Source organism: Salmo trutta, chromosome 30 (genome assembly GCF_901001165.1).
Source record: "Salmo trutta chromosome 30, fSalTru1.1, whole genome shotgun sequence".
NCBI classification, from domain to species: Eukaryota; Metazoa; Chordata; class Actinopteri; order Salmoniformes; family Salmonidae; genus Salmo; species Salmo trutta.
Genome location: NC_042986.1, coordinates 11,361,732 through 11,433,820, shown reverse-complemented (window position 1 = coordinate 11,433,820; position 72,089 = coordinate 11,361,732). Strand labels below are relative to the sequence as shown.

The window sequence follows — 72,089 nt, the reverse complement described above, 5'->3', positions numbered from 1 at the left end:
GGCACAGTTACCCCACCTACTGGGCCTGAGCCCCTGCACTGCAACCCTGCCAGCCCCCAGGACAACCTCGCCGACCGGGACCCTGAGCCAGAGCAGGAGGGTGTTATGGAGGGAGGGGAGGTTGAGCTGGAGCCTCAGTGTCGCTCTCTGTCCATGGACAGTGCCTACGGTACCCTCTCCCCAGAGTCCCTACTGAGAGAGCTGGACCTGCAGACACGACCAGGCCAGAGCAAGGGAGAGGAGACTGAAGAGGAGGGAGAGATAGAGGGCCACGAGGTGGGGGTGGAGGTGGAAATGGAGAACGAAAAGGTGGTAATGAAACTGATGGATGAGGAAGTGGAGAAGGAAGAGGAGGAGGATTCAACCTCTGTTGGTTCCCAGCTGTCAGTGGTTCAGTCTTTTAAGCTTCGGCGACGCCCCCCGGTTACGGCCCGCCTCCGCTGCCTCCAGAGTCTGAACCTCAAGTCCCTTTCAGAGGACAACCTTCTGCAGCGTTTCCGCGACAACGCCCCTGTCTCCCGGATACAAACACGCAGTCCTACAGCCCAGGACCAATCAAAACACAGGAGCGAGAGGGCGGAATGCCTGGTCCACAGTAAGAGCCTATCAGCCCAAGACCTTACTGGGCTGTTTCAGACTGACCAAGACTCAGAGCCTGAGTATGAGGACTTCCTGAGTATGAGCATGCCTTCTGGTAAGCTCTGTGACAACCTGAGGAAGGCGGAGGCCCGGCAGGTCCAGAGGGCTCTGGCTGCAGCTGAGGCCTGTGAAGGCAGCAGTAGCCAGGCTGACAGCAGCAGCTCAGATGGGGAGACGGTGGTGGCGCCCTCTGGAGGACAGGGGGGGAAGTGCAGTGAGTCGTTCACAGCCGGTTGCCCAGAGAAGCAGTCGTCGCCCAAAAGAAGGAAGACCCATCAGCACAAGAAGCTGACTCTAGCCCAGCTCTATAGGATACGCACCACCCTAGTGCTCAACTCTACTCTCACTGCATCGTAAGTCACAGCTCACTTTATACATGGGTATCATGTCTATACACCTGGATGTACTCTTTGGGCTTCCATGTGTTCTATTAAATTCTGCCAAGTTGATACAATGCAAGCTATGGTTATTTACAATCACTACCAAAGTAGAACCCACAGAGGAACTCTTTCAGCCAAAGTTCTAATAAAAAAATGATCTTCAGGATACTGCCTTTTACTCTATACAATATCAAAGGCCTTGTGGTAATCAATCTCTGTTGTGTTTTTACTGTTTCTAGGGAGGTGTAACCACGCTGGCAGACAACCAACCAACTAGTGGCAACCTGACCACGAAGAGGAACCACACTCTATGGAGTCTGCGTAGAGGGGACTGAATTCCTTGTGACACAAATGCACTCTCTCAAGCTGCCTTCTCCCTTTCCATTGCCTGTTGGACAGTGTCTGCTGCACGGTTTTGCAATCGGACAATAAGAATATTCTTTGATGTTGCATTTGGTTTCAGTTTATTGTGTGGGATGGGAGGGAAAAGGCAAAGAGACATTTAACTGCTTGCACTTTGTAACGGACGGACAGAGCGTCGAGGGGAGCTGAGGCTGGGACCTTTGGGTGGACAGTGGACTGGACAGTTACTGGTGTAGGGTAACACCCTATCGGCCTACCCTCTAAAAAGAGACTGAAAGAGGGGTTGTCCAGGCATAGATCTGCCTGTTTCTCTCTGCAATGGACCAGAGAAGATCTAGGAAAGGCTTGGGTGGCCCAAACACTCTTAACTCTTAAAGATGTACTCCGGGATCCAAATTCATAACATATTGCACAAATTGGGTTCATGACATATCACACGAATTGCAAAATTCGAATGATATCATATAAATTGCAAAATGTGTAATATAGCACGAGATGGATGACACAGTACACAATTGGATGACGTAGTACTCAAAAAATGGGGACCACTTTTGACCACTTTCAAAACTACTGGCTGAAATTATGCAAAAGTTGGAGAATGCACCTTTTAAGTAATTACAAGAAAAGAAAAGGGCTCTCTAAAATGTGTTTGGTGAATTGCAGCAACTAGGGTGGCATGGTGTATGTTCTACTCCTGGTTTGCTTTGATGAAAACAATAAATGTTGCACAATTGTATCTTTTGTTAAATAGACTAATCACTAAGGGGATGACTTTACATTCACAATGCACACTTAGAATTAGTTGTGTGTGTGTGTGTGTGTGTGTGTGTGTGTGTGTGTGTGTGTGTGTGTGTGTGTGCGCGTGAGTGTGTGTGTCTGGGTGTGTCTGTATGTGAATGATGCATTGTCCTAAACTCCTGATTGAACCAAAATGTTTTCGGTCATGGTGTTCATCCTCTTTGAGTAACATACCCAACGACGTTAAGACCTGAGTACCAAGTAGATGTCAAACTAAAGGTATACATAAAAAAAACAGTGTTCCAGCAACAAGTAACAACCACATATTGTGTTATCAACTGCTGTGTATTTTCAAATGTTCAGAGCCAACAATTAATTTTCAAAATTGCTGCATCTAAGATTAGAATAGACAGAGTAAATTCTGGGCTTTATATTTTCTACTGTGCTGAAGCAATTTTTGTCAATCAATAGTGGTGGTATGATTTAACCACAAAGACTAAGATAATGAAATGGTTTTCCGTTCTTTAGTGTTTAGAAGCAGAAAGATGAACCCTTGGTTATTAGGTGGAATGGAGTTGTTTTGGGAAACATAACTACACTAATGTAGAAAGATTTGAGCATGCACTCACAACCTACAACCTACATGGAACAAATGCAAGGGAGAATGTGGTGATTTGTAAAAGAGCAGTCTACACACCAAAAACAATTATATTCCATGTAACAATGAGCTTGGAACCCCTTTTGAGACATTGCATATTTTGTGTTTCTTTAATGTAACACATTAACACAATACAGTAACTTAAAGAGACTGAACAACGGTTTGGGGTTGCATATTATTTGTGAATCAGTTTTCTTTGAATGTCTTTCTGTCCACACTAATAGGAAAAGTGATTTGGCGGGAGCATTGACCACCATAGTTCATTAATTAACATGGTCAAACTGACATTCAGCTTGTGTTTTATTGATGATTTAATATGCGTTCTCTAAACCCCCCCCCTCCTTGTCAAATATTGGCCAAACCAAATAGTTTAACATTTGTTTACTTTACCAGTTTTTGTTTATTTGTAATATTTATTAAGCTTGCCATGTTTTATATATAAAATATTGTTTGATTTCATGACTTGTACATTTTGTGTTGGTGTAGACTTAATATTTTGTTTCTTGTTTTTCATATCAGGCATGATGAATCTGCTATGAACCAAAACTATTTGATCTCCCTTTCAGGAATGTCTCTTTAAGTGTCTTACCAAATAAAAAAAGCATCATCAAACATTTTGCTTTAGAGTACATTGTATGCAGTGAAGTACATCATGGATATTACCTTTTTGTTTTACAGGGCAGCAGGTAGCCTAGCAGTTAGAGCGTTGGGAAAGTAAGCAAAAGGTCAACTTGTTTGAATCCTGAGCCGACAAGGTGAAAAATCTGTCTGTGCCTTTTGAGCAAGGCACTTGACCCTAGTTGGTCCAGGGTCGCCGTTGATAATGGCAGACCCGGGCCGTGACTCGAATCTCTGAAGGTGTCTCAGGGTGGCATATGCAAAAGACACATTTCCAATACACACGTGCGTATTAATACACACTTGTATGTGTGAATTAGGACAAATATAAGCACCCACCAAATTATTATTATTATATCACTTAATAAATTTGTATTTTAACCACAAAATATGAGTCTGACTTTATGTTGTTAATGAACAGTAATGGGTGGGCTGTGTCTCAAATTACTGAAATGTCAAATCACAGCCTAGTGCACCTGGAGTAGCAAGTAACTTCACATGTATGTATTATAAACTACCAGCAGATGGCATTAAGTATCTTTGTGGTACTACATTATACAGTGCCTTCGGAAAGTATTCACACCCCTTCACTTTTTACAGATTTTGTTGTGTTACAGCCTGCATTGGTCACTGGCCTACACACAATACCCCATAATGTCAAAGTGGAATGATGTTTTTAGAATTTTTTACAAATTAAATCTGAATTGTCTTGAATCAAGTATTCAAACCCTTTGTCAAGCCTAAAGTTTAAGAGTAAGAATGCACTTAACAAGTCAAATAAGTTGCAAGGATATTTAACATGATTTTTGAATGACAACCTCATCTCTGTACCCCATACATACAATTATCTGTAAGGTCCCTCAGTCAAGCAGTGAATTTCAAACACAGATTGAACCACAAAGACCAGGGAGGTTTTCCAATGGCTCGCAAAGAAGGGCACCTATTGGTTGATGGTGGGGACACTGTCCAACAGGCAAATATTCAGACGCTGAATATCCCTTTGAGCATGATGAAGTTATTAATTAAACTTTGGGTGGTGTATCAATACACCCAGTCACTACAAAGATACAGACATCCTTTCCAACTCACTTGCCAGAGAGGAAGGAAACCACTCAGGGATTTCACAGTGAAGCCAATGGTGACTTTAAAACAGTTACAATGGTTGTGATAGGACAAAACAGGTGGATGGATCAACAACATTGTAGTTACTCCACAATACTAACCTGAATGACAGAGTGAAAAGGAAGCCTGTATAGAATATACATATTCCAAAACATGCATCCTGTTTGCAACAGGGCACTAAAGCAATACTGCTAAAAATTTGCCAAAGCAATTCACTTTTTGTCCTGAATACAAATTGTTATGTTTGGGGCAGATCCAATACAACACATTACTGAGTACCACTCTCCATATTTTCAAGCATAGTGGGGGCTGCATCATGTTATGGGTATGCTTTAAATCATTAAAGACTAGGGAGTTTTTCAGGATAAAAAAGAAACAGAATCCTAGAGGAAAACCTGGTCTGCTTTTCACCAGACACTGGGAGATGAATTCACCTTTCAGCAGGACAATAACCTAAAACACAGGGCCAAATCTACACTGGAGCTGCTTACCAACAAGACAATTAATGTTCCTGAGTGGCTGAGTTACAGTTTTGACTTAAATCTGCTTGAAAATCTATGGCCAGACATGAAAATGGTTGTCTAGCAACGATCAACAACCAATTTGACAAATAATAGGCAAATATTGTACAATCCAGGTGTGCAAAGCTCTTCGAGACTTACCCAGAAAGACTCACAGCTGTAATCTCTGCCAAACGTGATTCTGACATGTATTGACTCATGGGTGTGAATTCTTATGTAAATGACATATTTCTAGATTTCATTTTCAATACATTTGCAAAAATTTCGAAAACATGTTTTCACTTTGTCCTTATTGGGTATTGTGTGTAGATAAGTGGAAAAAAGATATTTAATCAATTTTGAATTCAGGCTGTAACAACAAAATGTGGAATAAATCAAAGGGTATGAATACTTTCTGAAGGCACTGAACAAAAATATAAACGCAACATGCAACAATTTCAAAGATTTTACTGAGTTACAGTTCATATAAGGAAATCAGTCAATTGAAATATATTGATTAGGCCCTAATCAATGGATTTCACATGACTGGGCAGGGGCGCAGTGATGGGTGGGCCTGGGAGGGCATAGGCCCACCCACTGGGGAGCCAGGCCCAGCCAATCAGAATGAGTTTTTGCCCACAAAAGGGCTTTATGACAGAGAAATACTCCTCAGTTTCCTCAGCTGTCCGGATGGCTGGTCTCAGACGATCCTGCAGGTGTAGAAGCCGGATGTGGAGGTCCTGGGCTGGTGTGGTTACACCTGGTCTGCAGTTGTGAGTCCGGTTGAACGTACTGCCAAATTCTCTAAAACGACATTGGAGGCGGCTTATGGTAGAGAAATAATCATAAAATTCTCTGGCAACAGATCTGGTGGACAATCCTGCAGTCAGCATGTCAATTGCATGCTCCCTCAAAACTTGAGACATCTGTGGCGTTGTCTTGTGTGACAAAACTGCACATTTTAGAGTGGCCTTTTATTATTCCCAGCACAAGGTGCCCTGCATTAGGTAATGATCATGCTGTTTAATCAGCTTCTTGATATGCCACACCTGTCAGGTGGATGGATTATCTTGGCAAAGCAGAAATCCTCACTACCAGGGATGTAAACAAATTTGTGCACAAAATTTGAGAGAAATAAGCTTGTTGTGCTTATAGAAAATGTCTGGGATCTTTTATTTCAGCTCATGAAACATGGGACCAACACTTTACATGTTGAGTTTATATTTTTGTTCAGTATATTGTGTTTGCATCATTCACCCACACTTTGACCTCTCGATACAGATCCAGTTAAGCTTACGACACATAACACAATACCTCTTCTATTGAAGTACGCCTATACTTTTTACGAGGTGTACATCCAGTATTTCATTGCTTGGATATGATATGCTGTACCCTTTACTACAACCTCTTGGATCCTCGTATTACGCATAAGATCATCTAAAAGCCTCCGAATATACACTGCTCAAAAAAATAAAGGGAACACTTATGTAACTCCAAGTCAATCACACTTCTGTGAAATCAAAACTGTCCACTTAGGAAGCAACACTGATTGACAATACATTTCACATGCTGTTGTGCAAATAGAATAGACAACAGGTGGAAATTATAGGCAATTAGCAAGACACCCCCAATAAAGGAGTGGTTCTGCAGGTGGTGACCACAGACCACTTCTCAGTTCCTATGCTTCCTGGCTGATGTGTTGGTCACTTTTGAATGCTGGCGGTGCTTTCACTCTAGTGGTAGCATGAGACGGAGTCTACAACCCACACAAGTGGCTCAGGTAGTGCAGCTCATCCAGGATGGCACATCAATGCGAGCTGTGGCAAGAAGGTTTGCTGTGTCTGTCAGCGTAGTGTCCAGAGCATGGAGGCGCTACCAGGAGACAGGCCAGTACATCAGGAGATGTGGAGGAGGCCGTAGGAGGGCAACAACCCAGCAGCAGGACCGCTACCTCCGCCTTTGTACAAGGAGGAGCAGGAGGAGCACTGCCAGAGCCCTGCAAAATGACCTCCAGCAGGCCACAAATGTGCATGTGTCTGCTCAAACGGTCAGAAACAGACTCCATGAGGGTGGTATGAGGGCCCGACGTCCACAGGTGGGGGTTGTGCTTACAGCCCAACACCGTGCAGGACGTTTGGCATTTGCCAGAGAACACCAAGATTGGCAAATTCACCACTGGCGCCCTGTGCTCTTCACAGATGAAAGCAGGTTCACAATGAGCACGTGACAGACGTGACAGAGTCTGGAGACGCCGTGGAGAATGTTCTGCTGCCTGCAACATCCTCCGGCATGACCGGTTTGGCGGTGGGTCAGTCATGGTGTGGGGTGGCATTTCTTTGGGGGGCCGCACAGCCCTCCATGTGCTCGCCAGAGGTAGCCTGACTGCCATTAGGTACCGAGATGAGATCGTCAGACCCCTTGTGAGACCATATGCTGGTGCGGTTGGCCCTGGGTTCCTCCTAATGCAAGACAATGCTAGACCTCATGTGGCTGGAGTGTGTCAGCAGTTCCTGCAAGAGGAAGGCATTGATGCTATGGACTGGCCCGCCCGTTCCCCAGACCTGAATCCAATTGAGCACATCTGGGACATCATGTCTCGCTCCATCCACCAACGCCACATTGCACCACAGACTGTCCAGGAGTTGGCGGATGCTTTAGTCCACGTCTGGGAGGAGATCCCTCAGGAGACCATCCGCCACCTCATCAGGAGCATGCCCAGGCGTTATAGGGAGGTCATACAGGCACGTGGAGGCCACACACACTACTGAGCCTCATTTTGACTTGTTTTAAGGACATTACATCAAAGTTGGATCAGCCTGTAGTGTGGTTTTCCACTTTCATTTTGAGTGTGACTCCAAATCCAGACCTCCATGGGTTGATAAATTGGATTTCCATTGATTATTTTTTTGTGATTTTGTTGTCAGCACATTCAACTATGTAAAGAAAAAAGTATTTAATAAGATTATTTATTTCATTCAGATCTAGGATGTGTTGTTTAAGTGTTCCCTTTATTTTTTTGAGCAGTATATTTTCAAAGTATAACTGATGTTGCCGTTTTCTACGGTTGGTGTGACAGGTTGAAGAAAGCATTGGATCTGTGGTGTTGCGTTAGCCTGGGTGCCAGTCTGTTTCTGTTGCTCTCTTGCCAACTCCTTAAGGAATGCTCGACAATAACAATGGAGTAGTGAAAAGCCCTGATCTGGGACCAGGCCTAGATTAAATTAAATTAGATTAAATTCGTAGAGCGGAAGACACCTGCTATAGTGCAGTTGAAAATGAAAGTCAATGTTCCTGCATTTGCGGAGACTGCATTGACGGTAAACGCTGCATATGTCAGCTCAATTGGAAATTACCTTAACATATAAATTGCGCTATAACACAGATCTTCCTCACTACGGATTGAATCTAGCCCTTATTTAATAACCAAGATGTTCTTATTTTATACTGGCCAGTCTTTACAGAGGCAACTCCTGCTGAACAGGTCTGAACTCATGATGAGGTAATGCTATATACATCTGGTTGACTGGCCTCTCCTTTTCCTCAGAAATTCTTCTCAGCTTTGAATAGTGGTTCACGGTCCACGCATGTGTGGCAGACCTTCCAGAGGTATGGCAGGAAATGTGTAAGCTTACACACACACACACGCACATGCACACACACGCACACACACGCACGCACGCACGCACACACACACACACACACACACACACACACACACACACACACACACACACACACACACACACACACACACACACACACACACACACACACACACACACACTTCCAGGAAAGGCTGGTCCTGTCCTGTCTGTAGTGTGCACAGACCAAGGTGTATTTACAGGTGATTATCAGCTAATCGGTGGATTACAGCATGTTGATTCCACACATGCCCCTAATCCGCATTGGAAAAGGCACCGTGGCCCCTGTGGGATTGTCCCTAGTCTTAATCTGATCTAGAATCCGGTTTGTCAGTGGGCAGTGGCCCCTCCCGTGCTCACATCTGGCCCTCTGGGATTTAATGTTGTAATCCTTGATTTTATTTCCAACATTTTATGCTTTAGCGCTGATACGCTGGACTTTAATTATTGAAATGCAGCTTTAATTTTGAACCACAAAGTAATTAAACAACCCCAGCTAAATAAACTCATCTTCATATGTTGAGGTTGTGGTACACTGCTTGTAGTAGTCTATGGTGGCTGGCTGCTCTCTGGACACTGTACTCTGGTGTGCTCATTTTCACAATCAAAGTCTAAGGTGAAAGACATTGCATAGAAAGCGTTCAATGTAACTATACTTTAATCCGGTTGGATCCTTTGATACTGTTGGTACAAAATTAATTTGTCGAGAAATGACTTAAATAAATGTTAAAAAGTGTTTGAAATGTTTGAAAGAAGGCATTTTCACGCTTTCCTAAATTGGATTCGTTTTTCTTCAATGTTGGAATACTTCCCAACACTATACTGTATATGGGATTGTGGATGCATTGTCTATGATGAGATCCTTTTAAATGTACAGTATTATCATCCAGGTTGTTCTGTTTCGTCCCAAGCAGCTGGGGCATGTGAGCACTCCTCCCTGTGACAGATGTCAAAAAGCATGCTGTAAAAAATGTCAGATTAACACAAAGGGGCACTTTGGGCAAATCCCGATTATGGAGAGCACTTTCATTTATTAAACTCTGCCAATCCCTATGCTCTTTTGGAGCCGGGATTAAAATCAGGTAGACACCATTGTCTGTCTAAACAATCCCCTTTCTAAGCTCTCTCTCCCTCCCTCTCTCTGCCAGTTTTCTCTGGGTGGTGTAACCCAGACCCAGGGCTGGCCGGTTGGCTGGATGTAGAGGCAGCAGGGGCTTAAATGATGGGTCGTCCGCTTGATAATACCGCCACCATTGATTCCCATTAATCAACATCATCCCCTTCAGAAGAGCTAGGTGGGGTGGGGAGGGGGGTCTGAGAAATAAAGTGTTTACAAGGTCTGTGCTGTGAAAAGGCCCGCAGGCAAGTGGCAGCCATATGACTAGCATGGATCACCATGCTAGTCATAGTGAACAGCTGCCCTCTATCAGAGCCAGCACAGCACCAATACACTGCCACTGCCACGCGTTGCCATTAGTTAGATAGAGACTGATTGACTTTCATGTTATTGGAGAATGGGAGGGCCACAGCTAGCTTAATATCTGGCCCCACGAGGCCCCTCAAGGCCCCGAAGGTTTAAACAACAGGTGATGGGTCCCCCTCTGTGTATTTCCTGGTCTGGAATCTTTCTGGTCGTACATCCCGGCAGGTAGCCAAGCGGTTAATATGCGCTGGTTTGAATCCCTGAGCCGACTAGGTTAAAAATCTGTCGATATGCCCTTGAGGAAGGCACATAGCCCTAATTGGTCCTGTAAGTCGCTCTGGATAAGAGCGTCTGCTAAATTACTAAAATGTAAATGTAAAATGGAATCCCCCAAGTTACAGTTTAGGAAGTTAGACTGAGAGCATATTGTTGAGAAAATGTTTTTTTGGAGATATAGCTATTTACCGCAATGTAAGTCTTTCCTTTTATATTTTTTCCCATGGAAATATGTTAACGCCACCCTATTTATGGATACAGTCTGTACAGACAAATTCTACCTACTATACATTAGGATGTGTGTCCTCAATACTGTGATTACAGGTACTTTGAAAGAACTTTCCAAAATTGCTCCATAGTGTGAGCAAAGTAATTACATGATTGCTACTTATGATTTACCTTCCACACAGTGTATTTCAGTAATGGCAAAGTGATTAAATATGTTCTCAGCTTCTGTGTGGTACTTTACAACACAAAGACATGACATATGTCAGCGGATCATCATTCTTGACCCTCATAAAAAGGGTGTTTTTCTAAAATGGCAGAGCATAAGGTTCACATTTTTTTTATGACATGCAAGATTAATAGGGACTAGGGCCTACTGCCCTCTATAATTGTATCAGTTTATAAGGAGCTTATTGTCATCTCAATATTGTATTTTTTTTGGTATGGTAAAACATATGAAATTGAAATCACAAGCATATTTCTTAATGAAATAGAAATTAATTTAAAGAGTAGCTCACTACAAGTGGAGAAAAAGGGACAGTGAGATTACTGGGGTAAATCAAACACATTTAATATTCAGAATGCATTGACACAATTAATCTGACATTGTGTTTAAGGATAATACCTTAACTGACACTAGCCATCCACTACACTGGGGCTCTGACTGAGCAGGATGGGCCCTTTTGCTGTGGGGTATGGTTACACACCCAAGTAAACAACCTGGTCTCAGAGCATTTTGTATTATTCTGTACGTAAATCAAGACACTCCATTTAGTATGATATGTTACGTTTCGTATGGTATCTAATAATTTGTGTATGCCCATCACCCATTTTGTATGATATATAACAAATTACAATTTGTATTTGCATAACTTGTTATAACTTGTTATGTGTTACAAATTTGGTTAGGTGAAGGGTTAGCTAAAATGGTTAGGGTTAGAGGAAGGGTTAGCTAACATGGTAAGTAGTTGCAAAGTAGCTAAAAAGTAGTAAATTGTTCCTAATTAGCTAAAATTGTCCTTGATGAGATTTGAACATTTGCGTTATACATCCACCCTCGACGTTTGCGTTATACATCCACCCTGATCAAACACTGTTTTTGCGTTAAGTAACCACAATGGTGTAGTAAAAATACTTAACTAGTACTACTTAAGTAGTTTTTTGGGGTATTTGTACTTTACTTTACTATTTCTATTTTTGACAACTTTTACTTCACTACATTCCTAAAGAAAAGAATGTACTTTTTACTCCATACATTTTCCCTGACACCCAAAAGTACTCGTAACATTTTGAATGCTTCACAGGACAGGACAGGAAAATGGTCCAATTCACACACTTATCAAGAGAACATCCCTGGCCATTCCTACTGCCTCTGATCTGGCGAACTAACTAAACACAAATGTTTAATTTGTAAATTATGTCTAAGTGTTGGTGTGTGCCCCTGGATATCCGTAAACAAAAATAAACAAGAAAATGGTGCCATCTAGTTTGCTTAATATAAGGAAATGGAAATGATTTATACTTTTACTTTTGATACTTAAGTACACTGTATATACAAAAGTATGTGGACACCCCCCTCAAATAAGTGGATTCGGCTATTTCAGCCACACCCGTTGCTGACAGGTGTATACAATCGAGCACACAGCCATGTAATCGTCATAGACAAACATTGGCAGTAGAACGGCCATACTGAAGAGCTCAGTGTGTTTTAACATGACACCATCATAGGACGCCACCTTTCCAACAAATCATTTTGTCAACTTTTTGCCCTGCTAAAGCTGCCCCAGTCAACGACGGTCAGTGCTGTTATTGTGAAGTGGAAATGTCTAGGAGCAACAATGGCTCAGCCCGAAGTGGTAGGCCACACAAGCTCGCAGAATGGGACCGCCGAGTGCTGACGTGCGTAGCGTGTAAAAATCGTCTGTCCTCGGTTGCAACACTCACTACCGAGTTCCAAACTGCATCTGGAAGAAACGTCAGCACAAAAACTGTTAGTCGGGAGCTTCATGAAGTGGGTTTCCATAACCGAGCAGCCGCACATAAGCCTAAGATCACCATGCGCAATGTCAAGTGTCAGCTGGAGTGGTGTAAAGCTAGCCACCATTGGACTCTGGAGCAGTGGAAACACGTTCTTTGGAGTGATGAATCACGCTTCACCATCTGGCAGTCCGACGGACAAATCTGGGTATGGCAGATGTCAGGAGAACACTACCTGCCCCAATGCATAGTGCCAACTGTAAAGTTTGGTGGAGGAGGAATAATGGTCTGGGGCTGTTTTTTATGGTTTGGGCTAGGCCCCATAGTTCCAGTGAAGGGAAATATTAACGCTACTGACATTCTACACGATTCTGTGCTTCCAACTTTGTGGCAACAGTTTGGAAAAGGACCTTTCCTGTTTCAGCATGACAATGCACCGGTGCACAAAGCGAGTTCCATACAGAAATGGTGTGTAAAGATCAGTGTGGAAGAACTTGACTGGCCTGCACAGAGCCCTGACATCAACCCCATCTAACACCTTTGGGATGAATTGGAATGCCGACTGCAAGCCAGGACTAATCGCCCAACATCAGTGCCCGACCTCACTAATGCTCTTGTGGCTGAAAGAAAGACAGTCCCTGCAGCAATGTTCCAACATTTAATGGAAAGTCTTCCCAGAAGAGTGGAGGCTGTTATAGCAGCAAAGGGGGGACCAACTCCATATTAATGCCCATAATTTTGGAATGAGATGTTTGACAGGCAGGTGTCCACAAACTTTTGATCATGTAGTGTATATTTGAGCAATTAAATATAATTTTGACTCCAGAGTGGCGCAGCGGTCTAAGGCACTGCATCACAGTGCTTGAGGTATTACTACAGACCTGGGTTCGATCCCAGGCTGTGTCAAGAATGGGAGTCCCATAGGGCGGCGCACAATTGGCCCAGCGTCATCTGGGTTAGGGGAGGGTTTGGCCGGGGGGGCTTTACTTGGCTCATTGCGCTCTAGTGACTCCTTGTGGCGGGGCAGATGTCTGCAGGCAGACTTCGGTTGTCTATTGGATGGTGTTTCCTCTGACACATTGGTGCGGCTGGCTCTCGGGTTAAGCGGGCGGGTGTTATAAAGCGCGGTTTGGTGGGTCAAGTTTCGGAGGACGCATGACTTGACCATCACCTCTACTGAGGCCGTTGGGGAACTGCAGCAATGAGACAAGATCGCAATTGGATATCATGAAATTGGGGAGAAAAGTGGGAAAAATACAGAAAAACGATGTACTTTTGATACTCAAGTATACTGCTCAAAAAAATAAAGGGAACACTTAAACAACACATCCTAGATCTGAATGAAAGAAATAATCTTATTAAATACTTTTTTCTTTACATAGTTGAATGTGCTGACAACAAAATCACACAAAAATAATCAATGGAAATCCAATTTATCAACCCATGAGGTCTGGATTTGGAGTCACACTCAAAATTAAAGTGGAAAACCACACTACAGGCTGATCCAACTTTGATGTAATGTCCTTAAAACAAAGCAAATGAGGCTCAGTGGTGTGTGTGGCCTCCACGTGCCTGTATGACCTCCCTACAACGCCTGGGCATGCTCCTGATGAGGTGGCAGATGGTCTCCTGAGGGATCTCCTCCCAGACCTGGACTAAAGCATCCGCCAACTCCTGGACAGTCTGTGGTGTAACGTGGTGTTGGTGGATGGAGCGAGACATGATGTCCCAGATGTGCTCAATTGGATTCAGGTCTGGGGAACAGGCGGGCCAGTCCATAGCATCAATGCCTCCCTCTTGCAGGAACTGATGACACACTCCAGCCACATGAGGTCTAGCATTGTCTTGCATTAGGAGGAACCCAGGGCCAACCGCACCAGCATATGGTCTCAGAAGGGGTCTGAGGCTCTCATCTCGGTACCTAATGGCAGTCAGGCTACCTCTGGCGAGCACATGGAGGGCTGTGCGGCCCCCCAAAGAAATGCCACCCCACACCATGACTGACCCACCGCCAAACCGGTCATGCTGGAGGATGTTGCAGGCAGCAGAACGTTCTCCACGGCGTCTCCAGACTCTGTCACGTCTGTCACGTGCTCAGTGTGAACCTGCTTTCATCTGTGAAGAGCACAGGGCGCCAGTGGCGAATTTGCCAATCTTGGTGTTATCTGGCAAATGCCAAATGTCCTGCACGGTGTTGGGCTGTAAGCACAACCCCCACCTGTGGACGTCGGGCTCTCATACCACCCTCATGGAGTCTGTTTCTGACCGTTTGAGCAGACACATCCACATTTGTGGAGGTCATTTTGCAGGGCTCTGGCAGTGCTTCTCCTGCTCCTTCTTGCACAAAGGCGGAGGTAGCGGTCCTGCTGCGTTGATGCCCTCCTACGGCCTCCTCCACGTCTCCTGATGTACTGGCCTGTCTCCTGGTAGCGCCTCCATGCTCTGGACACTACGCTGACAGACACAGCAAACCTTCTTGCCACAGCTCACATTAATGTGCCATCCTGGATGAGCTGCACTACCTGAGCCACTTGTGTGGGTTGTAGACTCCGTCTCATGCTACCACTAGAGTGAAAGCACCGCCAGCATTCAAAAGTGACCAAAACATCAGCCAGGAAGCATAGGAACTGAGAAGTGGTCTGTGGTCACCACCTGCAGAACCACTCCTTTATTGGGGGTGTCTTGCTAATTGCCTATAATTTCCACCTGTTGTCTATTCCATTTGCACAACAGCATGTGCAATGTATTGTCAATCAGTGTTGCTTCCTAAGTGGACAGTTTGATTTCACAGAAGTGTGATTGACTTGGAGTTACATTGTGTTGTTTAAGTGTTCCCTTTATTTTTTTGAGCAGTGCATATTCAGGGGCCGGTCCTGAAGTTGGAGAATTTTGTACTTTTCAAACACCATAAACAGCTTTTTTTCTACAATCTAGAACCATAACAATTATGCTTAATTCTATGTAAAAAAAAAAAAAGTATCCTTTTCTGCATATCTAAGCATACATCTTGAGCTGTCTTAATCCTCCTGACTGGAATGTGAGTCTTATTCAGTACATTTAATTGCTTTTTTAAAATTGCTTTTCTAAAGTCTACCAACCTTGTCAGCAGGCATGCCAGCTTAGATAGTTAGACAAGCTAGCTACTCTAACTTGATCGATAGCCTGAAATCGCTTGGTAGCTAGTTATGAGGTTGGGAGATTGAGAACCTATCTGGGCTAGCTAAAGCCAATTTGATAAAATTGCTAGGTGGCTAGTAGTATTACAGAGAAACAACAGGACAAATGTTACAGGGCACCTACCCCTGTTCCCTCTATGATCACATGTATCTCTCTATTATACATGGGAATACTATGGAACAGATATCCAAAATGAATATCACTTGGAGCTGATTTGCTGGTGTTTTTACAGTATTTTATGTTCCCCCCAAAATATAAATAAATAACGAAATAGTTTATATATTTTTTCTGAAACGTAATAGAATCACTTGTCGGCCAAATTTGGCCCGTGGCCGGCCTTTTGGGGAACCCTGTACTAGGAAATGACTTTAATAATAGCATTTTCAGGAGTTAAATGCAACAACAAAACATTATTTATAAAAATCTATCTATTAATATGGTTTTTGATCACTGTTATTTATTTACAAGCATGATAGCTGTACTTTTAGTTGATGGTTTACTCAGCTTGTTGGCCATTAGCCTATCGAGTTCAAAGCATGTGTGTTCATCAAACTTGTATTTAAGACCTCATAACTTGTAAATTCCCACCTCCCACTTGGTTACAAACACAGCATTATTAAGGTCGCTACATTTCCCACTTCCTTCGGGAGGGCGTGTCCCCATACTTCTATAACAAGTCCCTCACACCTCTCCAATGGCCTCATCGGGCACCATCCCACAGCAAAAGCAAATTCAGGTAGTGGCCCCTACTGGGACTCTAGACTGTCAAGTCAACACCTTAACCATTACACCAAGAGGGTCGCTAGGTGTTACCGACAGTATGCACCCCTGAGTTTATATTGAATATGCAAATAATAAACTTGCGGGAAAATGGAAAGATTTGTACACAAAGTAATCCACTGAGATGCATGGCTTAGGTTTTATGGGAATGTCACCATCAGTGTTAAAGAGTTTGTAATTGTGCTTAAACACAATGGTTCAAGTAGGTCAGCAATATCTCTTATACTGTAACATATGCTATTCAAAATGCTTTTTCCCCCTCACAGTTTTCTTTCAGCACTGAAATAGTTAAACGGAGGGGGCGCAGTGAGTGGGTTGGGTTTGGTTGGAGTGAAGTTGGACATGTGCTACACATGTTTTATCCCCCTCCTTCTCAAATTAGCCAGGGAGCGTACAATGTCATAGCAGCAAGACCATACTAATTCTAAAAGAAACCTTTTTTAGTCATAGAAAACGAGCAAACATAAAGCAAGAATGGGTGATGTCAGTGAAGAATCGTTGCTGGATTATTTCTACTCAGCCGGGGGGAAAGTAAAAAATGCTGATTTAATGAAAATATACAGACCTTTCATTGGTCATAACGACATGCAGCTGCGTGGTAAGTAGCAGTACATTGTATCGAAAATGTGGAATTTAAAAAATGATTTCAACGAAACTGCAACAGTCGCTGTCATCAACTGCTTCGTGATGGATGACTTGACGCGATATCACAGTTTCTCGTCCCGTGCGACATCTGTCACGTATGTAGCTGTCACAATGACATAATCTGTGTGGTCCAGACACATCATATGATAATACATCATTCCTTCCTTTATAACAATTCTATTTCATGAATAGTTTTCCCTCAAACCCATTTGTTTATCATTGTTCCCAATTCCCGGTCGGGTAGCCGAAACTAAACATCTGCTTTACATTAAAGGGCCTTTAAACAGAACATTTACACCAGGAATTCTGTCATTTCCTTTCCTGAGACCAGTTATAGCTGCTTGAATTCTCTGGTGCCTGCTACCCAAGCCTTGCCTCAGACCCAGACCACAACAACCAACGATTTTCACCATTGGACGTTGGTGTTCTGTTGTGGTATTACAACAATGATTCACACTGATAAACAGTGTGATTATGGTGCTGCTTTTTAATTAATACCACTCAGCCCCTGAATCATGAACACAACTCGGCATTATCCTGAAACCTGAGACTGTTACGGTTTTATTTACAACAAATATTTTCTCCAATGTCCTCCCTCAAATTGAGACTGATACCTGAAATTACAATATTGTTACGTTTGACCAATCACTTGCAATGCAATCCACCAGGGCATTATCCCTGCTTGGTACTGGATAAAATAACTAGGCCCTAACATGTTTTGACAGGCGCTAGATGAATGATTATCCAATGTGACCTTGTATTACAGTTGTACTGTCCAGATGCTATCTCAGTGGTACAGTTGTTGACAGAGGTTTCCAAATAAAGCTGCTTTGATATTGTGCTATCTGACATGGCTGGAGTGTCCAATTATGAAAATGATTTCCAGTACTTAGTCATTTCTAACAACACGTGTTCCCATTTTTTAATGGGCATGATTGCACGATAATAGTGTTTTAATCATAATGCAATAATTCTGGCCACAGGCACCACCAGCACAACTAGATTGCTAATGAGGTGCTCTTTTATTACGATTGAATAAAGTGGGGACAAACTGGGGAAGTGATAGCTAACATTGCTGTGTCTGTCCAGTTGCTATGGCTATCTGTCTACCTTTTTTAGCTAATGAATTACTGAACATGTAAACTGTCACCCCTGTACTAGTAAACCAGGAATTATTTTGTTGATGAGATGTAAGTGGCCACTTCCTCTGGATTTCCTGTTTTTGTGGATGTGAAGTTGTGAGCTATGCAACTGTCTCATTCTAAATGTTCTTTCCCCTCCATGCTGCTGTCAGGAAAAAGGAAAGAACTCAATTGTTCGGGCCTATATTCTTACATACCTAAACATTCTTTCAAACACAGGGCTTCAGCCATTAGCATTGTCTGTTGAACTAAGATGGCCTATGTTAAGTGGTCTGGCCGGCTAGAGTAATAGATACATTCTCAGAAACAGCAGCCTATACAAACTGACTTCTGTCAACATCAAGTCTGAATATCGTTTCACAAACCCAGTTGTATCTGTCAAGAGAGGAAGTTAAACAGTAAACTATTATAATAGCCATCAATTTGCAGTTTGTTTGGGTTCCCATAGGAAAGCTTTAATACTGCAGAAATAGACAGATAGGTTGGGGGTGGGCTTTTTGGAGATGATATGGGAGTAGAGTTGTTTGTATCTCTGCCTGCCTCATGTTGGCAGAGAGAGCCCTGGTTTCCTCTTTGTCCCTTTTCCCAGTCAGTGACTTTTTTCTGAGATGATTGTTTTGCAACTCGAGCTGTGTTTGGCGTGCAGAGGAATGGAGAATAAAAGCCCCTCCCCCCCTGGAGCCCCTGTTGTGCTCCCCAAATTGCACCCTATTTCTTATAAAGTGCACTACTTTTGACCAGAGCCCTGGTCAAAAATGGTGCCCTAAATTGGGAATAGGGCGCCATTTGGGACACAAACCTGGCCTCTGCAAGAAGGGGAAAGATGATGAAGTAACAGGGAGGGCAGATCAACCACAATCAGCCACAAGTCTTCACAGGCCACACAATAATCTCAAATAGCCATCATGCGTTCTTCAGGCTCAATAGGTCTACGTCTTGGAATGCCAGTGATTCAACAGTCTGATTTAGAGAGGATATGACTTGTCAACTAGAAAGATCTAGGGTCTCCCAAATGGTGCAGCGGTCTAAAGGCACTGCATCGTAGTTCTAGAGTAATCACTACAGACCAGGGTTCGATACCAGGCTGTGTCACAGCCAGCCGCGACCGGGAGACCCGTGAGACGGTGCACGATTGGCCCAGCGTCGTTAGGAGAGGGTTTGGCCGGCCGGGATGTCCTTGTCCCATCGCGCTCTAGCGACTCCTCGTGGCAGGCCGGGCGCATGCACGCTGACTTCGGTCACCAGCTGTGCGGTGTTTCCTCCAACACATTGTGCCGGCTGGCTTCCGAGTCAAGCGAGCAGTGTGTCAAGAAGCAGTGCGGCTTGGCAGGGTTGCTCTCGACCTTCGCCTCTCCCATGTCTGTAACTACCAATTGGATATCCTGAAATTGGGGAGAAAAAGGGGTAACATTTTTTAAAATAAAATACAAATAAATGTAAAAATGAACAAAAATAAATAAAAATAGATAGATCTAATCAATTGTAAGACAACACTTAATCCCATTAGAGTTCATTCCTTAAGAAAGCTATTGTTACATTATTACACTGTTAGACCAAATTCTATTTCTTATCCTCATAATCCATTTTTTTTCTCAAACCCCCTCAGAGAATGAAAGTCTCGGGTTTTGGTAGAAAACAACGTTTTTGAAACTTGATATGCCAACCATAGAGATCCTATTAAATTACTAGAGGGGATATGTTATAAACCCCAAAGTTCCAGAATGGGGTGAAAATGGCAGCCATCTTGGCCAGGGTGAAATTCAAAACCAGTCTAATTGGAATTAATGGCAGTAGAGGCATAGGTGATGCATTTCCTGCTTTTACTTGTGCAAAAATAAAAGTAAAGCATGTGATGTATCAGAAATTGTGTTATTGAATTATGGTCAACCTAAAATCTTGTCATATAATACAAATACAGTTTATACAGGTTTTATGCACATTTTATGTATAAATAGCCTATAAAATATATGTAAATAGACCATAAATGTCTCATTATTTTTTTTATTGGAAAGCTGTGAGTGCTATTATATGATACAATATCAGTACTTGTTGCATTTACAATTTGTCTAAATCCTATCATCAACTGATTTGAGCCAGTGTATATGGCTGTGAATTGACGACATTGTTTGAATGGAATGTTGGCATATTGGCAGTTAATTAGAAACATTTATTGAACCATTCCTCTAAAACTAGTAGGCTAGCTAACACATATACAGTGCAGATACATTATTCACATTGATTTTGACCAACTCCCTGACCAACATAGCTGACTTTTGGACCCTCATAAGAAGGTTCATGCCCATTCTAGTATCCTAATTCCTAATTCTATTATGCCAAAATTGTTCATTTTCCCCAGCCAAATACAGAGAGGAGTTCAAACGGATCATCGACAGGATTGCTCTTGTGAATTCAGATAATGTAAGTGAAGTAGGTGAACTTTTGACCATTTGTAGAAAGTGTGCTGTGATAAGTGTGCATAGTTCTTTAATGTTCCACACTCAAGTTGAGTTGCCTTCCCACTATCTTTACTCAGCCATGGTAGTTAATTTGTTACAAAAAAAAGGATTTTCTTTTCTGTGTCTGTTTACTATGTAGTTTGCTATTCATCAATAGGATTAGGGCCCCAGCCCTGTGTTATCGGTTGTAGGCGTACACAATGTTATTACCATTCAGTTACATAGTAATTAGAAAGGGCAACTTACAAATGCATCTCAAACAGTTAGAATTATTTCCACAATAAAATATATCTTAGTTTAAGAAATGCCACTCTGCATAATGACTTTACTTTTAGATCAAAGTTAAACTCTCCTATACAGTAGTCCTATACCCCCCTCCTCATCACCTGCCTGCCGTCTGTCCCCATTAGGGTGAGAAGTACCTGATTCTGAAGAAGAGGTACAGGCAGCAGAAGCAGGGCAGTGAGACAGAGCCTGGGACAGACAGACAGGCCAGTCCTGCGGCCAGCACTGCCAGGCCCTCGGCACCAGTCCAGTGGGATGTGTCGGGGGTCTCGTCTCTCCACACCCAGGGGGAACCAGACCTCCAGCCTGACCCGGCCAAGAGGGCAGAGGCGAGGAAGCCTTCACAGGTGATGTGGTGTGGAGGAAGCCCCAGCATTACCGTCAAAGAGGCACCCAAGCAGGAGCACGTGCAGGAGGTGAGCTTCAACCATGATCAGTTTTGATATTTTTGTTTTTGTTTCCCACAAAGAAAGAGGGATGAGATGCATTGATAGGTATGCTAGAAAGCTGAGAAGAACTCACACAAAGAGCATGGCATTAGAGAGGAAGAAGCATGGATTGAAAGCAAGACTTTGATATTATTATCCTTCTTACTAATTTCCAATCTGTCATTTTATGGACTTCTCATAGAGTTCATTCTGTATTGTCTCAGATTTTTTTTACAAACGGCTTGTGCCAGTTACCATATCTTTTACTCAAAGGGTGCAGCTGTTAACAACCTAATTCTGGTTGTCTCTCCCATTTGGTTTGAGCTGTGACATTCTTATTGCATTTCCTAATAAATAGAAATTATTTTACCAAAGTAAAATCCAGCTGTTCAGTTTACACAATCTAGCAGAAGGGATTTTACTTAGGCTGCGTTTAGACAGGCAGCCTAATTCTGTTATTTTTTTCACTAATTGGTATTTTGGCCAATCAGGTCAGTTCTGAAAGAGATCTGATGCGAAAAGAGCTTATGTGATTGGTCAATATACCAATTAGTGGAAAAAAGATCAGAATTGGGCTTCCTGTCTAAACGCAGCGTTAGTGTGTCCAAGCATCACTTTTAAAGAGAATAAATGCTAAGCGGATAGTGTCAGTGTTCACATAAGTATGTGCAAATAATATCTCTTCTCACACAGGAAAATGGCAACAGCACAACACAAGTGGTTTTGGCATGAAGTGGACATATAGTATACTACCTAGAACTTTGTCAGAGTTACAGTAAGCAGGTTTAAATCAAGAATGCTCTTTTTAAATGTAGCATGGAGAGATGGCCTCTGTTGAATAGCAGATCCAAGGTAGGTGACAGATGGGAATGAGGACCAATGGTTGTAGAAAAACAGTACTTGGATTTATTGCAGGAAATATGGCTTGTCTTGAAAACAGTTGTCCATAGCAACATTCAGGATACAAAAACTCGCAAAATGACAGATGATGGCGAGTCTAAAGCTCAGCCCCTCAGTACGGTTCCTACTGCGTTTTAAGACTAGGCTTAGATGTTAAACAGCATAACTAGGGATTACTCCTTTTCCAGTGCTAACCAGAGCCTAACTCTACCCCTTAATAGGAGAATCAACCAGGACAGCTAACATCAACTGCCTATACATACAGGCCGCCACAAACAAACTGCTATGGAGCACGTTGTAAAATGGTGTTCAACCCTGAGCTGAGAGAAAAGGACAGCCTTTCTACCTTTGCTCCTAAACCCTGCCCATAATGAGTAACCAATGAGAATGTACAATTAATTAGCTGAACTTTACTTTGTTAATTAGACCAGGCAATACTGTGGAAAACATTAAGTTAATTGCATATTTAGTCAAGTGGACATTAGTTTAAAAGACAGAGCTGCATCAAATAGAACAGGATTAGAGCTATTACTCAGAGAGACTGAAAGCATGGGTGAGCTGCACGCTAATTATCTTAAGTTGCCATACCTGGCTTAAACCTGAGCAATCAACTCTGTAACAAGCAATTAACGTAAGGCACACCTATGCATGGCAATGGATTGGTGTGGTGAATCCCAAATCACCCCCTCGCCTCTACCAACTTGCTCGGAGGGCCTTCCGTTGTCACGTGTTGCTGATGATGACAACTCCAACGGTGACTTCCATTGAGTGGCGAGGGGATCAATAAACCCATTAACTTCAGGACACACTTGTGACTTTGAATGATGCAATTTATGTTCCACATTTAATAATAAAAAATTTCAAATTACACTTCAGTGTTGTGATGCAAAAATCCTAGCTAAATGCTTGGCGCATAGAATTAAAAAGTATTGTCAGATATTATTCATCCTAATCAGACGATGTATGTGGACGATACATTGGAGATAATATAAGACAAGTACTGGAAACAATAGAATACTATGAAATATCGGGGACACCAGGCCTGGTTTTCATTGCTGATTTGAAAAGGCTTTTGATAAAGTACGACTGGAGTTTATATATAAATGCCTAGAATATTTCAATTTTGGGGAATCTCTTATAAAATGGATTAAAGTTATGTATAGTAACCCTAGGTGTAAAATAGTAAATAATGGCTACATCTTAGAAAGTTTTAAACTGTCTGGAGGAGTAAAACAAGGTTGTCCACTATCGGCACATCTATTTATTATTGCCATCGAAATGTTAACTGTTAAAATTAGATCCAACAATAATATTAAGGGATTAGAAATCCATGGCTTAAAAACAAAGGTGTCATTTTACGCTGATGATTCATGTTTTCTTTTAAAATCACAATTAGAATCCCTCCACGGCCTCATAGAGGATCTAGATACTTTTGCTAACCTCTCTGGATTAAAACCAAATTATGATATTGGATCACTAAAAAAATGCTAATTTTACATTACAGTGTAGTTTACCAATAAAATGTTCTGACGGGGATGTGGACATACTCGGTATACAAATCCCAAAAGAAAGAAATGATCTCACTCCAATACATTTTTATAGGAAGTTAGCAAAAATAGATAAGATCTTGCTACCATGGAATGGAAAATACCTGTCTATTTGTGGAAAAATCACCCTGATTAACTCTTTAGTCATATCACAGTTTACCTATTTGCTTATGGTTTTGCCTACACCTAGTGACCTGCTTTCTAAATGATATGAACAAAACAAATTCAATTTGATTTGGAATGGCAAGCCAGACAAAATTTAAAGGGCCTATTTATATAACGAATATGAATTCAGAGGGCAGAAATTATTTCATATTTAAGCATTGGACCTCTCACAAAAGGCATCAGTCTTACAAAAGTTATACTTAAATCCAAACTGGTTCTCTAGTAAATTGGTAAGAATGTCTCACCCCATGTCCAAGAATGGCCTTTTCCCCTTTATTCAGATTATAACTGCTCACTTTCGGTTGTTTGAAAAGGAAATAATATCTAAAATATCGTTATTTTTTAAACAAGCCTTAGAAAGTTGGTTGCAATTTCAGTTTAATCCACCTGAAAAGACAGAACAAATAATACCACAAATATTGTGGTTAAACTCAAATATACATATTTTTTTTTAAACGTATTTTTCGATGAAGTGTTTAAAAAAGGTATAATTTTAGTGAATAATATCATAAATAGGACTGGTGGAGTTATGTCACACATGCAGCTAACACAGACATATGGAAATGTCTGCTCTACCCAAAATTACAACCAACTAATTGCAGCATTACCACAAAAATGGAAGAGGCAAGTAGAAGGGGGAAAAAAGTAAGGAACTTGTCTGTCGGCCCTGCATTAAAGAACATACATGGTTAAAGAAATGTGTGAAAAGTAAAAACATATACCAATTTCATTTAAGGACCAAAGAATTGACAGCTGTGCCATATAAATTGCAAAATAGTTGGGAAGAGATTTTCGATGTACCCATTCCATGGCACATGGTTTATGAATTGACACGCAAAACAACGTCGGATTGAAAACTTTGAATTTTTCAATTTAAATTACTATACAAAATTATTGCAACCAATAGAATGTTATAAATATGGGGGCAACAATCTTCCCAGCTTTGCAGATTTTGCTGTGAGGAGGCAGAATCATTAGATCATTTTTTTTGGTACTGTCCATATGTAGCTCGTTTTTGGTCACAGGTCCAGGAATGGCTGAAGAATTGCAACATTCGCCTAGAACTAACGCTGCAGATAGCAATACTGGGTGATTTGAAAAGCCATAGTCAATCAATCAATAATATAATAATTATTTTAGATAAAATGTTTATCTTTAATTTATATTCTGTAGAAGCTATGAGAATAGAAAAGTTCAGTACTTTTGTGAAACATCACAGCACAGTTGAAAAATAATGGCAAATAGAAATCCAAAATGGATGGTGTTAAGAGATAGATGGGAGGGGTTGAATGGAGCTGAAGGGTGGGACTAATAACAAGATAAACAATGTAAAACAGACGGGGTCTGTAAAATGTATATAGGTTCAGAAATTTTGTGAAATAACACAGTTACAAATAGAAATCAAACTGGATGGACATCCGGAATAGAGGAAGGACTAAAAACAAACAAAATATAACTATTGTAAAATATATTGTGTCTGTAAAATGTGTATAATATGTTTAAACTGAAGGTAGAAGCCTAAGTGTTATTGTTTATTAGTTTACTCCAATTGGGGGAAGGGTGGTAAGGTTTGCGGGGAATAATAAAGGTATATTCTTAAAAAAGTATGTATATCTATATAGGTATGTGCATGTATGTATATGTATGAATGTTTATGTATGCATATGTATATGTATGGGTATGTATGTATATGCATATATATATAGTTACCAAAAAAATACATATGGGGGATTGGAAATGATGCAGACAATTACATTGATGGAAGCAACAATCTTTCCGCAATATTAAGCTGATCCAAACCGAAAAAAATAAAAAATAAAATAAAATAAAAAGATGTAATCCTCCGTAACAGTTAAACATTTAATTTGGAAGGTATTTCATTTGTTAAATGTGTCAAGCCTTGAAATCAGAGGAACATATGCACTGGCATATAATTAGGCACGCCTCGCCATTATTTTGTATTCAATTGTGCAAACTCCAAACATAATGCGTTTCGTGATGCGATAGCACTTGGCTGTGGAGCCTTCAACCTTGCCGGCTTGGAGGGTCTAATTAGCTCCTACACATTAGATAATTTTCATTCCCTCAGCTTTGGGACACTTGTGCGTATGGCGGTGCGTGTGAACGTGCAAATGGAGGGGGAAGTGGGTGATTTGGGATTCAGCCACATTAAGACCTTTTTAAAATGGTGTTGAGGCCAGACTAAGGCTGCCTCATGACAGCTTAATTCTGTATGTTGTCTCTGTGCCTCCAGGACCTGCACACCGAGAGGACCCCCTCACCGTCCATTTCAGAGAAAACCCTAGCGCACAGTAACGGAGAGGATGAGCTAGACAGGGACTCCGGGTCAAAGGTGAGAGGCTAGTGACAGCAGGAGTAAATCTCAAAAGTATTTTCCTCAATTCCTTGCGTCCTCTCTCCCCGCCTTATCTTCTCAAAAAATTGGAGGGAAACAGAGAGTGTTGGAGGAGAAGTTCTAAGGAGAAGATGTCATCCAATTCTCTTCTCACCTCCCTCTCAAAATGCCAGACGGAGGTGAGGAGAGCAGGTCCTGGAGCCAGAGGACACGAGGAACAAGGAAAATACTTTTGAGATTAAACTTTCCCCTAATGTTACTTTGTAACATTTCACCGTGTTGGACATTTACAGGCCTTTGCCTCCGCCTCCCTAGTAATACTTATTATTTACTTTCTCTCTCTGAACCAAATAGTGAGTCATAGCAGGAACTGTTGCTGCAAAATTCCACCAGATGGCAGTAGCTAAATTATCTGGATTTAAAACAAACCGTGGATGTTTGAGAGTGGGAAACAATATGAAGGGGGCAACCATTAGCATTTGAATGCTGCCCTTTGTTCTGTCATTATGTAAAGCAAGTTGCAACAACATGTTTGAACTCATTAGAAAAATAATTCAGATTTTTGCCCATTAAACAGATAGTGTTTAATCTAGAAAGATATAGGTTTCCTTGATGGCCCTAAACCTACAAGGAGGAGGTGAGACAGCCCTGGCGGAGGGGTGCCAGGTAAATAACCTCTCCCTCAATGTCAACAAAACGAAGGAGCTGATCATGGACTTCAGGAGACAGTAGGAGAGAGCACACCCCCATCCACATCGACATGGAGAAGGTGAAAAGCTTCAAGTTCTTCGGCGTACATATCACTGATAATCTGAAATGGTCCACCCACACAGACAGTGTGGTGAAGAAGGCGCAACAACGCCTCTTCAACCTCAGGAGGCTGAAGAAATTTGGCTTGGCCCTTAAGACCCTCACAAACTTTTATAGCTGCACCATTGAGAGCATCCTGTCAGGCTATATCACCGCCTGGTACGGCAACTGCACCATCTGCAACCGCAGGGCTCTCCAGAGGGTGGTGCAGTCAGCCCAATGCATCACCGGGAGCACACTGCCTGCCCTTCAGGACATGCACACCACCCGGTGTCAAAGGAAGGCCAAGAAAATAATCAAGGACCTCAGCCACCTGAGCCAGGGTCTGTTCGCCCCGCTATCATCCAGAAGGCGAGGTCAGTACAGGTGCATCAAAGCTTGGACCGAGAGCAGGAAAAACAGCTTCTATCTCAAGGTCATCAGACTTTTAAATGGCCATCACTAGCCGGCCTCCACCAAGTACCCTGCCCTGAATTTAGTCACTGTCTCTAGCCGGCTACCACCCAGTTACTCATCCCTGCAGCTTAGAGGCAGCTGCCCCATGTACATAGACATGGAACACTGGTCACTTCAATAATGTTTACATACTGTTTAACCCACTTCATATGTGTATACTGTATTCTACTCAAGGCCATCCTATATAACTTTTGCTGTACATATACTATTCTATCCTACGTATTCAGATATACTACATATTCTATCCATATACTGTCCATAATGTCTATACATCCCATCACATATATACACTACCGTTCAAAATGTTTTGGGTCACTTAGAAATGTCCTTGTTTTTTAACGAAAAGCAAACTTTGAAAGGCTAACACAAAAATATAAATGTCTTAGATTTGTCCTAGACCTCAAAGGTGGTCTCCTGATGTGGTTTAAGCATTGTTGTGGATTTAGAACATCCAATTTGTTTTTTTTTTCTATATAAAAAAAGTGTCATTTTGAAAATATAACCTGAAAAAAGAACCTGGAAAAAAACGGAAACCTAGAAAAACTAAACGGAGAAAACAGAATTTTTGTTAAAATATAACACATTTTCTAGGACCCTACATATAATATAATAACCATCACATCGAAGTTAACTTGGAGTCAAGAGATATGTTGCACTGTAAACCTAACCACCACATTGTGGAAAAGCATGAAAACTTTATAGGCAGATTTAACTTCACATTGTGGTTAAATTATCAGTGATCATGCAAATGTCCAATATAGGCTAAATGTCGAGGTTAGGCTATTATTTTAATGCTGGTGACATGATGATTGGTGTTTGGCTGCCAATTATCAAATACAATGATTTTGCTCTTATCCATATCTCATCATATAACCTGTTGACTTTATCAGCAAACTCTTGTCTAAAGTGCATGGGCCAATGCCAGATTGGGCAAGATTGTTATTTATCGCAACTTTTTTTGTGACAAAACCATCAGTAGAGTTGAAAATGTGATGGAAACCCATTTACTTTTATTCGGTACATAGGAACTTAACTGCAAAAGTCATTTTTATGTGCACTACGTTATCACACACAGCTTTTTATCAGCAACAGGTCAGTTTGATGGAAACACGCCTGTCGTGGAAAAAATAATTTTGCATTTTGTTTTTATGCAGTTTTCACAATGTTCACATTCAAATCTGTCGCCAATTGGATGGAAACTGGAACACAAGCTATCTTGTTGAATAGGATGAAACTAGATCTCTACAACTACATAGATCACAATAACGTAAAAGGGCCTCCTGAATCTCACCACCTCTCTTATGTGACAACATTAGAAAGTGGGAGTTGTATCAAAAAATCATTGATGCTGTGGAAAGAACCAGTTGTCAGCAAATATTCCCCTGTCTAAAAAAGCTGTTACACTGTGGCTGGTTGAACTTCCTCTTTGTGCAAAAAAAACCCCAGTTGTAACTCTGCCTGTGCTACTCTCATTTGCTCTTGAAGAGCTTGGGAAGCTGAAGTATCACTCTGTTCTAAAACTGTGTTCTAAACCCTGGTTCTAAACCTCAAGACAAAGAGAATGGAATTACATGACAGAGAGGAGGAAATTGCTGAGAGATTCACTTGACAAAATGAAACTCAACTATAAAAAAAATTCTGCCCAACAGTATTTTCCTTACCCTGTTATTTTTATTTCCAGCAGAGAAAAAGTGGACATGTGCCAGTGGATAAATAGGCCTCCACTTTTCGTGTTAAACAAGGCATGTATGACAGCGACATGAAAGACTTTTGTGTTTTTACATCATGTCCCTGTATGATCTCAGAACAATTAGCAATCAAGTGGTTGACAAAACAAAACATATAGAAAACGGCCATTTTCTCCCCACATTAATCAGCCAGAATGACACTTTTGTGCATTCAGAGAAATGTGTTCTTTATTTTCGGGGCAGTTCTGACTACGTTTAAAACAGAGGGGAACACAGATGTGGGATGGTCTCTGACCAATGTATTTAAAAAAAATGTTTTAACCATTTATTTAACTAGGCAAGTCGGTTAAGAACAAATTCTTATTTACAATGACAGCCTACCCCGGCCGACGCTGGGCCAATTGTGCGCCGCCCTATGGGACTCCCGATCACGGCCGGATGTGATACAGCCTGGATTCGAACCAGGGACTGTAGTGACACCTCTTGCGCTGAGCTGCAGTGCCTTAGACCGCTGCACCACTCGGGAGCCCTAAGGTCCACAGACAGACATGTCTATTGGTTAACAGTGGAGTTCACAGTTATTATTACATTGACCCCTTGGTGTGAAAAGCTCTGTTTGCCTCCATCCTACCTATCTGTCTGTCTGACACTTGTTGGATCACTTTGTGCCTTTTGATGTCTGAGGTGATAAACATATAAACATTGTGATTGATTTGTGTGTGTGTGTGTGTGTGTGTGTATTAGGACATTCATTCTTCATTCCTATGTGGAACAACATAAGGCCTTGGTTGGGAGAGATTCCCCTGCTGCTTCAGCATGCTGGATCAATAATACTCATGATATTACTCATATAATTTGTCTTATTGTCTGTCTCTTTCAGTCCGAGTCGGAAGAGGAGTGTATGGGCAGTATGCGCTCCACCCCAGTGGCTGTGAGTTTCCACATTTATATATGCTAATATATACAGTAGCAGTCAAAAGTTTGGACACACCTACTCATTCAAGGGTTTTTCTATATTTTTACTATTTTCTGCATTGTAGAATAATAGTGAAGACATCACAACTATGAAATAACACATATGGAATCATGTAGTAACCAAAAAAGTGTTCAACAAATCAAAATATATTTGCGATTCTTCAAAGTAGCCACCCTTTGCCTTGATGACAGCTTTTCACACTCTTGGCATTCTCTCAACCAGCTTCATGAGGTAGTCACCTGGAATGCATTTCAATTAACAGGTGTGCCTTGTTAAAAGTTCATTTTTGGAATTTCTTTCCTTCTGAATGTGTTTAAGCCACGCAGTTGTGTTGTGACACGGTAGGGTGGGTATACAGAAGATAGCCCTATTTGATAAAAGACCAAGTCCATATTATGGCAAGAACATCTCAAATAAGCAAAGAGAAACGACATTCCATCATTACTTTAAAACATGAAGGTCAGTCAATCCGGAAAATTTCAAGAACTTTGAACGTTTCTTAAAGTGCAGTCACAAAAACCAGCAAGCACTACGATGAAACTGGCTCTCATGAGGACCGCCTCAGGAAAGGAAGACCCAGAGTTACTACTGCTGCAGAGGTTAAGTTAATTAGAATAACTGCACCTCAGAAATTGCTGCCCAAATAAATGCTTCACAAAGTTCAAGTAACATACACCTCAACATCAACTGTTCAGAGGAGACTGCGTGAGTCAGGCCTTCATGGTCGAATTTCAATAAGAAGAGAAGACTTGGTGAACAGATCATCTCTGCATGTGTTGTTCCCACCGTGAAGCATGGAGGAGCAGGTGTGATGGATTTTGGGGTGCTTTGCTGGTGACACTGTCTGTGATTTATTTAGAATTCAAGGCACACTTAACCAGCATGGCTACCACAGCATTCTGCAGTGGTACACCATCCCATCTGGTTTGAGCTTAGTGGGACTATCATTTGTTTTAAACAGGACAAGACCCAACACACCCAGGCTGTGTAAGGGCTATTTGACCAAGAATGAGAGTGATGGAGTGCTGCATGAGATGACCTGGCCTCCACAATCACCCGACCGCAATCCAATTGAGATGGTTTGATTTGTTTAACACTTTTTTGGTTACTACATGATTCCATATGTGTTATTTCATAGTTGTGATGTCTTCATTATTATTTACAATGTAGAAAACAGTAAAAATAAAGAAAAACCCTTGAATGAGTAGGTGTGTCCAAACTTTTGATTGGTACTGTACATATTAGACATGAATATTCATAATACTGTACATACTAGACGTGTGCTTTATAGGCACTATCCATTTGCTTCGCTCATCCACTCCCAATCCCTACAGCTGGACCCTGTGGAGAAGGAATGGATCTACTCTGCTACTTGTGGCCGTCTCTCTGACCTCTCCCAGCTGCTAAAACAGGAGCCCTCCCTGGCCAACAAGAAGGTAACCTCTACCCCTCCACCTCTGCCCTTCACAAAGGCCAAGGTTTCCAAAACTACCTTGATATGTCTGCATAACATTGCAGTATACATCTTGTGGTGAAATGGGTAGCTTTGTTTTATTGGATGCAACCACTAAATGTAGTTTCCCTCCTTCCCTTTCCTTCATTTGACTAAACCAGGACTTTGTTTCAGTGAGTATACTTTCTCCACAACTTTGATTAGGAATATTTGTATTACATTTCTATTATAAGTGACTGATTATGTTCTTTATTTTCTTTTTGGAATCTGCTATGACTGTCAGGGGGTAAGTGAATTAAGTATTGATATCCCCTACTTTATATCTTGTTAATCTCAATTCTTGACAATCATTTTCTAGATTTTTTGTACTGAAAGTTGATCATATTCTGAAATGATACCTATTGTTTTATGAAACCTATAAAAATGCATTTCAAATAGTCGACATTCCATTGTTATTTTTCCGTTAATTGTATTCTAAAAACCCTGTGATGTACACACATCAAGATCATGCATTTCAAAGGCGCCGCTTTCAAAAGGATTATGGAAGATAGCTTTTTAGCTCCTGGAGCCCCCCCCCTCCCCCCCTGACAACCCAAATCCCTTTATTGGTCTCCCTGTGCGCTCAAGAGATTTGGGTTCATGTTTGTTGTCCCTCCCCTGTGTTGGGGTTCTCACACTGTCCTGTGTCAGACCACCTTCTAAGACCTATCCCTAAGCCCCTGCCATCAGCATCCCCACCCAGACAAGATACCAGGGTCGCCATTGAAGTGCAGGGAGATGGGAGCGGGGATTAGAGAGAGACTCTTAATGCACCACAAAGACTTCAACCACTTAAAGATAATCTGAAAGTTATAGAGCAGGCCGGGATTAATTGAAGAACAGTGTTGGCCGTGTCCCCGGGAAGGAGCTAAATCTTCCTCGGGCGGCTTTGATGCCCCCACCTTCACCCTTCGGCGGTGAAGTCACTCTTACCTAGGGCCTGAAGTTGAGGAGGTCTGGATGCTGTTTGTGGACTAGTTCTGTCCCTATCAGACAAAGTTTAGACCACTCATAAACTTTGACCTTTCCAATAGCAGATGAATTGTGTAGCTACACTCTCCTCCTCAACTGTCATTGACAGGGAATGGCTAATTCAAAGACCCACATATGTTAACCCCATCTAACATATCCTATTCCTTCCTGATCTCTCTCTCTCCTTTTCGTCCTCTACACATGACATGTGCTTCCCCCTTCTGCCGTGCTGGACTGTGACGTACTTCCTCTCACCCTGCAGTTTGTAAGTAAATCATTCTCCCATCACTCCTCAGTGGTCTTACTATGAACAGGAAAGTGTCACAGGCCATAGGTCATTTTGTCCGATGTTTCCTCTTGACCAACCCTTGTCCCTTTGGACACTACTTACTCCCACGTTGGGTGCATGACACCCACCCACACACACACTGAGTCTGTCATCGGTCAGGCAGGGACGCGGGAGGTGGCCTCAGCGGGCTGGGGCAGGAACGAGAGGCACGAGGAGGGGATAACGCCACATCCTGTCCCACCTCGTCCATCACTCCCGCCCACTAGGAGACCCGCCAAGCTGCCACTCAAACGGCCCAGCCGACCAATCCGTCTTCGGCGTGTGACAGGGCGGTCAACAGAGATGGAGATACTCAGAGCCAGACTTCATCTATCACAATCTGTGTCCCAGACTGGTTTTGGATATCTAGAGGTGTATCTCACCCCCCAACTGCTCCGAGTCCTAATATCGAGGTTGTGATATAGTTCACCAAGTTCCTGGTATAGTAGCGTGTAATGCAGGAGATGAAGAAATGCCATTTAAGGCCTTGAACAAGCACAAGGATGTTCATAGATGGTGAGCTCAAGCTGCCTAACCAATTCTATAGTAAAGGAAATACCTTTACTAGTCTTGATTGACAAAGGTAACCTACTTCTCATCATTTTTCTGCCCTCCCTGTTCCATGTCTGGAGTCATACTGAGAAACATAGATGTTGTGGTTCAGAGGCTGACATTTGCAGCCAAGCTCTGCACACTCAAGAATAAGTCCCACACAAACCACATACAACTTTCTGACATAGTGCCGCTGCTGTGATCAACTGTGTTACTCTTGTCAATGGGTCTCTGAGTCCTGAGCACTTCAGGCTGTGTAATTACGGGCGATTCAGCAGGTGAAATTGTGGGCAATTGTGTGCATGTTGTCTGAGCGTGTGTGTTTGCGCGTGCATGCCTATGTGTGTGTCTGGGTGTGAGTATGTCCCTGTGTGTGTGCACAGGGGGCACACGGCGTGGTGAGGCCCTAGCCTTGTCTTTCTGATGGCTGAGTGCTGACAGTGGGGCGATTCCTGGGTGGGTCTCCCTCGCTCCCCTCTGAGGGTCACACCAACATCATCAATCTTCCTCCCTGTGACAGGCGGCTGCCCCCCCCCTCCCCCCTGGTGTGGGCACAGTGCAGTGTTGTTTTGTAATTAGGCTCTGTTAGATGGCAGGAAACCATCCCTTCGTCCCTCCCTCTACCTCTCCCTCCATCTCTCCACTCCTCCTGTGCACAGCTGGCCCACTGCTTCAGCCAGCCTATCAGAACTCTCATCTGATCCACACTGTTGAAACCACTTGGTAGAGGAGAAATTATGCTATGCCAATTACTATTTACTGACTAACCACTACTGGGAATGTATCTACAAGTATCTGTGTATACAGTGAGGGGAAAAAAGTATTTGATCCTCTGCTGATTTTGTACGTTTGCCCACTGACAAAGAAATTATCAGTCTATAATTTTAATGGTAGGTTTATTCGAACAGTGAGAGACAGAATAACAACAACAAAAATCCAGAAAAACGCATGTCAAAAATATTATAAATTGATTTGCATTTTAATGAGGGAAATAAGTATTTGACCCCCTCTCAATCAGAAAGATTTATGGCTCCCAGGTGTCTTTTTGTACAGGTAACGAGCTGAGATTAGGAGCACACTCTTAAAGTGAGTGCTCCTAACCACAGCTTGTTACCTGTATAAAAGACACCTGTTCACAGAAGCAATCAATCAAACTCTCCACCATGGCCAAGACCAAAGAGCTCTCCAAGGATGTCAGGGACAAGATTGTAGACCTACACAAGGCTGGAATGGGCTACAAGACCATCGCCAAGCAGCTTGGTGAGAAGGTGACAACAGTTGGTGCGATTATTCGCAAATGGAAGAAACACAAAAGAACTGTCAATCTCCCTCGGCCTGGGGCTCCATGCAAGATCTCACCTCGTGGAGTTGCAATGATCATGAGAACGGTGAGGAATCAGCCTAGAACTACACGGGAGGATCTTGTCAATGATCTCAAGGCAGCTGGGACCATAGTCACCAAGAAAACAATTGGTAACACACTACGCCGTAAAGGACTGAAATCCTGCAGCGCCCGCAAGTTCCCCCTGCTCAAGAAAGCACATATACATGCCCGTCTGAAGTTTGCCAATGAACATCTGAATGATTCAGAGGACAACTGGGTGAAAGTGTTGTGGTCAGATGAGACCAAAATGGAGCTCTATGGCATCAACTCGCCGTGTTTGGAGGAGGAGGAATGCTGCCTATGACCCCAAGAACACCATCCCCACCGTCAAACATGGAGGTGGAAACATTATGCTTTGGGGGTGTTTTTCTGCTAAGGGGACAGGACAACTTCACCGCATCAAAGGGACGATGGACGGGGCCATGTACCGTCAAATCTTGAGTGAGAACCTCCTTCCCTCAGCCAGGGCATTGAAAATGGGTCGTGGATGGGTATTCCAGCATGACAATGACCCAAAACACACGGCCAAGGCAACAAAGGTGTGTCTCAAGAAGAAGCACATTAAGGTCCTGGAGTGGCCTAGCCAGTCTCCAGACCTTAATCCTATAGAAAATCTGTGAAGGGAGCTGAAGGTTCGAGTTGCCAAACGTCAGCCTCGAAACCTTAATGACTTGGAGAAGATCTGCAAAGAGGAGTGGGACAAAATCCCTCCTGAGATATGTGCAAACCTGGTGGCCAACTACAAGAAACGTCTGACCTCTGTGATTGCCAACAAGGGTTTTGCCACCAAGTACTAAGTCATGTTTTGCAGAGGGGTCAAATACTTATTTCACTCATTAAAATGAAAATCATTTTATAACATTTTTGACATGTGTTTTTCTGGATTTTTTTGTTATTCTGTCTCTCACTGTTCAAATAAACCTACCATTAGACTGATCATTTCTTTGTCAGTGGGCAAACATACAATACAAGCATTTCGCTACACCCGCAATAACATCTGCTAAACATGTGTATGCAACCAATACAATTTGATTTGTGTGTACATCAATACAATTATCTGTGTGTATGTCAATACAATACAAGTCTCCGTGTATATGTCAATACAATACAATACAAGTATCTGTGTATACATAAATAGGGCAACTCCTGTGTCGGTGTTGCAGTAAAGTGCTTTTGTTCTGTATAGGGAAATAGTTTGGTTCAAACAACTGTATTTTGTGAATGGCTCACATTTCCCTCCTTGTTCTGGACACAGACAGCTCTACACTGGGCAGCCAAACATGGCAAAGAGGACATGGCTACCATGATGGCTAACGCAGGAGCTGATGTTAACACTAGATCTGTGAGTATGCTCTTGTTTTTTTGTGAAAATGGGGTGTATTGTGTTCTGTATTATAATTTTTTATGCTGTTGGAATGGTATGTTATAAAATATTGTCGAACTGTAGTAATAACATTACTACTATTTTTATTTTCTTTCAGCATGTGAGTACCTCCTCTTTCAGTACAGTATATCATACACAGGAAGTGATCAGGCAATAGGTATGTTGTTTGTATATTTTGGAGGCCAGCCAGGCAGATTGGTTACCAAGGCAACGAGCCTATGTGTTGCAGCCAGGTTAGTTATGTTGTTTTCTGTGGTGTTGGTGATGTAATGTTGCATCGCGATGGTTCCTGTGAAGATCGAGCTGTGCAAATGCAATACAGCAGTCAAAACACAGACACACACACACACACACACACACACACACACACAGTCTTGTATAACTAACCTTGTGGGGATACATTCAATTCAAAATCCTATTTCCCCTATGCCCTAACCTTTACCCTAAACCTAACCATAGCTCCTAACCCTAAAACTAACCCTAAACCTAATTCTAACCTTAACCCCCTACAAATAGCATTTTACCTTGTGGGGACTAACAAAATGTCCCTAGTCGGTCAAATATTTGTTAGTTTACTATTCTTGTGGGGACTTCTGGTCCTCACAAGTATAGTAAAACACGCCCACACAGTGTCTACTAATAAATCATGTCAATTGTGTAAATGTATTACCGTGCCAAACTCACAACTATGGCAATTTTCTGAGAATAACTAGCCAATTATATATGTGGTCATTATGTTGTGTTGCCATAACCTCTGGTAATTTGTATATTCTCTCCTTTCATGTTTTCATTGGCTGTGTTGGGGCCATGGGAAACTCTAGGGGGTAGGTATTAAAACGCCTTGTACATTTTTCCAGGGTTAAACCTTGAACTCTGCGCACACACAGTGGATGTCAGAGGTTATGTTCAAATAGCTGTATTGGACAGCCTGTTTTGTTCTTGAAACAAAAAACATGGTTATACAATTTGCATTATACCCCTATGTCTTTGGTGGGGAATACATTTACATAATTTTCCACTTTTTGTTTTGCAGGGCTATACACCCCTGCATATTGCAGCATTGCATGGCCATCGACACATTTTGGAGCTGCTCATTGGAAAATATGGTAAATGACAGGGAAAGTTAACCCACATGCTTTTTGTATTTTGGGGTGTGGAATGGAGGGTATCAATGCAACAGGTAATCTATTATCTTTCTGCCATCGATTGCCTTTTTCCAGGTACATGTTTTCTTATAGTCATTGTTTGACATGTTCTTCCTTTCTTCTCAGGTGCGAAGAAGAATCTGCGGGACTACAGCGGCCATCTTGCCTGCCAGTACCTGAACATCAGGGAGCCTACAGAGGAAGACCGAGCAGCTCCAGAGGAGATACGTGAGTGTCTCTTGCTATTTTCTTTTTTGACTCTCTGAAGTCTGAAATGTTGTCTAAACGCAAGAAATTAACAAAGACCACAATATTTCCCTCCCCGGTCTGATACAGAATAACATTGTCATAACAATGCCTGTGTCTTTGTTTACTAAAATCAAAACAGAGCCCCAAAAAAAGGTCATCCTTAACGTTAGGTTTCAGCCTTACATAGAATGTATTATACAACTATGGTGGTCTGTATTTTGTTCAGAGTTCCCTGAGTTCCATGCCAGAGACCGCAGCAGGAACAGGAAGTTGGTCTCGTTGTTCCAGTCCAAGAAGAAGTGGGGCTCAGCGGAGGAGCTAGCCCCTGTAAAGGAGAGGGTGGCACTAGCGCCCCATCAACTCATGGTCCCCGCATTCAGACCCAGGAAATTCTCACGCTAAGGAAGAAGCTAGCCAAATGTCCCACATTCAATGACATCACAGAAATGACATCACAAAAACATGTTCAGTCAATGTGTGTTTATTCGAATGTTATTCTATGCTTTTATAGTATTTATGCTGTATGCTTTTATGTTGTAGGGAGCTGTAACTATTGAATTATTTAGTTTGTTGTTTACTGCCTTGATTGTATTGTTGCAATCTCCCAAAATTATTTGATTATCATTTAATTCCATTTTAAAAGTAGAATTTTATTCTAGTGAGACAAAATGTTACATTACATACAGAGCTATTTTGCATGCTGCATTTGTTTTCTTGCTCTTTGAATTTTACTTGCCTTTTCCTCACCGTGTTTAGTGAAGACCGTGCCCAAATATCTAGTTTCCAAGCCGATCTGACATTCCAGATTTGAAGTGCCACGTTTACATGTTGATGATTGCACTATTACATTGTCAGTTGGTTGATTGTCATAAGGGACAATGTTTTCTATTGGTTCACCCTCTGTGCATTTCTCATTGTATTTCACATTGTATTTCTATTGAAGGACAAAACGAGGGACAATATTATTTTATTGGTTCACCCTCTGTATTTCACGTTGTATTTCAATTTGTATTTCACATTGTATTTCACGTTGTATTCTTTTGAAAGACAAAACAATACCAGAGTACTGGCATAGAATAGTCAGTTCATAATGAAGTGCCTTATTCAATTGTGAAACAGGTTAGTTGATGTGCCATGGCTTTGCATCATGTTTTTCCTCAAGTTGTTTGTATTGCCTCAATTTGAACCTGCCTCTTCAAGCTTGTTTTGTTTTGCACATTATTTATATTTGCGATATTTTGATATTAAAGTGCTATGTTGTGCTACTAATTTTGTGTACACTTTTTAATCTTTATGAGAGTCACAGTAGGTGGAGTTTTAACAAGTTAACTCGGCTGTTGGATCACAGGAGGTTGGTGGCGCATTAATTGGGGAGGACGGGCTCGTGGTAATGGCTGAAGCGGAATCAGTGAAATGGTATCAAACACATGGTTTCCATGTGGGTTTGATGCCATTCCGTTGGCTCTGTTACGGCCATGAATATGAGCTGTCCTCTCGCTCAGCAGCCTCCTGTGGTTGGGATGGTCTTGAGATTTAGTCGATGGATAATAATATCAAGATTTTTCTTTATACACGGGTATACTAACAAGATTACATTTCATTAAATCCTCAGCTTTGGACCCCATAGTTCAGCTCTCACATTATGACTCCCCAACAACAAGAAATGAAACTTGTGAGAACGCTATTTTTTTCTTCTTCTTTTCATGGTAATATCCTCACTTCTTTTCTAAGCCTCCTTTGATCTACATCAACCTCCTCACTTTGCAGGCTACAGATGGAGTAAATATGTGTCGTGGTTACTCTCCATAAGGCTTTAGCCCTTAACTCCAGATTAGCTGAAAAGGGCAGCAGCACTTGCTTTTGGATATCAGAAGACATGGGGGAACAGAGGCAAGTGTTTTTGTGCTTCATTTTTGAAGAGGGGGAGGCTGTTGGAGTGTGAGATAAGAGGGGGGTTTCTGTAATAGATACTTATTTTACTGCCCTCAAGCCCTCAAACAAAGTCCCCCTCTGAAGAGATTATAACCCAGGGAGGGCACATTAACTCTAATCCCATGCTTTGAGGCCTAGCTCCCCGATACTAACCCCCTGTCCCACTGTCTAGATCCCCCCCCCCCCTTACTGCTGGAGGGGCTACCTTGTATCTTGGCCCATGTGTGAGGAGAGCCTGTGGCTACACATTAGGGGGGTTGGGGTGGGTGGGGGGGGGGGGGGGTCGCGGGGAGTAGGTGGGGGTTAGTGTTTCAATAGCACGCTGGTTCTAATGAAAAGCATTGAGGGGTGCATACTGCTGTGTAACTGATTCCTCTCTCTGAGGAGATTAGGAGACACATTGTTGGTTTGGTTGCTCATTTCCATGAGAGCACTGCCTCCCACCAGCGCCTGCTTTCCATTGTTATAAGGGTTGAAACACAGAGAACCAGTGCCCCCGGCTTCCTTGTAGCCTTTGTTTTACAAATGGACCGAAATGTAGATGTCACGTCACAGATGCCCAACAAGCTCATTAGATGCTGGCTGTGAACTTTAGTTTGTTACATTTTAGGAGTTGCTTTCTTCCCCTACTTCCATTCCTAACTCTTTAACACAACAAGCATACATTATTTTGAGCAACATATTGTATGATTATTAACAATGAAACACTATTGTTTTTATGTTACATTTCATGTCATGTCATGCACCACGAGTAGCAGTGGACTTATATGCCACAGTGTGCATTAGCAATATGTTTAATACCTCTCATTGTGGATGGTTATTTTCCAATAATAATAATTGGAAATCTTGCAGCATGTAGAAAAAAAGTACTCCCATGTTCCGCTGTAGCTACTGTAATATAGTAGTAGATACTATATGTCTGTCTGTGGGAGTTCACTATAACCATTTTTCTATAATATGTCATTCAGTGTCTACAGTGCTATTTCTGACTTCAATGAATGAATTATGTACTCTCCTGGGCAGCAGGGCATGTTGACTTGCATATGTGTGTTGGGGGCCACCTGGACCAACATACCATGCTGAGTCCCCGTCACTGAGGAGGAGAGGTAGGGTGTTGCCAGTTAACGGCTAACGAGCTGCTCTGGCACAGCAAGCCTGCCGGGGAACTACATTTGCTGGGCAGGCTTGGGGTCCTAGGGGCCCAGTGAGGCCCCACAGGGGTGGTGGTGATGGAGCGGGCCAGTGGCCCCCAACGTTCAACGCAGCAGAGGGCCCAACCAGCACCACCAGCAGTCATTCAGTCCCCCAGCTGTCGGCCTGTCCGTCACAGCCTAACGAACACGGCCTGTCCCTCACCCAGCAGAGGGCCGTCAATCAGAGCACACCCAGGAGGGAGCAGAGGGGCGGGACACCAGCCCACCGCCGAGACACTAACAAAGACATACTTACATTTGCAAGCGGTTTCAGCGCCACTTCTCTATAAAAAGAATGATAGAGTGTAGCTGATAAGAGTAATGACAAAGGACAAAGAGGTAGGAGGGATGAGGGTCCGAAGGGAAGGGAAGGGAGGGGTTGATTAGCTGAGGAGTGGGTGGGAGAGCTTGATAAAATGCACGCTTTGCTTACATTTCTCCATTTGGGGTTGTGTCCCTCTACATCCCATTACCTGGGAAGAATGGGATTTGTTATATGAGGATTTTTCCATGTCATGAGTTGACATTCAGTTAATTTCCTGGAAATGAAACGGAATGTTAATGGCATGGGCGGGTTGATACATTGACTTGTTTCATTGAGTCAGATTTAAAGAGGTAGTGTATCTTGCCTCCTATGATTATGTTATATTAGTAGTGATTAGTTCTGTATTTGGGTAAATTATATTAAAATAAGCATTTTAGAAATGTATTCCATTCCCTCTTTATGCCAAATATCTAGATTTACTCTCTGCTTACCACTTTCCCTCTCTGTTAGGAGAAGTACAGGTATCTGGTTGTGGTTTAAAAAAAACGAACAAGTACTAGGTGTTGAATACTCTGTAGATTCCCTTTAAGCTTTTGTTGTGTTGTTCACACCTTCTCGTGAGCTATTCTATTGACATGCTGTACTTAGGCCTTTTGTTGTGTCAGCTCAGCGGCAGGTGATGACCAGTAATTGAAGTCACACCTAAGCCCATTGTTGTTAGTAGCTCATTAGGACTCGCGCTGTTGTCATGGCCCTGGATCTACTCATCAATCAGAGGCCCACTGTTAGACTATAGTGGGGCACAGATATAGAATGCAGTATGAGAACGGGAAATTAAAAGCATAATTGATAATTCCACTAGAGAAAGGGGGCTTGAAATGTTGTCCTGCATGGCTCTTCTCCTGGACTTAATCAGAGGCCCACAGTTAATTGGCACAGTTATATAGGATACTCCATGTATGAGAGTGGGAAATGAAAGGCATCATTGAGGCTTCCAGTTGATCCATCTATGATGGACTAAAGTAGGTCTACTTGTCTTGTCTAAAAGGGAGTTTTCCTAGAGGACAGAGGACACTTTTCCATTCACCTTAAGACCAGCCAAATCGTGCATGTGCTGGCCATATAACACTCACAAAAGACTATCATTCATCTTATCTTGTATTCTGAATCTCATAGGGAACTGAGGACAGTCCTCCTCCATTTGGCCACTCTTCTGGGCAAACGAGGGACATCCTGAGAGCAAACAGTACATATGCAACCTGTCAGAACAAGACCAACACCTGCATTGTAGCCGACATGCGAAAGAGGAAAAGAATTGAAAGGACAGTCTACAAGTCAGACAAAAGCAATTGCCCTGAGCTGTTTGTGTTTTAAGACATACTGATGGCATTAGTTAAGCCTCTGACTCATTGCTCTCCAGTCAACTCATTGTACCAGTTGAACAAATTTGCTCTAGGCCTGAGGGACCTCGCCCAAATACCCCCTCTCCCCTCTATTTCTTCCCATTGTTTATCCCTCTCCATCTACCTAATGCACAACACACACACACACACACACACACAGACAGAAACAAACCATCTGTGGAATAGGCCTTTTGAATAGCTTCAATGTTCAGCATAATGTGAACATTTAAATCAAGATGATGTATTACATGAATTCTGCTAATAACAGATGAAAAGCAGATGCTAGTCTTCTGTTATAAATGTATCTTACTTCAATAACACTATTTTTGTTTTAACAAATAAATATATAATAAGCTATGCGTTGTTATATATATATATGTATATATATATATATTATATATATATATATATATATATATATATATATATATATATATATATATATATATATATTCTTTTTACACCTTTATGCAAACATGGCTAAATGTTATTCTCTGACATGTTAATACTTATATTTAACGATTCACCCTTTTAGAAATGAACCAGAAATACCTATAGTGCGTACAAATTCTGTAGAAACGTATCCTTCAACTGATGTCCTTTTGGAGAACATGAAAGGGCAGAGTGGAATAAAAACTCTTCTTCTTCTCGTATCTTTAACAATCATTCGACCTTCCCCACATCACCATTTGTTATCTCGTAATTATCATATACATTAGTCAACACCTGTTTCACTTAACCGCTTTTAATTAGCCCCATTGAAAAGACATGCTGAAGCCACAACAAAACTCTCCGAACATGTAAAGGGCAGTCTGTTATGGTTCAATCACAATAAATTAACAAAAAAGTTCTGAGGCAGGTAAACCCATTGAACAATTGGCACCCAAAGATTAAGCCTACATTTGTTAATTAGGAATAGTAAATAAAGTAAATTGGTATCTAACTAAATATGCGAGATGTTTTCCGATTTGATATTCATTTACTAGTTTAAGATAGACTTGTGGAATATCAGCATGAAGCCTACATTTTTTCGTTTCAGATGTTGAGGGACATTTAGTATAGGCTACAAAAATCAATAGCTTAATTCAAGCTACCAATATTAGATGAAACAGACAAATCGAAATAACTATATATTAAAGACATTACAGTTTCAGTCAATGGTCATGGAAAGAAACCTGGCAATCTGTTAACATCATTAGACTAATTCAGTTGGCTAATTCAATTCACAGCTATATGTTCAGAAGTCAATTTCCAACAGAGGTCTGATCGTCAGACAAGATAGGCTACATTAAGGTCTGCCTGATGTTAATCTTCTTCAAGTCATTTTATTATCAAATTTGATGGGAAACTTGAGTTTGAGTTTAAAAGAGTTTCATTCTTTTTTGGAAAATGTGTTTATTCTTTGCCTGTAAAACACTTAATTTTGTTGGATTTTTTAAATGTTGGGGTAAGTAAAGAGGTGAAATGATTACGATTGGTTGGGCGTTCATAAATCTGTTAAATAAAAGGTGGAATTTTGACTAATTTCAGGTGACCCATAAATGAATAGTTTGGAATTGTTCCATTATTAAGGTTATCGATCATGTTGTGACAAAAAATAGTAAGTCAATTATTAGAAATAGTTAGCTAGATCTCTATATCCTATGCATCAGAATAAAATTGTGAATTTCAAATGAGGTTTAATTATTCGTCTCTCACCATAGAAATGCTTGGTTCGAGATAAGTATCACGTAGGCTATTTAGCGCCTTTAAGAAACCGTTAAAAGGAACAGCGGAGTTCTCCTTTGATGGGATTTGGTCCGAGTGAAAGCGAGTCTTTTGAACCCGTCAGTCGCCGCGGCTAAGGAACGCCCATGACTGCACAGGGGTATATTAAAAGTTCGCGAGGGTGCACATACTGTCATTCAAAATCTGATAGTCAGGACGTAAGGATGTCTGCGTCACAAATTGGATTTGGCAACTTCTTCTTTGAAAGAAACATCAACATGCTCCCTGGATATCAGATACCGGTTTTGGGATGTCAACCCGGGGTACAACAGCAACAAGCCCCTCATCTTGCTGCGATGGCTGGGGTCCCTTTGGCATATTCAGGACTACAGGGATACAACTTTATCCCCTATCCACACTACAGACACATTGCGCACATGGTAAGTTACTTGAAAATAGCCTATGCTTCTAATGGATAATTCATTACCTTTTGTAATCTGAATACAACAGATACAACGTATAACTGTGCTTGATGCTTGCCTTTCTCGCCAATAAAATGAAATGCGTAATTACGCACTTGTCAAATCAGTGTGGTCGGTTATGCAAAAGTTTAAACGTTGTAACTCTCTCTTGTGTTTTCAGAACAACTCCTTCGACCTGAAGACTGTCTCTCCGTATTATGAAGCGCTTCTCGGCCGAGGAGGGCCGTTCTACCCGCAATACCGACCAGGCGCAACCGATGACCCTAGCAGAGTCGCCAAGGTGGCTACCCGGGAAAGCACCAGCGCGCTCAAGGCCTGGTTGAACGAGCATCTCAAGAATCCATATCCTACGAAGGGCGAGAAGATCATGCTTGCCATCGTAACCAAGATGAGCCTCACGCAGGTGTCAACTTGGTTTGCCAACGCCAGGCGACGGCTGAAGAAGGAGAATAGGGTGAGCTGGGCGTTCAAGGGGAAATCTGACGAGGAGGAGGGCGAAAGCGACGAGGAGAAGAGTGATGGCTCTCTGCAGACAAGCGCGTTGGTTGATGAAGACGAAATAGATCTTCAAACCGTCGATGACAAGGTGGAGGATATTGGACATAGAGTGGACAACTCAACGCCAGAGTTGGTGGACGCACGCCTGGAGAAACAATCAAGCGATGACCATAGAGACAGCACGCGTGCTCACGGGGAAAATGATGTCGAAAAGAGTGACACCGAACGCACATCATCCCCATCTCGTCTAGGATGTAAGGACAACGTTGAGTGTCAAAAGCCCAAAATATGGTCTTTGGCAGAAACCGCGACCTCGGAAACGGTGAAAAAGCCCCACCAGTCGTGTCATCCCAGGAGCACAGAAATGGGCAAATTCTGGTCAGAATGGGCATCAAGGAATAGACTGTATATTCCCAGATATACTGCTCACGATATTCTTTAACGAAGCATTTACAGTTTTAAATGACCAAAAACACGTTTACATCTTTTGCACTTTAAAATGCCAAACTCCAGGGATTGGAACAGGCGTATTTTTTATGTGGTAGCCTACACGCTTACTATGGAAAATGCTGGGCAGGCCTATATGTAGTTTGGCTTCTTGTAAGACCGAAGACTCTTACAGAGTTATGTTTTGTGTACATAAGTGTAGATGTATTTGCATTAATAATCTGTACATTATAATTTCATTTGTTTTATCATTAACATTTATTTTGGTAAAATAAAATCCCTCAAAATATGAAATGGAATTGTCATGTGTTGACCATTCACCAGTTCTTACTGTTTTTTTGGGGAAAGGTCTGGCAAGGCCACAATCGGATTTTTAAGGTTTTATATTTAGCTTTCCAAACTTATTCTGGTAGTTTATTACGATTTTTGCTTAATATTATATATAGAATATTGCTTAATACCTGACTGTAAAGATGTAACAGATCTGCTTGATATGCAAATTAAATATTTGTTATCTAAACCCAAATCCCCCAGTTTATGCAGGATAAATATTGTTGAATAATAACAAGGATGAAAATGAATCATGGCCCATGGTGACATGTTCACTGACTGAAATCATCATTTTATCAGTTTAAATGATTTCAATTAATATATAGTAAAGTAATTGTTGGGCCATGCAGGGTGATAGTCACACTAACAGTTTGATGGAACATAGCCCAAACAAGGAAACTGCATGGGGGTCGTTATCCAAATTCAGACAGGAGTTGAATAATACTATTTCAAAATGGAGCACAGTAGAACTGCAGATGAGTATAAACAGATTGATCCTACAATGCAACTTGAAGAGTCCAAAAGGGGGAGCAGGCCTGCTAACCAAAACCAGTTCAGTTTTCTGCATCTCCAAACCTCCACATGGAGAGAGAGAGAGTGTGTGTGTGTGTGTAGGAGAGAAACGGACATAATCAGACAACAGGAGATCATACCTACAGGATCTGATGGGTGAGATTCAGTTATGGGGAGATGAGTGGGGGGGTGAAAGACTAGAAAACCTCTCCCTTGTCAATCACCCAGGTTTCCATGTATAGGGCTGTAACTGCACTTATCCGGGGATAATGAGAAAACACCTAAGAGGAAAGAAGCCTGAAATGCACCGTCTCCCATTCTTCATCCCACCTCGAGACACACACACACAGTCCATTGCAAACACAGAGGGTAGTTTGGTCCCCTGTTTTACAGGTGGCCCAAAGGATCATAATCATAGACTGTATAGGGTGTGATCCCTCAGAACAGGGAGACACAACAAGACCCAATCTGTCACAAACTATATTAAAACAAGTACAGCATTGATTAATCCAAGCACACACTATACTTTTAAAACAGTCTAATACATTGCTGGTTAACGTTTTAATTGTTAAAATACCCAAGCTACATGGAACATTTGAATTGTGACAGAATTAACTTGTTTACAGCATCTAAAAGGTAAAGCTAATATGTCTATTTATGAATACCCTTCTGTTCTGGCCTCCCAAGATCATGACATTCTCACAAAAGTATGACAGAGCCACCAGTGGTGTAAAGTACTTTACTATTTATGATTTTACTTCACTACATTCCTAAAGAAAACAATGTACTTTTTACTCCATACATGTTCCCTGACACCCAGATTTCAAACGCTTAGCAGGACAGGAAAATGGTCCAATTCACGCACTTATCAAGAGAACATTCCTGGTCATCCCTACTGCCGCTGATCTGATGGACTCACTAAACACAATTGCTTTGTTTGAAAATGATGTGAGTCCCTGGTTATCCATAAATAAATAAAAAAACAAGAAAATGGTGCCTTCTGGTTTGCTTAATATAAGGAATTATCTCTATTTTTGTACTTTTTAGTGATATCCAATTGGTAGTTACAGTCTTGTCCCATCGCTGCAACTCCTGTATAGACTCAGGAAGTGAAGGTTGAGAGCCATGCGTCCTCCGAAACACGACCCTGCCAAGCCGCACTGAGCGCAATGGGCCAATTGTGCCGCCTCATGGGTCACCCGGTCGCGCCTGGGATCGAACCCAGGTCCGTAGTGACGCCTCTTGCACTGCCTTAGACTGCTGCACCACTTGGGAGGCTCTACATTTTTACTTTAAGTATATTTTTTCAATTACATTTACTTTTGTTATTTAAGTATATTTAAAACCAAATACTTTTAGACTTTTACTCAAGTAGTATTTTAATTGGTGACCTTCACTTTTACTTGAGTCACATTCTATTACGGTATCTTTACTTTTACTCAAGTATGACAATTGGGTACTTTTTCCCACCACTGAGAGCCACCAGAGGGTGAAATCCACCCCTTGACTGATGCTGAAATCTCAAGTATCTAGTGAAGCACTACCCCCCCCTTGTGGAAAGTCTGGGTACCTGCTACTGACCCAAAAATGTAAAAGTACTGTAAAATAAAAGGCCAGGTACAGTGTGCTCCAACAATATTATAATCTATACTTTATAAATGTAACTTAAATTGAAAGAGACAAAAAATAGTCTCTTGATGTTGAATGCTAATTTTGAATAAAAAAACAAAAAACAGACATTTCAAATTTAAATTGGCATTGTCTTTATGAACAACTCAGTAGCATTTTGATAGTTTAATGCAAAGGAGAGTAATTAAAACAGAACAACATAATAAAAAAGCCATTCTCTAGTGTGCTTATGAACATCTTCAATAACAGAATACAACAACCAATACTTTTTACAACAGTTTACAACGTTTACAACCATATTAATCATTGTTGCCCATGTGAGGAAGTTAGGATAGCAAGCATTTTAGCTAGGTAGCTTATGAAAATAAAAACTAAAAGCATACTGTATGACAAAGCCATAGACCATTTTGCCAACATGAAAGAGAGGAGGATGGCATTGGCCTTCAACTAGTCTACAATTAGGGTGAGTGAACTTTTTTTCTCTCACTTGCGCGTGCGTTCGCACACACACGCACACAGCCAGAATTATATTTAGCAACATTGATTGGACTAAAATGTTTTTGGTATTTTTAAGTTTGTTTTCAGTATATTAAACTAAGCATATATAGCCTTGATTGATGATGTTTAAATGTTTAAGTTGAAATGTTGCTGGAATAATGGTGACAGTGTTCCTGTTGTCTTTCTGCTGACTTGAGGTAATTCTATGGTTCTAAATCAGTAGCTGTTTAGTAATTGTTGAAAACATAAAACTTTATTTACCATGCTGTAGGTAATACAACTGTTTGTTACATGCAATATGCTTTGTGGACTTCACCGGTCACATGTTGCTGTTCGGTTTTGTGATGAAACAAACTGTTGTCTTTTTGTTGTCACTGTCTTACTGTACATCATGGTGGTGTAATGAATTAATGGGTTATATAGCAAACAATGCAAATATCACAACATAGGTTGTAATATGACCTTTTTTTACTGGCTTGGCTTGGCTTCCCCAGTGATTATACCCACGCACCGCTACTGTATTAATTAATGCACAACCTGGCTGTTGTTTATCATGTTATGCAATAGGTGAAGCCAGGTGGTCATGTGATCTATGGCCATTGATAAATTTCCCTTTGTGTATCAGAATCAGAAACATGGTCAGATTTACCCTCCTCCTGCACCACCAAATGTCCATTTTCTGACACGTCTTTAGCTTCAACCTCCTCTGGTATTTGAGGACCTGGTAATGGTGGGTATAGTGTTGATGGTGGCTCTCCTAATTGGATCATTGGTTGAAGTTGTTCCCTCCCCTCTTCAGGTCCTTCTGCGTTTCCCTCTTCTGCTTTTCTGTCTGCCGTAGCCCTCTTAGCTCTCCTCTTAAGATTCAAATCCATACAGGATTCCTACGGTGAATGACACAATGCATCTGTGAATTAGTGTCTAAATATAACAGCATAGCAGTATTACTGTCACGGCTGGTACAAAAGGTATATAGAGAACGTACATTTACTTTCTTGCAGGCCTCTCCGAGTTTACCTAGAACAAAGTAAAAATATGATTACTCAAAGATTCCAACGTAAAGTTAGCACTCAAATAACATAATACAATTAGTGTTACATACCTCTAAATTTGCACAGGACAATGCCCAAAACCACAGCAGCTAGTAAGGCCATTACAATTGTGATTATTGTTCCATGGGAATTGGGTACTGCCACTGTAAAGTAAATCAAAAGAACATTACAAACAATTCAACCAACTATTGTTAACCAACCATAGCCTATGGCCTGTGTCCCTTAGACTAGTGTTGGCAGAGGTACCACACAGGCTACTGTTAGGCTCCCTACTACAGGCTACTGTTAGCCTCCCTACTACAGGCTACTGTTAGCCTCCCTACTACAGGCTACTGTTAGCCTCCCTACTACAGGCTACTGTTAGCCTCCCTACTACAAGTTACTGTTAGCCTCCCTACTACAGGTTACTGTTAGCCTCCCTACTACAGGTTACTGTTAGCCTCCCTACTACAGGTTACTGTTAGCCTCCCTACTACAGGTTACTGTTAGCCTCCCTACTACAAGTTACTGTTAGCCTCTCTACTACAAGTTACTGTTAGCCTCCCTACTACAAGTTACTGTTAGCCTCCCTACTACAGGTTACTGTTAGCCTCCCTACTACAGGTTACTGTTAGCCTCCCTACTACAGGTTACTGTTAGCCTCCCTACTACAGGTTACTGTTAGCCTCCCTACTACAGGTTACTGAAAGCCTCCCTACTACAGGCTACTGAAACCTGCCCTACTTCAGGCTACTGTTAATTGCCGTACTACAGGCTACTGTTGGACGTCCTACTACCAGGCTACTGTTGGACTCCCTACTACAGTACAGTACAGTAATACTGAGAAAACACTCAGTACAGTAATACTGAGAAAACACTCCCACACAGCCACACCACAACTTTCGGTTTAAGCTGTCTGAATTTGAAACCAGGATAAACAGGCCCCTCCTACTATGTAGCCGAATTCAAGTGAATGAGTTACTGTGAGGGAGTGATGGTCAACTGACAATAAAGGAATATATTTTATAGTTCCCCAATTCAATATGGTAGAATGGAAACGTTGCGATGTGTAATTTGTGTGGCATTCAATGTGTGGACCCTGTGTAGTACTTACCACAGACAGTGTCTGAGGTGGCTGTCCCTTCGGCTTCAGTTTTGAATTCAGACTCACAACTGAAAACATCATTTGGGATCAAACAAACCAACATTATTATGTGTATGATGGCTGCGGTTTCATTTACAATATAATAACACACACATCACATTTTTTATGGTACAAGGATCAAACTACTCACACTTTCCATAGCTTGCACTTGCTCTCTGTAGAGCTGTCACTGGAGAACATGTTTAAAGGACAGGCCTTACACACTGTGTCATGTATGGGGTTACCTGAGAAAATATACAGTATACGGTTAGAGTGACCACACTCTCATAAATTACACAATTTAGGTAGCCTAACTCTTGCAGCGGAAACAATTTAATAGAATACAACAGAATAGAAACTTAAAAGCCATGTTTGAATACGTAGTAGGCACACTAGCGTAGAACTCAATCGTTGCTGATAGCATGATGAAAGTGAGTTTTTTCTACCTTTGGATTTGACCTCTTCTCCAGGTCTGCATTTAGTATGTGAAACACATGTCAGGCACTCTTCACTGGAACAGTGGTATCCAGTCTTACATTTGCATGGGCTGAGGCTTGTCTTGTTCCTATTGGTACTGTGCTCAAAGTTTTTATCTGTGGCAGGAAGGAGATACAAGAGTTGTGTTATTACAAACAGATAAGCCAGATAAACAGTAGGCCCTAGGTGCATCTGAAATGGCATGCTATTCCTTAGTGCACTTCTTTTGACCAAGGCCTGCACTAATGCAATAATAGGGAAAAGGGTATCATTTCGGACAGGGGTGTTATGCACCCCAATAATCTGATGGGGCAGAAAGTATGCGATGATGGCTTGGGGGTGGTCCGGAGGGGGGCATTTTTCAAACACCTGAAACAGCTTTTTCCTGCAACCTAGAACCATAATCATTAATTCTATTTAATAAATAGGTATCTTTTTCTGCATAATTAAGCATACCTCTTCAGCTGTCTGTATCTTCCTGACTGGTGGTTCTTTTTTAAAATAAATTAAATATGCTTCTCTGCAGCTTTGGGTAAAATATTAAAAGGAATGCAAGTCTTATTCAGTACATGCTTGGTTTCCTAAAGTCTACCAACCTTGCCAGCAGGCATGCCAGCTAATATAGCTAAGCTATTCTAACTTGAATGATAGTCTGAAATGTCTTCCTGGTAGCTAGTTATGAGTTTGCGGGATTGGGAACCTAAAGGCAACTTCCTAAAATTGCTAAGTGGATAGTAGTTACATTAAAAAAAAATTACAGTACAAATCTTGCCCCTGTGCCCCCTATGGGCATGACACATCTGATTTCGGACACATACTATGTTTTCAAATACATAAAGAGCATCAAAAGTCTCACTTGGGTCGCAGTATGGGTGCAGTTTACAGAGGTTCTTGTCTGTGAATGCATGCTGGTATTCACCCTCTTGGCATGGCATACAATGTGGATCAAAACAACCACTATGGCTGGATAACATCTTGGTGCCTGTAAAGATAATATAGTTTTGCGGATTATGAATATTGAGTGTAGATTCTACAAGGGTATATTGACTCTGTTTCACTCAAAGCGCTGATAAGAGTACAGATATGTCAAATAATGAATGTTCTCTTCCTTACCTGGCCCACACATATTGCAACACTCCCCATTCTTCGTGTACTGTGTTTCTGGATCACATGAGTAAACCACGGTCAAAACCTGTAAACAGAAGGTAGAAAAAAAATTGGTCCCTACAATGATCTATTCTCTTACCTCAACTTGTCGCAAGATCGACCACTACAATAGGGGTGGAAAGTACCTAAATTCACGCTCTAGTCTAATAGGCTTGTGGCAAGGCAGCCACATTTTTGAGATACTCCTACCCGGGGTAGAACAAAACACAATCATATTTTTCACCTCTCTAAATGTCTCCCATTTATGAAATGGACTGGTTGTGAAAAAATGTTGTACTGCAAAAGTGTTTAAATTGATAGATAGTGACACACCCTAAACTCAAAAAGTGCAGAATAATGCCGGGCTGGAGGGGGGTGGGGTAGGTGGGGAAGGGGTTACATGTAACCCAATATTGTAAGCTCTGAAATTGCTAAAATGTGGAATACAAAGAGTCAGTTGTCTGCCCTACACACACACACACACACACACACACACACACACACACACACAGACACACACACACACACACACACACACACACACACACACACACACACACACACACACACACACACACACACACACACACACACACACACACACACACACACACACACACAGGATATCTCAATGCATCTTGGAAATATAAACCTGTAAACAGAGATACAACAGGTGGAAATATCAACTAAAAAGCAGCATTCCCTAAGAGAGAATGGCTTTCACTTCAGCAGTGATACATTCATGAACTTCTTTGAGGAAAAGATCATGATCATTAGAAAGCAGATTCTTTAAATCTGCGGATTCCTCCAAAGCTCAGTTGTCCTGAGTCTGCACAACTGCCAGGACCTAGAATCAAATGAGACACTCACATTTTGTACTACTATATCTCTTTACACATTGATGAAAATAATCATGGCCTCTAAACCTTCAAGCTGCATACTGGACCCTATTCCAACTAAACTACTGAAAGAGCTGCTTCCTGTGCTTGGCCCTCCTATGTTGAACATAATAAACGTCTCTCTATCCACCGGATGTGTACCAAACTCACTAAAAGTGGCAGTAATAAAGCCTCTCATGGAGAAGCCAAAACTTGACCCAGAAAATATTTTTAAAAAACTGTCGGCCTATATCAAATCTCCCATTCCTCTCAAACATTTAGAAAAAGCTGTTGGGCAGCAACTCACTGCCTTCCTGAAGACAAACAATGTATACGAAACGCTTCAGTCTGGTTTTAGACCCCATCATAGCACTGAGACTGCACTTGTGAAGGTGGTAAATGACCTTTTAATGGCGTCAGACCGAGGCTCTGCATCTGTCCTCGTGCCCCTAGACCTTAGTGCTGCTTTGATACCATCGATCACCACATTCTTTTGGAGAGATTGGAAACCCAAATCGGTCTACACAGACAAGTTCTGGCCTGGTTTAGATCTTATCTGTCGGAAAGATATGTTTGTCTCTGTGGATGGTTTGTCCTCTGACAAATCAACTGTACATTTCGGTGTTCCTCAAGGCTCCGTTTTAGGACCACTATTGTTTTCACTATATATTTTACCTCTCGGTGATGTCATTCGGGAAACATAATGTTAACTTTCACTGCTATGCGGATGACACACAGCTGTACATTTCGATGAAACCTGGTGAAGCCCCAAAATTGCCCTCCCTGGAAGCCTGTTTCAGACATAAGGAAGTGGACGGCGGCAAATGTTCTACTTTTAAACTCAGACAAAACAGAGATGCTTGTTCTAGGTCCCAAGAAACAAAAAGAGATCTTCTGTTGAATCTGACAATTAATCTTGATGGTTGTACAGTCGTCTCAAATAAAACTGTGAAGGACCTCAGTGTTACTCTTGACCCTGATCTCTCTTTTGACGAACATATCAAGACTGTTTCAAGGACAGCTTTTTTCCATCTTCGTAACATTGCAAAAATCTGAAACTTTCTGTCCAAAAATGATGCAGAAAAATTAATCCATGCTTTTGTCACTTCTAGGTTAGACTGCTGCAATGCTCTACTTAACGGCTACCCGGATAAAGCACTAAATAAACTTCAGTTAGTGCTAAACACGGCTGCTAAAATCTTGACTAGAACCCACAAATTTGATCATATTACTCCAGTGCTAGCCTATATACACTGGCTGATTTCAAGGTTTTACTGCTAACCTTCAAAGCATTACATGGGCTTGCTCCTACCCATCTTTCCCGATTTGGTCCTGCCATACATACCTACACGTACGCTACAGTCACAAGACGCAGGCCTCCTTACTGCCGACGCTGGGCCACAACGTTGGGCCAATTGTGCGTTGCCTCATGGGTCTCCCGGTTACGGCCGGCACGGGACTCAAACCAGCATCTGTAGCAACGCAGTTTGCACTGCGATGCAGTGTCTAAGACCGCTATGCCACTCGGGAGGCTCCAAAGTTTCTAATGCTTATCAATTGCCTTGCACAAAGTATCAAAATACTACACAGGACTCTTAAAGAATGTAATTTAAATATTAATAGTATTTTTTGGTCACAGAAACAATGAGAAATTATGGGAAAAATAAATAATGAAATGTTAATTATATAAATCAGCCCATGTAATCATCTGCCAGAGAATAGAACCAATCGGCCCGAGCTCCAAGTAATACATTTGGGCTAGATAACTATCACCGGAATCGGCCCGAGCCCCAAGTAATACATTTGGGCCAGATAACACACACCGGAATCGGCCCAAGCTCAATCCCCGCATCCTAGCCATAAGTAATACATTACGTCGGCCGAGTCTGACTCTCAGCCGGAATCGGCCCAGATCCACTGTGCCAGTTGGGTTAGACACCATCGCCTGCATATGAATTGCCCTGGTTTATTTTGTATTGTGCTATTATGTCTTTAAAAGGGTTTCACACGGCTTTTGATCAGTGGCGTGTATCCATGGATGCCAAGGGGAGCCAGGCTTCCCCCAAAAATCGACCAAGTAAAAAACATACAAAATAATTTATTTTGTCTCTCTGTTTTTCATAGGCTGAATGTATCTCACCGGAGAAAGCATCCGAGCAAACGAAACAGAACCCCTTGGTTCTCAGTATGTTTGGCCATCTATCTGATGGTGTCTGGTCATAAAGAGTATGACACTGTTGTCAGCGAGCAGCACCTCAGGAGTAAATGTCAATTGGCCTCCCTTGATATTTAAAAAATAAAAAACTATAAAATAATAGCCAAACAGCATTGAGCTAAACTGAGTGAGCTCAGCTTTGAATGCGCCTGGCGCACGAACAGAAAGTGTCAATTGTTGCATCCCGTTGTGTTGTTGTCCTCCGGTGGCTAGCTTGCTAGCTAAAATCGTCCCTTTCCTGAATTAGCCATGGATGGAGATTTGGACTTGTAGTTTTACTGGCCAATGATTATAATGGCGATTCTTATCCAACCATAAATTCATACATTGTGCCCCTGGCCTGAGAGGATGGAAGTTCAACATGTAGCTAGATGTAGTAGGATAATGTTAACTAGCTGGCCTGGCGCATAGTTGCCCATGAAAGGAAATTAGGCTAGCGAGCAAGCATTTTAGCCAGGTAGCCTAGGACAACAAAAAGTGTGTACTGTATGACAGTCATAGACCGTTTAGGCAACATGAAAGAGGTGGATGGTATTGGCGTTTCTCTACAAGTAGGGTGAGTCAACATGTTTTTTTTCTACTTGCATGCACACACACACACACACACATACAGAGAAATCAGTAACATGGACAGCCACATCAAATTTTATTTACGTTGATTGGAGTAAAATGTTTTGGTGTCTTTTAGTTAGACTAGGTACAGGTGATTAGATGATGTTGAAATTGTGCTGTAATAGTGGACTCAGTGCCTGTTAACTTTGCGACTTGCGGTAACTCACCATGATTCTAAATCAATAGTTGTTTAGTAGTCCGAAAATGTTGGAAGCATTAACTGTAGGTAAAGTAACTGTTACATGCAATATGTTTCGTGGACTTCAGATAGATGTCGCTCTCCGGTTTTGTGATGAAACAAAAGGTATGGTTAAATTTATTCTGCCACTGTGTATTCTTTGTCTCGACCGTAGGCCTATACAGTGCATTCGGAAAGTATTCAGACCCCTTGACTTTTTCCACATTTTGTTACATTACAGTCTTATTCTAAAATGTATTAAATAAATTTAAAAAATAATCTCATCAATCTACACACAAATACCCCATAATGACAAAGCGAAAACAGGTTTTTAGATTTTTTTGCAAATGTATAAAAAAGAAGGACCTTATTAACATAAGATTCAGACCCTTTTCTTTGAAACTTGAAATTGAGCTAAGGTGGATCCTGTTTCCATTGATCATCCTTGAGATGTTTCTACAACTTGATTGGGGTCCACCCGTGGTAAATTCAATTGAATAGACATGTTTTGGAAAGGTACACACCTGTCTATATATGCATGTTAGAGAAAAAAACAAGCCATGAGGTCAAAGGAATTGTCCGTAGAGCTCCGAGACAGGATTGAGGCGAGGCACAGATCTGGGGAAGGGTACCAAAAAAATGTCTGCAGCATTGAAGGTCCCCAAGAACACAGTGGCCTCCATCATTCTTAAATGGAAGAAGTTTGAAACCAACTCTTCCTCGAGCTGGCCACACTGCCAAACCGAGCAATCAGGGGTGATGGGCCTTGGTCAGGGAGGTGACCAAGAACCCGATGGTCACTCAGACAGAGCTCCGGAGTTCCTCTGTGGAGAAGGACTCCACCAATCAGGCCTTTAAGGTAGTGGCCAGACGGAACCCACTCCTCAGTAAAAAAGGCACACGACAGCCCGCTTGGAGTTTGTCAAAAGGCATCTAAAGGACCCATGAGAAACAAAATTCTCTGCTCTGATGAAACCAAGATTGAACTCTTTTAGCTTGAATGCCAAGCGTCACATCTGGAGGAAATCTGGCATCACCCCTACAGTGAAGCATGGTGGTGGCAACAGCATGCTGTGGGGATGTTTTTCAGTGGTAGAGACTGGGAGACTAGTCAGGATCGAGGGAAAGATGAACGGAGCAAAGTACAGAGAGATCCTTGATGACAGAATCCTCCGTGGTGTCCTCCCATGAACACAATTCTTGTTTAGTGTTTTACGTATCGTAGACTCGTCAGAGATGTTAGCATGTTCCATAGATTACTGTAAGTCTTTAGCTGACACTGTAGGATTCTTCATTACCTCATTGAGCATTCTGCGCTGTGATCTTGCAGTCATCTTTGCAGTACGGCCACTCCTAGGGAGAGTAGCAACAGTGCTGAACTTTCTCCATTTATAGAAAATGTGTTTTACCTTGGTCTGGTAAACAACATGTCTTTCAGAGATACTTGTGTAACCCTTTCCAGCTTCATGCATGTCAACAATTCGTAATCTTAGGTCTTCTGAGATCTCTTTTTCGAGGTATGGTTCACATCAGGCAATGCTTCTTGAGAAAAGCAAACTCAAATTTTGTGAGTGTTTTTATTGGGCAGTGCTGGCTCTAACCAACTCCAATCTAATCTCATTGATTGGACTCCAGGTTAGCTGACTCCTGACTCCAATTAGCTTTTGGAGAAGTCATTAGCCTATGGGTTCACATACTTTTTCCAACCTACACTGTGAATGTTTAAATTATGTATTCAACATAGACAAGAAAAATACAATAATTTGTGTGTATTTAGTTTAAGCACACTGTGTTTGTCTATTGTAGTGACTTAGATGAAGATCAGATCAAATGTTATGACCAATGTAGGCAGAAATTCCAAAGGGTTCACATTTTTCTTGCATAAGGCAACTCCAGGGCAGACAGCCAGGATGGTGGACATGATTTATTTTTTTAAATAAATGCGCCAGCTCAACCCAAACATCATAAGAGTGCACCGGAACATCCCAATGGGCATCACAAATGCAGTTAGCCAGCGGAAGGTCTTGTTGGATTCAGGCAACATGATTGGACTAGCAATTATTCAAAGCTTACTTCCAAATAATAAGGAGGTGACTTAATAGCCCAATCCTGGAGCCACAAGTTATACCACAGTTGCTATACCGCAAGATGTAGAGCTATGGAGAAGATGTCCAGGGTTCTCTTTCCTTTCGTTGGAGCCTCCGAGTTGACTCATTGATCCTCAGAGACGCTTGTGACTTGGAATGTTTGGTGTTGTCATGTCAAGCAGTCTGCTGCCTTCTCTATATTCAATAGACATTAGGCCAGTGGAAATCTGTCTTTTGGCCTGATGAGTCCACATTTGAGATTTTTGGTTCCAACCGCCATGTCTTTGTGAGACACAAAGCAGGTGAACGGATGATCTCTGCATGTGTGGTTCCCACCGTGAAGCATGGATGAGGAGGTGTGATGGTGGTTTGCTGGTGATACAGTCTCTGATTTATTTAGAATTCAAGACATACTTAACCAGCATGGCTACCACTAGCGGTTCGGGGGGGGGGGGGGGGGGGGGGGGCAGAAGTTGTATTCAGAAGTTGTAAGAAATTCCGCACAAATATTATAGTTCAAGCACAAAGAAGGAAATATAGAGGTGAGTAAAATTGTTAATATGTTGTATTTGTATTAAATGCATTACAGAAGTGTAACGTTAGATCAGCTTATCTTAACCTGGCCGTTTGTACGCAGACTACACCATTCTGTATACTTCTGGCCCTTCTTTGGACACTGTTAACTAACCTCCAGACGAGCCTCAATGCCATACAACTCTCCTTCCGTGGCCTCCAACTGCTCTTAAATGCAAGTAAAACTAAATGCATGCTCTTCAACCAATCGCTGCCCACATCTGCCCGCCCGTCCAGCAGCACTACTCTCGACGGTTCTGACTTAGAATATGTGGACAACTGCCTAGGTGTCTGGTTAGACTGTAAACTCTCCTTCCAGACTCATATTAAGCATCTCCAATCCAAAATTAAATCTAGAATCGGCTTCCTATTTCGCAAAACAAAGCATCTTTCACTCATGCTGCCAAACATACCCTCGTAAAACTGACTATCCTACCGATCCTTGACTTCGGAGATGTCATTTACAAAATAACCTCCAACACTCTACTCAGCAAATTGAATGCAGTCTATCACAGTGCCATCCATTTTGTCACCAAAGCCCCATATACTACCCACCACTGCGACCTGTATGCTCTCGTTGGCTGGCCCTCGCTTCATATTCGTCGCCAAACCCACTGGCTCCAGGTCATCTTTAAGTCTTTGCTTGGTAAAGCCTGCCTTATCTCAGCTCACTGGTCACTATAGCAGCACCCACCCATAGCACGCGCTCCAGCAGGTATATTTCACTGGTCACCCCAAAGCCCATTCCTCCTTCGGCCGCCTTTCCTTCCAGTTCTCTGCTGCCAATGACTGGAACGAACTGCAAAAATCACTGAAGCTGGAGACTCATATCTCCCTCACTAACTTTAAGCACCAGCTGTCTGAGCAGCTCTCAGATCACTGCACATAGCCCATCTGTAAATAGCCCATCCAACTACCTCATCCCCATACTGTTATTTATTTTGCTCCTTTGCACCCCAGTATCTCTATATGCACACTCATCTTCTGCACATCTATCAATCCAGTGTTTAATTGCTATATTGTAATTATTCCGCCATTATTGCCTATTTATTGCCTCGCCTCCCTTATTCTACCTCATTTGCACACACTGTATATAGACTTTTTCTATTCTATTATTGACTGTTTATTCCATGTGTAACTCTGTGTTGTTGTTTGTGTCGCACTGCTTTGCTTTATCTTGGCCAGGTTGCAGTTGTAAATGAGAACTTGTTCTCAACTAGCCTACCTGGTTAAATAAAGGTGAAGAAAAAAAAAACTATTTTTCAACAGGACAATGACCCAACACACCTCCAGGCTGTGTAAGGGCTATTTGACCAAGAAGGAGAGTAATGGAGTACTGCATCAGATGACCTGGCCTCCACAGTCACCCAACCTCAACCCAATTGAGATGGTTTGGCATGAGTTGGATCAGCATATGTGGGAACTCCTTCAAGACTGTTCGAAAAGCATTCCAGGTGAAGCTGGTTGAGAGAATTCCAAGAGTGGAATAAATAGAACGGTTTCTATATGTTTGATACCGTTCCATTTATTCCATTCAAGCCATTACAATGAGCCCGTCCCCCTATAGCTTGTCCCACCAGACTCCTCTGATTTGGGGTGAAATCTAACATTTTAAATCTACAGAGGAACTTTTTACTGAAAATAAATAACCGTTTTCACTGTCTCTGTCCATATGTTTTCCTTAGAGCCGATTAGATACACGTGTAACATGTATTTTTGTCAGATACCATAAAGTAAAGCTTACTACATTCATCATACATTTTCATAGTTGCTGCAGCACTCATACTTCGCGCAGCTATGGTTACATTAACCTATGTGGCCCAAACACCTTCAGCCAGGCATTATTCTGCACGTTTTGAGTTTGGGGGTTTGTCATAATATCTATCAATTTAAGCACTTTTGCTGTCATTTTTTTTCTCTCACGACCATCCATTTCATAGATGGGAGGCATTAGAGACGTGAAAACCTCGGGTTGTGGTATCTCAAAAACTTAAGCCCTTTTTGAGGATTGGCCACTATTGCCTATAAAACCACATTTCATAAGTCAGTTGCGCAAATGTTTCACATTAGAGCTAGTAAAATAAAATATTGCAACATTGTAGCTTTAACTGAAATATCGTTTTTGTAGAGGCAGTTGATTTAAAACGAAATCGAAAGTGAAAGTGTTGAATGAGCTTTGACGCATTTGGCAATCTTTTAAAAACGCTTCAATTGTAAAATGAAGTCAAAAGAAACCCAACACAAGATCAGTATAGCCAATTTGTAGCATATTATGTGTTGTATATGGTTCTCTGGATGCAAAAGACGTATGCCATTATAGCACACAATAATAAAAAGTAACCTAAGCTACTCACCGACAGAAGACATGAAAGCAGAACGATCATTTCGATCCTTGTATTAAAACAACCAAGTATTTTTGCACACTAAATTATTCCGCTGCTCAGTCTTTCGCTACATAAACGTGGGTAAGGCGTAGCGTTCGGTCAGAGCAACGAGTCTGGGTAGTCAAGCAACAGTACTGTAGACCTACAGGCAGTCTCTTGACAACGAGCTGAGCGGTGGGCTGGACTCGGAAATAAATAAGTGACTTGAAACATGGGGGATTCCTTAAAAGACAAACACACATGACCGTTTCCTGTAAAATTCCCGAGGTTTAACGCACTCAAGATGATGTGGAATGCACGAACGAACATTCATGAGTCATGTAGACGTACCAATATTTTTGTGAAAAATGTGATTATTGATTAGGCTATTTGTCATATGTGTACATCAAGTTTAGGTTGAAGAGGGCAGTCTCAATGGAAATAACGTAAGCCTATTTGGGAGTGTGGTTTGTGCTTGCCTTGAGACCAATAGTTTGGAAGTGTCATTCCCCACTTTATTTGCCCCCCACATTTTCTGAGAAAGAATATAGAGATCTCTTAATAACTAAATAGATTCATTGATGGTCTCAAAGTCAGCCAAAAGGGCAGATTTAAAAGAGCTAATTAAATGTAACCATACTTTATAAGTCATATATCATCAATGATGCTATTTAGGCCTATATAGCATTTGTAAAGTCATCAACAGCTGTTGGGTTTCAATTCAACCCACGGTTCAACTAAAAATAGACAATATATATAGGCCTAGGGTTTCAAGCCTTTGTTGATTTAAAAATGTAATCGTCAAGTTATTAATTCATATGTTTGATTCACGTCTCCATCTCAACCAAAAATTGTTAAAAGAATAGGACTAAATCAAATCAAACTTTATTGAAAGTACATTTAAAGTTTGATTAGATTTAGTCCTATTCTTCAACTTTGATTTTTGGTTGTGATGAAGACATGAATCCAACATATCAGTTATTAATTTGTAGACAAGCGGGAATTAAAGCCAGAAGTCAGTAGCACAAAATATACATCTCCTTCAAATGTTGATATTAGTTAACGTTGACAACCAAACACAATTCAATATCACTTTTGTAATACAGTAAATAGCCTATTAACTTGTCGATAAAGTAACACATTTTATGTTGAACTCACATCTCCAACTAAACCAAACTTAAAGTTAAAGAATAGGATTAAGCCAGTGGCTCAGATGAAATTATCCAAGCATTAGATATCCTTTAAATGTTGATATTTTGTTATGTTGTCGACCAAACACAATATTACTTTTGTAATACAGTAAATAGCCTAAAGTTAAGGCTATCTTACAAACTAATATAACAGTATTCATTCAACCTTTTGAGTAAAATATCCAATGTCACATTTTGAGGTTACTGTAACTATACATGTCTACTTATGCAACCATAGAAAGAGCGCATGTTAAAGTTGGCATGCAAAGGTTGCAGGTCTGTGGTTTTGGAAACTCATATCACAATTCCTATGATCTGCATAGAATCTCGAACATTTACATTTACATTTAAGTCATTTAGCAGACGCTCTTATCCAGAGCGACTTACAAATTGGTGCATTCAAATTATGATATCCAGTGGAACAACCACTTTACAATAGTGCATCTAAATCTTTTAGGGGGGGGGGGGTTAGAAGGATTACTTTATCCTATCCTAGGTATTCCTTAAAGAGGTGGGGTTTCAGGTGTCTCCGGAAGGTGGTGATTGACTCCGCTGTCCTGGCGTCGTGAGGGAGCTTGTTCCACCATAGGGGTGCCAGAGCAGCGAACAGTTTTGACTGGGCTGAGCGGGAACTGTGCTTCCTCAGAGGTAGAGGGGCCAGCAGGCCAGAGGTGGATGAGCGCAGTGCCCTCATTTGGGTGTAGGGACTGATCACTTGCACTGTGCTTTTAATGTAATCTCGAATGCAATCCACGTCATTTTGTTATGCTAGATAAAGCACAGTGAAAACACATTCAATTGTTGTATAAATACAAAATATCTGACATTGTATTCACATTTTAACTTTGTTTTGCTTTTAAGTGGTTGAAAGTGCAGTGATAACATATTTAAATGACAACTAAACCAAACACCTGACATTGTATTTCCATTGGAATTTGGTTGTGCTAGATGGTTGAAAGCATAGTGATAACACATTGGGAATTCAACAAACCTTTGGCTGTCTTGTTGAGTGGGTGAATAAAGGTTGAAATCTTACTGATCAACGTCAACCAAATATTACAAAAATGTCCACGTTGAAATGTCGTGGAGTTTTTTTGTCGTAGTTTACATTTCAGTCTGATATGAGTTTCCATAACCACACATCACTTGCGCTATACATTATTTACCCAACATTTTTAACTGACACATTTTTATGACAAAAACAAACAATACTATATTCTGCGCTAGGCAGTAGCAGGCACTGCAAGAAGCCTCTGGCTGCGTTTCAAACATAAAAAAATAGACACACCCTCCACTTACTTTCGCCTTATACTTTGGGGGAATCCCCGCGGCCATTTTTGTCGTCGGTCCAAATGATTAGCCAAGCAAGGGGAGGGAGTAGGCAACGTAAGCCCCTCAGCCCTCGTTTTTGATCAGTTTGCGAGTGTATAATTATGTTCTCTCCGGGCTGAAACGCCCCTTAATTCAATTCGCGATGATTGTACATCCGCTAAGAAAAGTCATCCAAAACTTAAAATCAACATTAATATGGAGAAGTCAACATACAAGTGTAAGTAAAAACGAATGTAAATAAGTTGGAAATTAAAACCAACATGATGGCTCAAATCAAATCACATTTTATTGGTCACACACATAAACTCTTTTTCAGGACCCTGTCTTTCAAAGATAATTCTTCAAAATCAAAACAACTTCACAGATCTTCATTATAAAGGGTGTAAACACTGTTTCCCATGCTTGTTCAATGAACCAAAAACAAGTGGAACGGTGGCAGACCATGTGTAAGAACACCTGCACAGGATCGGTATATGCAAACATCACACTTGCGGGTACAGGATGGCAACAACAACAGCCCGAGTTACACCAGGAACGCACAATCCCTCCATCAGTGCTCAGACTGTCCGCAATAGGCTGAGAGAGGCTGGACTGAGGGCTTGTAGGCCTGTAGTAAGGCAGGTCCTCAGCAGACATCACCGGAAACAACGTCGCCTATGGGCACAAACCCACCGTCGCTGGACCAGACAGGACTGGCCAAAAAGTGCTCTTCACTGATGAGTCTCGCTTTTGTCTCACCGGGGTGATGGTCGGACTCGCGTTTATCGTTGAAGGAATGAGCGTTACACCGAGTCCTGTACTCTGGAGTGGGAACGATTTGGAGGTGGAGGGTCCGTCATGGTCTGGGGTGGTGTGTCACAGCATCACCTGCGTTACAGGGAAGACAAATCAAATCAAATTTTATTGGTCATATACACATGGTTAGCAGATGTTAATGCGAGTGTAGCGAAATGTTTGTGCTTCTAGTTCCGACCGTGCAGTAATATCTAACAAGCAATCTAACAATTTCACAACAACTACCTTATACACACAGGTGTAAAGGAATGAATAAGAATATGTACATATAAATATATGGATAAGCGATGGCCGAACGGCATAGGCAAGATGCAGTAGATGGTATAGAGTACAGTATATACATATGAGATGAGTAAAGTAGGGTATGTAAACATTACATAAAGTGTAATTGTTTAAAGTTTCTAGTGATACATTTATTACATTAAATCTTTCATTATTAAAGTGCCTGGAGATTTGAGTCCGTATGTTGGCAGCAGCCACTCAATGTTAGCGATGGCTGTTTAACAGGTGAACAGGCAGTGGCTCGGGTGGTTGTTGTCCTTGATGATCTTTTTGGCCTTTCTGTAACATCGGGTGGTGTAGGTGTCCTGGAGGGCAGGTAGTTTGCCCCCGGTGATGCGCTGTACAGACCTCACTACCCTCTGGAGAGCTTTACGAATGTGGGCGGAGCAGTTGCCGTACCAGGCGGTGATACAGCCCGACAGGATGCTCTTGATTGGGCATGTGTAAAAGTTTGTGAGTGTTTTTGGTGACAAGGCTGTTGCGCCTTCTTCACCACGCTGTCTGTGTGGGTGGCCCATTTCAATTTGTCCATGATGTGTACGCCGAGGAACTTAAAACTTTCCACCTTCTCCACTACTGTCCCGTCGATATGGATAGGGGGGTGCTCCCTCTGCTGTTTCCTGAAGTCCACGATCATCTCCTTTGTTTTGTTGACGTTGAGTGTGAGGTTATTCGCCTGACACCACACTCCGAGGGCCCTCACTTCCTCCCTGTAGGCCGTCTCGTCGTTGTTGGTAATCAATCCTATCACTGTAGTGTCGTCTGCAAACTTGATGATTGAGTTGGAGGTGTGCATGGCCACGCAGTCATGGGTGAATAGAGAGTATGGGATAGGGCTGAGAACGCACCCTTGTGGAGCCCCAGTGTTGAGGATCAGCGGGGTGGAGATGTTGTTTCCTACCCTCACCACCCGGGGGCGGCCCGTCAGAAAGTCCAGGACCCAGTTGCACAGGGCAGGGTGTTGACCCAGGGTCTCAAGCTTAATGACAAGTTTGGAGGGTACTATGGTGTTACATGCTGAGCTGTAATCGATTAACAGCATTCTTACATAGGTATTCCTCTTGCCCAGATGGGTTAAGGCAGTGTGCAGTGTGATTGCGATTGCATCGTCTGTGGACCTATTGGGGCGGTAAGCAAATTGGAGTGGGTTTAGGGTGTCAGGTAGGGTGGAGGTGATATGATCCTTGACTAGTCTCTCAAAGCACTTCATGATGACGGAAGTGAGTGCTACGGGGCGATAGTCGTTTAGCTCAGTTACCTTAGCTTTCTTGGGAACAGGAACAATGGTGGCCATCTTGAAGCATGTGGGAACAGCAGACTGGGATAGGGATTGATTGAATATGTCCGTAAACACACCAGCCAGCTGGTCTGCGCATGCTTTGAGGACGCGGCTAGGGATGCCGTCTGGGCCGGCAGCCTTGTGAGGGTTAACACGTTTAAATGTTTTACTCACGTTGGCTGCGGTGAAGGAGAGCCCACAGGTTTTGGTAGCGGCCCGTGTCAGTGGCACTGTATTGTCCTCAAAGCAAGCAAAGAAGTTGTTTAGTTTGTCTGGGAGCAAGACATCGATGTCCACGACAGGGCTGGTTTTCTTTTTGAAATCCGTGATTGACTGTAGCCCCTGCCACATACGTCTCGTGTCTGAGCCGTTGAATTGCAACTCTACTTTGTCTCTATACTGACTCTTAGCTTGTTTGATTGCCTGTCGGAGGGAATAGCAACCCTGTTTGTATTCGGTCATGTTTCCGGTCGCCTTGCCATGATTAAAAGCAGCAGTTCACGCTTTCAGTTTTGCACGAATGCTGCCATCAATCCACGGTTTCTGGTTGAGGAAGGTTTTAATAGTCACCGTTGGTACAACATCACTGATGCACTTGCTAATAAACTCACTCACCGAATCAGTGTATACATACATCACTGTTGTTGTCTGAGGCTATCTGAAACATATCCCAGTCCACGTGATCGAAGCAATCTCGAAGCGTGGAATCAGATTGGTCGGACCAGCATTGAACAGACCTGAGCACGGGCGTTTCCTGTTTTAGTTTCTGTCTGTAGGCTGGGAGCAACAAAATGGAGTCGTGGTCAGATTTGCTGAAAGGAGGGCGAGGGAGAGCTTTGTATGCGTTGCGGAAGTTAGAGTAGCAATGATCCAGAATTTTGCCAGCCCGGGTCGTGCATTCGATATGCTGATAAAAGGAAGCCTTGTTTTCAGATTAGCCTTGTTAAAATCCCCAACTACAATAAATGCAGCCTCAGGATATGTGGTTTCCAGTTAACATAGAGTCCAATGAAGTTCTTTCAGGGCCATCGAGGTGTCTGCTTGAGGGGGATATACATGGCTGTGATTATAATCGAAGAGAATTCTCTTGGTAGATAATGCGATCGGCATTTGATTGTAAGGAATTCTAGGGCAGGTGAACAAAAGGACTTGATTTCCTGTATGTTGTTATGATCACACCACGACTCGTTAATCATAAGGCATACACCCCCGCCATTCTTCTTACCAGAGAGATGTTTGTTTCTGTTGGCGCGATGCGTGAAGAAACCAGGTGGCTGTACCGACTCTGATAATGAGCCATGTTTCTGTGAAACAGAGAATGTTACAATCTCTGATGTCTCTCTGGAAGGCAACCCATGCTCGAATTTTGTCTACCATGTTGTCAAGAGACTGGACATTGGCGAGTAGTATACTCGGAAGCGGTGAGCGATGTGCTCGTCTACGAAGCCTGACCAGAAAATCGCTCTGTCTGCCCCTTCTGCGGCGCCGTTGTTTTGGGTCGCCTACTGGGATCCAATCCATTGTCCCGGGTGGTGGTCCAAACAGAGGATCCGCTTCGGGAAAGTCGTATTCCTGGTCGTAATGTTGGTAAGTTGACGTTGCTCTTATATCCAATAGTTCATCCCGGCTGTATGTAATAAGACTTAAGATTTCCTGGGGTAACCTCCCTCATGTGGTACCCTTCCTGCAGGCTCATCCTGACATGACCCTCCAGCATGACAATGCCACCAGCCATACTGCTCATTCTGTGCGAGATTTCCTGCAAGACAGGAATGTCAGTGTTCTGCCATGGCCAGCGAAGAGCCCGGATCTCAATCCCATTGAGCATGTCTGGGACCTGTTGGATCGGAAGGTGAGGGCTAGGGCCATTCCCCCCAGAAATGTCCGGGAACTTGCAGGTGTCTTGGTGGAAGAGTGGGGTAACATCTCACAGCAAGAACTGGCAAATCTGGTCCAGTCCATGAGGAGGAGATGCACTGCAGTACTTAATGCAGCTGGTGGCCACACCAGATACTGACTCTTACGTGGTCAGATGAAGCAGATGCTAGGCTACAGGACTGTTTTTATAGCACAGACTGGAATACGTTCCAGGATTCTTCCGATGGCATTGAGTAGTACACCACATCAGTCATTGGCTTCATCAATAAGTGCATCGATGACGTCATCCCCACAGTGACCATACGTACATACCCCAACCAGAAGCCATGGATTACAAGCAACATCCTCACTGAGCTAAAGGCTAGAGCTGCCGCTTTCAAGGAGCGGGACTCCAACCCGGAAGCTTATAAGAAATCCCGCTATGCCCTCCGACGAACAATATAACAGGCAAAGCGTCAATACAGGACTAAGACTGAATCGTACTACACCAGCTCCGATGCTTGTCGGATGTGGCAGGGATTGCAAACCATTACAGACTACAAAGGGAAGTACAGCCAAGAGCTGCCCAGTGACACGAGCCTACCAGATGAGCTAAACTACTGCTATGCTTACTTCGAGGCTACTAATGACTCTGTGATCACACTCTGAGCAGCCGATGTGAGTAAGACCTTTAAACAGGTCAACATTCACAAGGCCGTAGGGCCAGATGTATTACCAAGATGTGAACTGCGAGCATGCGCTGACCAACTGGCAAGTGTCTTCACTGACATTTTCAACCTCTCCCTGTCTGAGTCAGTAATACCAACATGTTTCAAACAGACCACCATAGCCCTTGTGCCCACAAACACTAAGGTAATCTGCCTAAATGACTCCCAACCCGTAGCACTCACATCTGTTGCCATGAAGTGCTTTGAAAGGCTGGTCATGGCTCACGTCAAAGCCATTGTTCCAGAAACCCTAGACCCACTACAATTTGCATACCGACCTAACAGTTGATGCAATCTCTACTGCACTCCACACTTCCCTTTCCCACCTGGACAAAAGGAACACCTACAGTTGAAGTCGGAAGTTTACATACACCTCAGCTGAATACATTTAAACTCCGTTTTTCACAATTCCTGACATTTAATCCTAGTAAAAATTCCCTGTCTTAGGTCAGTTAGGATCACCACTTTATTTTAAGAATGTGAAATGTCAGAATAATAGTAGAGAGAATTATTTCTTTCAGCTTTTATTTCTTTCATCACATTCCCAGCGGGTAAGAAGTTTACATACACTCAATTAGTATTTGGTAGCATTGCCTTTAAATTGTTTAATTTGAGTCAAACATTTCGGGTAGCCTTCCACAAGCTTCCCACAATAGGTTGGGTGAATTTGGGCCCATTGCTCCTGACAGAGCTGGTGTAACTGAGTCAGGTTTTGTAGGCTTCCTTACTCACACACGCTTTTTCAGTTCTGCTCACACATTTTCTATAGGATTGAGGTCAGGGCTTTGTGATGGCCACTCCAATACCTTGACTTTGTTGTCCTTAAGTCTTTTTGCCACAACTTTGGAAGTATGCTTGGGGTCATTGTCCATTTGGAGGTGGAAAGGTGGCATCTTATGACGAAGCCACATAGAAAGTCACTGAGGTCTTCATTAAGGCCATTCTACTACAAATGTTTGTCTCTGTAGATTGCATAGCTATGTGCTCGATTTTATACACCTGTCAGCAATAGGTGTGTCTGAAATAGCCGAATCCACTATTTTGAAGGGGTGTCCACATACTTTTGTATATAGGATGCCACTGAAAAGATTTGACATGGGTCCTCAGATCCTGAAAAGGTTCTACAGCTGCACCATCAAGAGCATCCTGACTGGTTGCATCACTGCCTGGTATGGCAACTGCTCGGCCTCCGACCGCAAGGCACTACAGAGTGTAGTGCATTAGGCCCAGTACATCACTGGGACCAAGCTTCCTGCCGTCCAGGTCCTCTATACCAGGCGGTGTCAGAGGAAGGCCCTAAAAATTGTCAAAGACTCCAGCCACCCTAGTCATAGACTGTTCTCTTTGATACCGCATGGCAAGCGGTACCGGAGCGCCAAGTCTAGGTCCAAGATGCTTCTAAACAGCTTCTACCCCCAAGCCATAAGACTCTTGAAAATCTAATCAAATGGCTAGCCAAATTATTTACATTTTCTTTTGGCTCATGTCTCTTTATTTTCATATAGCCTAGGACAAGTGTACTCAACTCTTACAATACAATGTCTGGAGCCTGCTGGTTTTCTGTTCTATCTGATGATTAATTGCACATGCCAAGAGTGTGAAAAGCTGTCATCAAGGCAAAGGGTGGCTATTTTGAAGTAGCCACCCTTTGGTTACTACATGATTCCATATGTGTTATTTCATAGTTTTGATGTCTTCACTATTATTCTACAATGTAGAAAATAGTAAAAATAAAGAAAAACTCTTGAATGAGTAGATGTTCTAAAATGTTTGACCGGTAGTGTATGTAAATAAGGTATTTCAGTTTTTGTTTTTAATACATTTGCAAAAAAAAGGGGCCATTCCCTGCACCATCTGTGGCCACAGAGGGCACACTGCTGGTCGGTGCTGGGGGGGTTCCTCAGGGAGTCGAGGCAGCAGGCAGGGCACTATCGTGTCACCCCAGGTGAGTCGGCACCAGGCTCACCCAGAGCCCCCTGTTGCTCACATGTATGTGTTTATTACATTTCCTGAGTTTTCTCCGCATTCCCACCATAAGGCGCACGTAGATTCAGGCGCTCGTAGATTCAGGCATAGCTGGGAATTTTATTGACCGTTCATTTGCCCATAGTTAAGGGATCCCCATTGTTCCTGTGGATATGCCCTTCCCTGTGCACGCCCTAGATAGTCGACCATTAGGGTTAGGGCTGATTAGGGAGGCCACCACTCCACTAGACATGGTTAGGCAGGAGGGTCACAAGGAGAGAATCACTCTCTTCCTTATTGATTCTCCTGCGTTTCCTGTGGTGCTGGGCCTACCCTGGTTGGCCTGTCATGACCCCACTATTTCGTGGCAACAGAGGGCTCTCAAGGGGTGGTCACGAAAGTGCTCAGGGAGGTGTGTAGGGGTTTCCATCGGTGCGACTATGGTGGAAAGTCCAGACCAGGTCTCCACTGTGCGCATCCCCTCAGAATATGCCAATTTGGCTCTCGCCTTCTGTAAAAAAGAAGGCGACTCAATTACCACACAATCGACGGGGAGATTGTGCGATAAATCTCCTGGTAGACGCAGCACTTCCCAGGAGTCACGTGTATCCTCTGTCACAGGAGGAGACGGCGGCTATGGAAACATATGTCTCCGAATCCCTGGGGCAGGGATACATTCGGCCCTCCACTTCACCTGCCTCCTCGAGTTTCTTTTTTGTGAAGAAGAAGGATGGAGGTCTGCGCCCATGTATTGACTATCAGAGTATCAATCAGATCACTGTGAGGTACAGCTAGCCGCTGCCTCTCATCGCCAGTGCAATCGAGTCAATGTACGATGCGCGCTTCTTCACAAAATTGGATCTCAGGAGCGCTTACAACCTGGTGCGTATCCGGGAGGGGGACGAGTGGAAGACGGCATTTAGTACCACCTCAGGTCACTATGAGTACCTCATCATGCCGTACGGGATGATGAATGCTCCATCAGTTTTCCAGTCCTTTGTTGATGAGATTTTCCGTGACCTCCATGGGCAGGGTGTAGTTGTGTATATCGACGACATTCTGATATACTCATGCGCCGAGCATGTGTACCTGGTGCGCAGGGTGCTTGGTAGACTTTTGGAGCATGACCTGTACGTCAAGGCTGAGAAATGTCTGTTCTTTTAACAGTCCGTCTCCTTCCTAG

The 72,089-nt window shown here is 42.3% G+C and overlaps 4 protein-coding genes across 13 annotated transcripts in view; 3 read left to right on the top strand and 1 right to left on the bottom strand.

Moving 5' to 3' along the window:
• The window catches only part of plekhg5b (pleckstrin homology domain containing, family G (with RhoGef domain) member 5b), a 79,287-nt gene extending 75,895 nt beyond the window's left edge, over positions 1-3,392 (top strand). For 7 of the 9 annotated variants that reach the window (XM_029722722.1, XM_029722718.1, XM_029722717.1 and 4 more), the window contains 2 exons: positions 1-992; positions 1,259-3,392. The exon at positions 1-992 is cut by the window's left edge and continues 124 nt beyond it. In XM_029722722.1, the coding sequence (XP_029578582.1) occupies positions 1-992; positions 1,259-1,268 (1,002 nt within the window). In that variant the 3' untranslated portion in view covers positions 1,269-3,392. Of the gene's footprint in view, positions 997-1,258 lie in introns of those variants that run through there. The other 2 variants (XM_029722720.1, XM_029722726.1) reach the window with 1 other exon arrangement.
• Positions 3,393-16,849: 13,457 nt separating this feature from the next.
• On the top strand, positions 16,850-39,146 carry LOC115167951 (ankyrin repeat domain-containing protein SOWAHC). Of its 2 annotated transcripts, XM_029722715.1 has the most exons (14): positions 16,851-17,115; positions 20,661-20,722; positions 21,171-21,461; positions 26,340-26,438; positions 30,276-30,326; positions 31,706-31,807; positions 31,986-31,997; positions 33,098-33,100; positions 36,355-36,441; positions 36,581-36,583; positions 37,305-37,307; positions 37,517-37,589; positions 37,755-37,856; positions 38,104-39,146. In XM_029722715.1, exons 1-14 carry the CDS (start codon positions 16,992-16,994, stop codon positions 38,277-38,279), a joined length of 1,188 nt encoding a protein of 395 aa, XP_029578575.1. In that variant the 5' UTR covers positions 16,851-16,991; the 3' UTR covers positions 38,280-39,146. The 2 variants fall into 2 exon arrangements, with proteins under 2 accessions (XP_029578576.1, XP_029578575.1); XM_029722716.1 differs by lacking the exon at positions 33,098-33,100 and having other exon boundaries at positions 16,850-17,115.
• A 5,085-nt stretch (positions 39,147-44,231) lies between these two features.
• Positions 44,232-46,093, top strand: irx7 (iroquois homeobox 7). The gene is made up of 2 exons (XM_029724362.1): positions 44,232-44,817; positions 45,020-46,093. The coding sequence occupies exons 1-2, from the start codon at positions 44,524-44,526 to the stop codon at positions 45,797-45,799; spliced, it is 1,074 nt and encodes a 357-aa protein (XP_029580222.1). The 5' UTR covers positions 44,232-44,523; the 3' UTR covers positions 45,800-46,093.
• A 2,293-nt stretch (positions 46,094-48,386) lies between these two features.
• On the bottom strand, positions 48,387-61,695 carry cd40 (CD40 molecule, TNF receptor superfamily member 5). Its single transcript, XM_029722714.1, has 9 exons — positions 61,470-61,695; positions 52,540-52,618; positions 52,283-52,408; positions 51,396-51,542; positions 51,101-51,194; positions 50,920-50,978; positions 49,877-49,969; positions 49,760-49,791; positions 48,387-49,658 (listed from the first exon to the last, which is right to left on the bottom strand). The coding sequence occupies exons 1-9, from the start codon at positions 61,497-61,499 to the stop codon at positions 49,365-49,367; spliced, it is 954 nt and encodes a 317-aa protein (XP_029578574.1). The 5' UTR covers positions 61,500-61,695; the 3' UTR covers positions 48,387-49,364.
• Positions 61,696-72,089: the final 10,394 nt, after the last annotated feature.

What these genes read in the sequence shown, in the direction of transcription:
- cd40 (XM_029722714.1), bottom strand. Translation starts at nt 61,499, where the DNA reads ATGATCGTTCTGCTTTCATGTCTTCTGTCG. An exon ending in AAGTGCAAGCTATGGAAAGT is followed by an intron (nt 50,979 to 51,100) that starts GTGAGTAGTTTG and finishes TGATGTTTTCAG; the next exon opens with TTGTGAGTCTGAATTCAAAA. An exon ending in TGTCCTGTGCAAATTTAGAG is followed by an intron (nt 49,792 to 49,876) that starts GTATGTAACACT and finishes ACTTTGTTCTAG; the next exon opens with GTAAACTCGGAGAGGCCTGC.
- LOC115167951 (XM_029722715.1), top strand. Translation starts at nt 16,992, where the DNA reads ATGGGTGATGTCAGTGAAGAATCGTTGCTGGATTATTTCTACTCAGCC. An exon ending in ACAGGGACTCCGGGTCAAAG is followed by an intron (nt 26,439 to 30,275) that starts GTGAGAGGCTAG and finishes TGTCTCTTTCAG; the next exon opens with TCCGAGTCGGAAGAGGAGTG. An exon ending in AGCAGCTCCAGAGGAGATAC is followed by an intron (nt 37,857 to 38,103) that starts GTGAGTGTCTCT and finishes TATTTTGTTCAG; the next exon opens with AGTTCCCTGAGTTCCATGCC.
- irx7 (XM_029724362.1), top strand. Translation starts at nt 44,524, where the DNA reads ATGACTGCACAGGGGTATATTAAAAGTTCGCGAGGGTGCACATACTGT. An exon ending in ACAGACACATTGCGCACATG is followed by an intron (nt 44,818 to 45,019) that starts GTAAGTTACTTG and finishes TTGTGTTTTCAG; the next exon opens with AACAACTCCTTCGACCTGAA.